Genomic DNA, 60,948 nt, shown 5'->3' on the forward strand with positions numbered 1-60,948 from the left:
AGGTACTGTCTCACAGGAGGTGGAAGGAGAGAATAGACACCATGAGGTCTCCACATGTGGACCTCCACATGTGCTGTGTTACATGTGCACACATGTATACACACACACACACAGATTGAGAGAGAGAGAGATTGAGATAGAGAGAGAGAGAGAAAGAGAAACAGTCAAGTTCTGTTACTGAATTGAAGAAATTACCTCAGAGAGTACCTGCTTCATTCAAAGTTACACATCTGCTTAGTTACAGGATGAAGATAGGAATCAGACTCACCCAGAGCAGTATAAACTGTATAAACAGGTTGAAGCTATAATTGAGAAAAATTTGGCTACTGATGAATATTGGCAACTTAAGTGGCCATAGTCACTTTCTTAAATATGAGGTAATAATAGTTGGATGTGGTAGCATATGCCTTTAATTCCTTCATTTGGGAGGCAGAGGTAGGAGGATCACTATGAGTTCAAAGCCAGCCTGAGGCTACAACATAATGAATTCCATGTCAGCCTGGGCTAGAGCAAGACTCTACCTTGAAAAACCAAAAAATAAAAACAAACAAACAAACAATAGCAACAACAAAAGAGAGGTAGAGGTAATAACTGGAATATGAGAATTTCTTAGGCTAGATAATAAAAGTATGTATATGCATTATACATTATTTGTTATGGATTTAACTAAGAAGAATGGAAGTTAAAATTACAATGGAATTGGTGGCTAGGGACGCAGAACAGTGAGAAAAGTTTTTGCCACAGTATGAGGACTTAAGTTTAGATCCTCAGCACCTATGCACCCATGTAGATGCTGGGATGGTCTGACGGCCCACCTATCAGTAATACCAGTACTTGAGAGGACCTGTGAGGCAAGATCACTGGGTAGACTAGCCAAATCAGTGAGTTCTGGGTTTGAGTGAGAGATCCTGCCTTGATAAATAAAGGGGAGAGTGATTGAAGAAGACACCATACATCAACGTCTAGCTGCCAAATTCCCACACAACCTCATACATGTGTACTCACAAACGTGTGTACACATGTACACACAAATGTGCCCCCACAAGAACACACATACACACAAGCACACATACCACAAACATACCTACACAAAATAAAAAAATTACAATGAAATCAATAAACATTTGAATCATAACAGTAAGCTTTACTTTTCACTTTTCAAGTGAACTAGCAAAATATGATTTCAAATAAAATTTCAATGGCTCTGGGTAAGATTAGAATAATAGAATAGATAATAATACAATAAAGACAAATGCAGTCTGCTTCAAAGACAGAAAGAGAGGAAGAGCTTTATAAATTCACAAAAGTAGTGATAGAATACAAAAACCTGAAAAATGTAGAAAAAAAGACAGGCAGTGTGTGGACAAGTGGCCCATGTGAGCATAGCCATAGCCATGGGGCACCCTGGTGCAGGAAGGTAAGGCAGAAAACTCCTTTAAACAGCCACCACGTTGGTGAGAAGAGATTGGGAGGCCAACTTTCAGGACACGCCCAAAGCCCTTACAAGCCTCACAACAATTGTGAGCATGTTTGACTATTTCTTGGGGAAAATAAAAGCTTTAATAAAACTGTTCCACATAGAAACAAGCTCATACTAATATCCACAGGTTATTACTCTCTAAAATTACAGGTACATAGTGGTCACTTGTTTTGAGAGGAGCTGTTGCCTGTGATTTTGAAATTGACATTTCTGTTAAAACACTAAAAAGTAGAACAAGATTTTTCCTCCAAATATTAGAGTGGAATAAAACAACTTTTCCTTCATCATATAGAAGCAAATGTATTTTTATAGACTCAGTTGAAAAGAGATTATATAAAAAAGTGTTTATAATTGCAGGGAGAAAATATTATCATCCTGTTTAACAGCATACCCAGAGACTTGATGCAGTGGATTGAATTAGGTGTCCCCCATAACTCATTTGTTATGAATGCTTGATCCTCAGCTGATGGAAATTTGGGAACTGAGTTCTCCTCAAGGCAGTGTATTATTGGGGGTGACTTATGGGTGATATAGCCAGCTTCCCTTTACCAGTGTTTGGAACACTCTCCTGCTGATGTTGTTCATCTGATGTTGGCTAGGAGGTTATGCCCAGTCTCTGCTCATGCTGTATTTTCCCCTATCTTCATGGAATCGCCCCTTGAATCTGTAAGCCAAAATAAATCCTTTCTTCCCACAAGCTGCCTTTGTTCAGGCACTTTGTGCCAGCAGTGTGAAGGTAACTGCAACACATGACTTTAAGTGCAAGTAGTTGTGTTAATGCTGATTCCAGGAAACAGTGGTAAGAGAGAGTCTTCAGAGAAGGAAGGCAATAAGGTACCACTTAATTCCTTTGACTTCCATAACAAAATGATTCAACCTGAGTAGCCTATAAACAATAGAATTTTGTTTCTTAGTGTTCTGGGAAGTTCAAGATCAATATGCTCACAAATTTGGTGTATGGTGATATCTAACTTACAGTTTTAAGGATAGGAGTCTTTGTACTTTCCATGGCTGATAGGACCGTTTAGCTCTGTAGGGCTGGTTTTGTCAGGGTACTAACCTTAACTATGCGTGCTCCATCTTCGTATATAATCATCCTCATACTATGAACTTGTGCCTTAGGATTTCAGAGTATGAATGCATAATAACATAATGAATATGTTATTAAGGAAGTTACTGCTCTGTTGAGAAATTCTAAAAGAGATAGCACAATACTTTAAAATTAGTTATTCCAATTAAGGTAAGAGTTGACTGGGATGCAGAAGTACCAATTCCCCTCTGTAATTGGTTGGAAATTACTGCCATAGGCCATTAAATTCTAAATATTTCTGATCTGATTTCTGTATAGTAAAAAATATGTTCTGATCAGATGAAGTCCATAGGCTAAGGAAGCTGTTTATCCCCTTGCAGCAGATCCATCAATGTCAAAATGAAAGATGAGATATTATAATATCTTCTCTAGCTTCAATTTAGCTCCCAGATACTTATTTGAGAGAGAGAAACAGGCAGGGAGAGAGAGAGAAAGAGAGAGAGAGAGAGAGAGAGAGAGAGAGAGAGAGAGAGAGAGAGAGAGAGCGCATTCCAGGGCCTCCAGCCACTGCAAATGAACTCCAGAGGTGTGCATCCCCCTTGTGCATCTAGGTTATGTGGAACCTGGCAACTGAACCTGGTCCTTTGGCTTTGCAGTCAAGCACCTTAACCATGAAGCCATCTCTCCAGCCCCACCACCAGATATATTTTTAAATTTTTTTTTTTAATTTAATTTATTAGTTTTCTTTTCAGTAAATACAGGCAGTTTGGTACCATTATTTAGGCTCATCTGTGATCTACCCCCTCCCATTAGACCCTCCTTGTTATTGAAAATGGGTCGTGCATTGTGGAGTTAGCCCCCAGTTATTAGTATGATAAATGTCTCTGAAAATCATGACCCAACATGTAACTCTGACATTCTTTCCGCCCCCTCTTCCGCAAGATTTCCCTGAGCCATGTTGGGTTCATTTTTGGTCTGCTTCAGTGCTGAGGTGTTGGGAGCCTCTGAGGCTCTGGCTCTCTGATTTGGTAGGAGTTGATTTTTCTCTGCATTGATCTCCTTCCCCTTTGTGCTGGTATCCAGTTCACAGGAAAACATCACCCTTGCTTATTTCGCCAGTTGTCCTTAGTTTCAGTTGGGCCCCTCTGAGGTATGTTGGGGCAGATCTCTTCTTAGGATCTGCATCTATCTGGAAAAGAGAAGCAGATTCTCCAACGGAGAGTAAGTTAGCACCCAGAAAATTGAGATAACACTTACTTTTTTGATAGACAGTTTGATAGGTGTAGGCCCTCTTATACCCTGTGATTGATGGTAGCTTGATATTGTAGAGTGGGCTTGTGTTTGGGTATGGTTCTGACTTGTTTCCCAGCTCCAGCTAAGGGTCTAGTACCACTGAGTGGATCAGTTAGCCAAATCAAGAGCAATTGATTCCTCACCATGGCTGTGTACCACTATTGCACTTGTGTGGGTATCACATCCGGTTAATTGTTGCTACTTAGGTTAAACAATGTGTTGCTTGGACAGCTCTTGGTCACTTCCCCCAGTCGCCTATGTAGCGCCTTCTGGCACTAGACACGCTGACTGTCTGGGGACTGACTCTCTCCTGGCTTCCAGCCATGTCATTCCATTTTACGTGTCAGCTGCGTATGGAGTCTTCAGCAATAGGGTCTTACCACTGGCCTTTGGTGGGTCATCAATTACTCTGACAGAAGTCTGTCATTGTTTTGGGAAACCTTGTAGGTTTCTCTGATCAAAAGCTCACTGTGGATTGTAGGCCCAAGCTGGAAGTGGGGGTTACAGGTCAGTGTCCACTAAGAAATTGAGGAAAAAGATAACTAATATACAAGAGTTAGAGAGGAGAGAGATAGAGGGGAGAGGGGGAGAGGGAGGGAAGGAAGATGTAGGAGATTTAGGTCAGTCTTGATCCTACCCTCTCCAGTGTCTTGTGGTTCAGGTGTTTCCTGTAAGGGACTAGTGAATTTTTTGCTTTATTTTTATTTACTTATTTGAGAGCAACAGACAGAGAGAAAGAGGAAGAGAGAGAGAAAGAGAGGGAGAGAGAGAGAGAGAGAGAGAGAGAGAGAGAGAGGGAGAGAGAGAGAGAGAATGGGCGCGCTAGGGCCTCCAGCCATTGCGAATGAACTCAAAATGCATGTGCCACCTTGTGCACCTGGCTAACGTGGGTCCTGGGGGAATTGAGCCTCGAACAAGGGTCCTTAGGCTTCACAGGCAAGCACTTAACTGCTAAGCCATTTCTCCAGCCCTCCCCCGCAGATAGTTTTTACTCTCAAGTAAATGTTAATCATTGACTCTTTCCACAAGTGAAATTTTTCACTCCAAAGTAAACTAACAACTAATGAAGGCAATTTAAAACTATGGTTTTTCTGTATTATGATATACATGGGTTTTATTTGACCAAATTTGATGTATTGTAATTTGTTATATAGCCCACAGGCAGTGGAGTTTCTTGGGTTGCGATAGACTTCTCCTTTTCTGTCTAGAGAAATGCAAAACATCCACTTCACAGGTCTCAGAGATAATGGTTGTAATTATTTCTTTCTTGTGTATTATGACCATGTAATAAAAAATGGCACAAGGATTAACTAGAAGTGAATCTTTTATTTTTACAATATTTACAAATCCTAGATTCACAACAAAAGTATGCCAATAATATTAAATTAATGTGTTTTCAGTGTAATCCAAAAATTTCAACAGCCTAGTATAGAAAGGTGCATGACTTTTTCTGAAGAGAGTTAAGCAAATTTCTATTCATTCCAGATGAGACAGTAATAGACCAAAAAATTATTTTACCCAAGTGCATCTTGGTGAACTAATGAGCTTATTCTTTTTTTTTAAATAGAAGCATGGATAATGGGTTATTTACAGGAGTATGAGTGACTCAAAGGCAACTACATCAATGAAAAAGTCACCATAGATGAGCAATAACTCACACATGCTGAATTCCTGGCACTCTCTGTATAATTTGCAGCCAGCCCTACTAAAGAGTCTCCCACTAATCAATTTGCAGCCATTGTTTACTGCTTATGGAATTGTGTTGGAGGGTCCTTGTAAATCTTGTCACTTTTCTGACCCTCTTGTTTCATTAACTTCTTGAGTCTCAGCAATCTCACTCCTCTGGTCGGGGAGAGAGGGTATCCATTCAGAGGAAGTACATACATAAGAATATAATGGATAGTCAATATTATGAAATTGATATAATTCAGAATGACCTAGAAAGTAAATTTCTGGGCATGATTGTGAAGAAATTTTCTAGATTAGGTTAATTTAAATGGGATGTCCATGCTAACTGTGTGCAGCACCATTCCATGGGCTGGGCTTCCAAACTGAATGAGCAGCAGAAATTAAGCTGAGCCTCAGCATTGATGGCTAGATGCTTGATGTCCTGCCATCATGCCTTCTCCTCCATCGTAGACAGTATACCCTGACATTGAGAGCTGAAGTAGACCTTCCTTACATAGCTTTGGTCAGGTATTATAACAATAAGAAAAGTAATTAATACAATAAAATGGTCTTTTTTCCTTTTTTAGCTATGTATATACCCAGTGTATGAACAGCACATAATAGTGCCATCCTTACCCTCATCCCTGCCCCCCATGAAAGGACCCTCCTCACTGGGTATGCCAGTTATCCCCATGTGGATTGTGGGTTGTGCATTGTGTGGGTAGCCATCAGCTATGGGGAAGAGGCAATGTCTCTGTGCATAACGTCCCAACTTGTGGCTCTAACAATATTTCCACCCCCTCTTCCATGAATTTCTCTGAGCCATGTTGGGTTCATTTTAGGTCTACTTCAGTAATGAGGTCTTGGGAGCCTCTGTGTCTCTGGATATCTGGTTTGTTAGGAGTTGTGTGTTCTCTGTGTCTATGTCCTTCACTTTTGTGCTGGTACCAGGTTCACCAAGAAAGCAACACTCTTGCTTATTCCCTAATTACTCTATGATTTTAGCTGGGGCCCTTGGGGAGGTGTGGTGGGCTGAATCTCTCAGGTTCTGCATCCATCTGAAAAAGAGAAGCAGATTCTCCAGTATTGAGTGAAGTCAGCACCGGGTAAATGGAATCACCATTATTATTTCAGAGAGAATTTAATAGGTGTAGGCCCTCTCATAGCCCAAGATTGGTGGGAACTTGATATTGGAGAGTGAACTCATTATTTGGATATGATACTGACTTGTTTCCCAGTTCTAGCTATGGGCTCCATTCCACTTGATGGATCTGTTAGCCAATTCAGGAGCAGCTGGTTACCCACCATGGCTGTGTGCCACTATTGTACTTTAGTGAGCATCACGTCAGGTTGTTTTCTGCTAAGTAGCTTAGACCTCAAGTTGCTTGGACAGATGTTGGCCATTTTTCTCCAGTAGCTCATGTAGCACCAAAAGTATCCTTTTAAACCAAGAAGCTGAACTTTTTCAGACAAAGGAGCATAATTATTTAAATGCTGAAAAAATTGAGCAGTACAGAATTAGATAAAAAGTTGATACAGATTAAAATAATTCAGACCACTGTAAAAAATGACCTTGCCTGTATAGCATGTTATAATTACCCAAATGAGTTTCTTTGACAGTGTTGGTAGCAAGCACTGTGTGATATGTGAGAAGTACTTCTGAAGTAAGAAAGAATACTACTGTGAAAGAATATTCCCATGATTAAATTCATGTGAAAATTTAACCAGATATAATAAAGGGACAAATTATTCCAGGAATGAAATTATTGATTTCAAGTATGAGGGACTAGAAATGAGAAAATGCAAGTGAATTTCTCAACTTTATGGATTTTCATTTGTTCCTTAACACTTGTACATAGAAAATGATGAGCAGTTTCATATACAATATGTGGAAAAATGAGGTAAATGGTTTTTCTCTTCCCTGTCAGTGTGTTGTTAAGATTACAGAGGGCACACTGATCCAGAAACAGCTCTGAAGCATGAGTCTTTCAATTTTCTTTCCAGTGAATGTTAAGATAATTACCAATACTCTGGATTTAATTTTTTTTTTAATTGAGAAGACTATACCCAAAGTGCACAAACTAATCATGTTTACTAGGATATAAATAAGTCATGATGGCTATCTTTACATGACATATTTACTATTTATTTATTTAAAAACATTTTTGTTTATTTTTATTTATTTATTTGAAAGTAACACAGAGAGAGAGAGAGAGAGAGAGAGAGAGCAAGGGAAGGGGGGGAGAATTGGGCCTTTTGTGCTTCCATATGAATTTTGAGACTGTTTTCTCTGGCTCTGGAAAGAATGTTTCTGGGATTTTGATTAGACTTGCATTGAATTTCCATATTGCTTTTGGTAGGATAGCCATTTTAACAATATTAATTCTTCCAATCGAGAACCATAGGTCATTCCATTTCTGTGTCTTCCTCCGGTCCTTTCCTCAATGTTTTTATGTTTTCATTTTATAGGTCTTTAACTTTCCTGGGTTAGGAAATTTTATAGTACTTGATATTTTTTTTTTTTGTGTGGCTATTGTAAATGGGACAACTCTCCTGATATATGTAAAGGCTAGTGATTTTATGTGTTGATTTTATATCCTGCCACTTTGCTGAAAGCATTTATCATTTCTAGGAGTTATTCATGGAGTTTTTGGATCTATTATGTATAGAATCATGTCATCTGTGAGTAGAGCTAGTTTGAATTCTTATTCTTCTTTTCCAATTTGTATCTCTTTTCTTTCTTTGTCTTGTCTTGTTGCTTGAGCTAATACTTCTAATATTATGTCGAAAAGCACCTGCGAGAGGGGCCACTGCTACCTACTTCCAGATGTTAATGAGAATGTTTAAGTGTTTCCCTATTTAGTATGATGTAGTATTTAGATCTGTTGAATATTGCATTTATTATGTTGAGATATGGTCCATCCATCCCTATCTTCTCCAGTGTTTCAATCATGAAGGAAAGTTGAATTTTATTGAAGGCCTTTGCTGCATCTATTGAGATGATCATATGGTTCCTGACTTTTGAGTTTATTTTTTGTGATCTGTTACATTTATTGATTTCCACATGTTGAATGAACCCTGTATCCCTAGAATACTTGATCCAGGTGGATGATGCTTTTGATATGTTCTTGAATTTGATTTGTAAGAATTTTATTGAGAATTTTTACATCTAAGATTATCAGGAATATTGGTCTGTAATTCTCTTTTCTTGTGTCTCTGTCTGGTTTTGCTATTAGTGTAATACTGGATTTATAGGAGGAATCAGGGAGTGTTACCTCCTTTTCAATTGTGTGGAATAATATGAGCAAACTTAACTTTAGTACTTCAGTGAAGATTTGGTAGAATTCAAGAGTAAAACCACCTGGTCCTGGACATTTTTTTTTGGTTGGAAGGCTTTTAATTATAGTTCCAATCTCATTTGATATTCTGTTTCTATTCAGGTGATTTGTTCTGTCTGGGTTTAGTTTTGGTAGATGGTTTAAGTTAAGAAATTCATGTATGTATTCCACATCTTCCAATTTTGTTGATTATAGATCTTTGAATTCTTCCAACTTTATTAGGATCTCCTGTAACATCTCCCTTTTCATTTCTGATCTTGTTGATTTAAGCCTTCTCTGTATTTCTTTTGATAAAAATGTTAGACTGACAGTGGGTCCTCAAACTCACCCTGTGGTCATTGCCCCAGTCCCAGAATGCATAATTGGGATAGATATACTCGGGAGTTGGCATAACCTCCACATTGGTTACCTAATTTGTGAAGTGAGGGCTATTATAGTTGGAAAGGCCAAATGGAAGCCAATGTGTGTGGGGGGGTCCCACTACTGGGGAAAATAGAGAATAAAAAACAGTATCACATCCCTGGAGGAAATGAATACCACTATAAAAGACTTGAAGGGTGCAGTGGTGGTGGTTCCCACCACATCTCCCTTTAACTCTCCTATTTGGCCTGTTTAGAAGACAAAAGCTTCTTGGAGAATTACAGTTGAATATCAGAAACTTAATCAGGTGGTGAGTCCAATTGCAGCTGCTGCACCAGATTTGGTTTATTTACTCAAGCAGATTAGCTCATCTCCTGGTACCTGGTATGCAACTATTGATCTTGTGAATGCTTTCTTCTCTGTACATGTCCATAAGGACCACCAGAAGCAATTTTCCTTCAGCTGGCAAGGTCAGCAGTACACATTTACTGTTTGACCTCAAGGTTATATTAACTCTCCAGCTCTGTTAATAGCTTAGTTCACAGGGATCTTGATCACCTGTTACTTCCATAGGGTGTCACATTGGTCCGTTATATCAATGACATTATGCTGACTTGATCAAATGAGCAGGAGGTGGCAACTATTCTGGAGTTGTTGGTACAGCATATGTGCAGCAGGAGATGGGAAATAAATCTATCCAAAATTTAAGGACCTTTGATCTCAGTGACATTTATAGGAGTTCAGTGCTCAACCTCTTTCCTCAGCCATCCTTGTCATTGCCCAGTGGTCCCTTGAACAAAGTGGCCATGGTGGCAGGAATGCAAGTTATGCATGTGCCCAACAACATGGACTTCTGTTACCTAAGGCTGACCTTGCTATGTTTGCTGCTGAGTGCCAAATTTGCCAGCAGTGGAGACCAACTCTGAGTTCCCCATATGGTAGCATTCCTTGGGGTGACCAGCCAGCAACTCGGTAGCAGGGGTAGCAGGTTGACTATACTGGACCACTTCCATCATGGAAAGAACAGTGTTTCATCCTTACTGGAACAGACACTTATTCTGCCTATGTATTTGTTTTTCCTGCATGTATTGCTTCTGCCAAAACTACTATCCATGGGATTACAGAATGCCTTATCCACTATCACACAGCATTACTTCTGATCAAAGAACTCAGCTCACAAACAAGGAAGTATAGCAGCGGGCTTATCATACTGGAATTCACTGGTCTTACCATGTGTCCCACCACCTTGAAGATGCTGGCTTGATAGAACAGTGGAAAGGCCTTTTAAAGAAATAGTACAGTGCCAACTAGGTGGCAATATCTTGGAGGGCTGGGGGAGTGTTCTCTAACAGGCTGTATATGCTCTGAATCAGCATCCCATATGTGGTGCTGTATAGCCTGGATTCATGGGTCCAGGTGTCAAGGGGTGGGAATAGGAATGGGCCCACTTACTATCACCCCAAGTGACCCATTAGACAAATTTTTGCTTCCTGTTTCACAACCTTATGCTCTGCTGGCCTAGAGGTCTTGGTGCCAGAGGGAGAAGTGCTTTTGTCAGGAGGCACAAAGAACATTATATTTAACTGGAAGCTAACACTTCCCATGACCACTTTTGGCTCCTGATGCCCTCCAGTCAACAGGCTAAGAAAGGAGTTACAGTGTTATCAGGGGTGATTGAATCCAACTACCAGGAGGAAATCAGACTGCTCCTTTACAATGGAGGTAAAGAGTATGTCTGGAGTGTATTGAGATGCTGTTACTGTGCCCTGTTATCAAAGTCAATGGACAACTGTAACAACCCAAATGAGGTAGTGTGGTAAATGGTCCAGATCCTTCAGGAATGAAGGTATGAGTCACCCCTACAGGTAAAGAACTGAGACCTACTGAAGTGCTTGCTGGAGGTGGAGGGTAGTAGAAGAAGGTAGTTACAAGTACCAGCTAAGGCCACATGACCAGTTACAAAAATGAGGACTGTAAATGCCATGTTTCTGTCCTACCTTGACTTGGAGTGTTTGTACATATCTACACCAATGTTAAGATTATATCACTAGCTAACTGTTGTTGAATTTATTTTTGACCTATTATATAAAAGACTAAGCATTCCTTAAGGAACCTTGCTTTGTCTTGTGGGAAGGATTGTGTCTTTCTAGTTTTACATGGGATAGTTATACCATATTAAGTGGAATTATGAGTTTGTTACTGTCTTCACTTGGAAATTAAATATGTAAGGAGGTATGGTTTGTTGTCATGTTGACAAGGGGTGGACTTGTGATGGTTAAGGTGTTGTCAACTTGATCTGTTTAGTAATACACATAAAAGATATGCCTTGCAGTACTGTAAGTAAAACTTGGTGGTCAGAGTTGAAAGGCCAGAATGCAGTAAGAACTATGGGTTGTGAAGTTTGGCTTGTGAGGGTAAGAAAGAACTTTGTCTGGACTGGGCTAAAAGCAATTTGTGTGAGAGGCTTACTGTTATGCCTGTGTCCTGAGAACTTGTGCAGGGTTGTTTTGCACAGAAATGGAGTGGTGTGAGCAGAGGGATATGGCACAGAAAAAATGAAATCTTTGGGGTGAAACTTCTGCCCATTCAGCTGCAATTATATGAGAGATTACAACCTTTGGGATTGGGACAACAGGATGAATGCAGACTCTTTTGAAGGGGCTTAAATGTAGAAAGAGTGTCCTGTACTTCAAAGTCTGTTTTATTCCCACCCCCCTGATTAACAAGTTGGCACACCACCTGGTATTATGGACTATAAGAAATGTAGGAAAGAGCAGGTCATTAAATTTGCCACACAGTCTTATATTTTAGAAATGCCCATGGGCAGTGTGAAGCAGGATTGCCTGTATGAAGAACCAGTGGAGCCATGAGGATGAACTGTGTGTTGCAGTGGAGACGCAGAGGAGATGCTGGGACCATGTGATGGCTGCTAAGAACTGCAAGCCCTAATGAAGTTTTCTAGGACCATGAGTAGCCTAGCTGGAGGGGCAGAATTGGAACACCAGAGACTTGTCAGTGGCTACAATGATCAGACTTGGAGATTTGTCATTGACTAGAGTTGTTGCACTTGGAGCTACAGAGTTTGATGTTTTCCCTAGATATTTTGAATTTTGTATTGGTTGAGTATTTCTTTGTTATGCCCAAATGCTGTCTTTTGCAGTGTGAATGTTTATTCTGTGCCATTATGCTTTTCTTTTCTTTCTTTTTTTTTGGTATTATGGCTCAGTTAAAAGATCTTGGACTATGTGAATGTTTGAACAGTATTAGGATTGATAAAAACTATGGGGACTTTTAAAGTTGGACTAAATGCATTGCATTTTACCTCCTGGATGGTTATCAGTTTATGGGAGCCAGGGGCAGAATGTGGTGGTTTGATTCAGGTGTCCCCCAAAAACTTAGGTGTTCTGAATGCTAGGTTCCCAGCTGATGGAGACCTGGGAATTAACATCTCTTGGAGGCAGTGAAATGTTGGGGGCAGGCTTATAGGTATTATAGCCAGTTCCTCCTTGAGTGTTTGACACACTCTCCTGCTGTCCATCTGATGTTGGCCAGGAGGTGATATCCACTCTTTGCTCACGCTGTCGTTTCCCCCTGCCATCATGGAGCTTCCCCTTGAGTCTGTAAGCCAAAGTAAACCTTTTTATTCTCACAAGCTGCTCTCAGTCAGGTGTTTGCTGCCAGCAATGTGAACCTGAATGCAACAACAATTCTTGCAACTTTATTAGGGTCTGTTGTAAAATCTCCCTTTTCATTTCTGTTCTTGTTGATTTAAGCTTTTTCTTTTTTCCTTTTGATCAATTTGGCTAGGAGTTCGTCAATCTTGTTTAGTTTATTTATTTATTTGACAGAGAGAAAGAGAGAGAGGGGAGGGGAGAGAGAGAGAGAGAGCACCCAGAGCCTCCAGCCACTGCAGATGAACTCCAGATGCATGTGCTGTCTTGGGCATCTGGCTACTGTGGGTCCTGGAGACTTGAACCTGGGTCCTTTGGCTTTGCAGGCAAACACCTAAATCACTAAACCATCTCTCCAGCCCTTGTTTAGTTTTTCTTTTAAGAAACAGCTCTTTGTTTCCTCAGTTTTTAATTTTTTTCATTTCCAATTTATTGATTTCTGCTCTGATATTATTTCTTTAATTCTGGTACTATTGAGTTAGAATTGTTCTTGTTTGTCCAGTACCTTCAGCTGAATGGTTAAATTATTGACTTGATATCTCTCGGTATTTATAATGAAAGCATTTAGTGCTTGATGTTTCTTCTTTTAAAAAAATATTTTATTTATTTATTTATTGGAGAGGTGAGAGGCAGACAGAGATAATGGGTAGGCCAGGGCTCCAGCCACTGCAAATGAACTCCTGATGCATGTGCCACCTTGTGCATCTGGCTTATACGAGTCCTGGGGAACCAAACCTGGGTCCTTAAGCTTTGCGGGCAAGCACCTTAAATTCTAAGCCATCTCTACAGTCCTAAACGTCCTTCTTAAGACTGCCTTCATTATGTCCCATGAGTTTTGGTGTGTTTTGTTTTCATTAGCATTCAAGCTCCAGCAATTTTAATTTGTTGTTTGATATTTTTAGTTATGTACTTAAGACAGAGAAAGAAGTAGATCGATAGGTAGATAGATAGGTAGATACATAGATACATAGATAGATGATGGATAGATAGATTATATAGATAGCATGGGCCCACTGGGGCCTCCAGCCATTGCAAAGAAATCCTAGATGCATGCTCCACTTTGTGGAACTGGCTTATGTATGTCCTGGGAAACTGAACCTGGGTTATTTGGCTTTGCAAGCAAGTCCCTTAAATGCTTAGCCATCTCTCCAGCCCTCCAGAAACATTTTGATTTTCTTTTTGATTTTTTCTACTACCCATGAATTATTTAATAATGATTTGATTTCCAGGTGTTGGTGGATTTCCTGTTGTTTTTGTTTCTGTTAATCTCTACTTTGTTGAGAATTTTTGCATCTCTGTTCATGAGGGAGATTTTTCTGTAAGTATGTTTTTTTGTTCTGTCTTTGTTTGGTTTGAGTATCAGGGTAAGGCTGGCTTCATAGGAGTTTGGTAGTATTCCTTCCTTTCCTATTTTATCATACAGTTTGAGAAGCATTGGTATTAGTACTTTCATGAAAATCTGGTAAAATTCATCCATGAATTCATATGGGCCTGCACTTTTTAAGTTGGGAGAATTTTTATAACTGTTTTGATCTCTATGCTTGTTATAGGTCTGTGTAAAGGGTTTATGTCATCTTGATTCCATTTTGGTAGGTCATGGAAGTCATCTATTTTTTTTAGATTTTCAAACTTAATGCACTATAAGTTCTTAAAGTATGTCCTCATGATTTTCCAAATTTCATTGGCATTTGTTGCAATGGTGCCTTTTTCATCTCTAATTTTATGATTTGTGCCTCTTCTATTTTTCTTTTGGTCAGATTTGCTAAGGGTTTGTGGTGGTTTAATTCAGATGTCCCCCATAAGCTTAGGTGTTCTAAATGCTAGGTTCCTAGCTGGTGGAGATATGGGAATTAACACTTCCAGGAAGCAGTGTATTGTTGGGGGCAGGATTATGGGTGTTATAGCCAGTTTCCTCTTGCTAGTGTTTGTCACACTCTCCTGTTGCTATTGTCCACCTTATGTTGGCCAGGGGGTGATGTCCACCCTCTGCTCATGCCATCATTATCCCCTGCCACTGCGGAGCTTCCCCTTGAGCCTGCAGGTCAACATAAACCTGTTTTTCCCAGAAGCTTCTCTTGGTTGGGTGATTTCTACCAGCAATGTGAACTTGACTGTAACAGGGTTTATCAATCTTGTTATCCTTTCAAAGAACCAACTCTTTGTTTATTGATTCTTTGTCTTTTTTTGGTTTATATTTCATTAATTTCTGGCCTAATCTTTATTACTTCTCATCCACTGATTTTTGGTTTGCCTTTTTTTTTCTTTTTCCCAGGCTTTCAGATGAAGGGACCTTTCTAATTTCTTAGTATAGGCTTTAAAAACTATAAGTTTCCACCTTAGGCCTGCCTTCATTGTGTTTCAAAGGTTTTGGTATATTATGTTTTCATTACCATTTGATTCTATGAAATTTTTATTTCTTTCTTGATGTCTTCATTGACCCATTCATCATTCAGTAGTGTTCTTTTTAGTTTCCATGATTTTTTGTATGCTTTATAGCTTTTCTTGATATTGATTTTTAGTTTAATCCCATTGTGATTAGACAGGTTGCAAGGAATTATTTCAATTTTCCTGTATTTATTAAGATTTGCTTTGTGTCCTAATATATGATCTATTTTTTAGGACATTTTATGTGCTGCTGAACAAAATGTGTATTCTGAAGCATTTGGGTGGAATATTCTGTAGATATCTGTTAGGTCCATTTGTTGTATGAGCTCATTTAATCCAGATGCTTCTCTGTTTATTTTTTGTTGGGATGACCTGTCAGTTGGTGAGAGTGGGGTATTGAAGTCACCTACTATAATTTTATTTGTTGTTATCTATGACCTTAAGTGTAATAGTGTTTGATGAAATTGGGAGCTTCCATGTTAGGTACATATATGTTTATAATTGTAATGTCCTTCTGTTGGATTGTTCCATTAATCAATATAAAATAACCTTCCTTATCTTTCCTGACTATGTTGGTTTGAAGGCTATCCCGTCAGATATTAGGATAGCAACACTTGCTTGTTTTCTAGGCCCATTTGCTTGCAATACCACTTATATTCTTTCACCCTAGGCAGGTGTCTGTCTCTTATAGAAAAGTGAATTTATTGGAGGCAACAAATAGAAGGATCCTGCCTTTTAACCCAGTCTGCAAGCACACAGGTACTTTGGTTGTGGCACTGTAGCCATTGATATTAGGAGTTTTGCAGTTCTTCCTGTTCTTCCTTTACTCTCTTATATGAAGTATTATTTGAGTATACTTTATTTTTTTCTTTTCTATTTCCTTAAGTGTGTGCTTTTATTCTCTTAAGCATGAAGAATCCCTTCAAGTATTTTCTATAGAGCTGGTTATTGGTCATATATTCTTTTAACCTGTTTTTGTTGAGGAATGTCCTTATTTCTCCATCAATTTGGATGGATAGTTTTGCTGGATAAAGTAAACTTGGTTGACAGCTGTTATCTTTCAGAACTTGGAATACATTGTTCCAAGCCTTTTTGGCTTTTAAAGTTTGTATTGAGTAATCTGCTGCTTTCATGATGGGCTTGCCCTTATATGTGACTTTTACATGTGATTTTTGTCTCTAACTATATATGTTTGTTTTTTTAGTAGCTTAATTATGATATGAGGGTGAGAGGTTCTGTATTGCTTTTGTCTGGCATTCTAAAGGCTTCCTGTATCTGTATTGGTATCTCTTTCCCTATCTGAGGGAAATTTTTTTTCTATGGTTTTGTTGAAAATACCTGTTATGCCTTTGAAGTGAAATTCTTCTCCATTTACTGTACCCTGAATTCTTATGTTTGATCTCTTCGTGGCTTTACAAATGTCTTGAAATTCCATTCATGCCTTCATATTAGTTTATCTTTCTCTTTGTGGGACTGTATTAGACCTGCCACTGTGTCTTCTAGTTTAGATATTCTGTCCTCTCCATGATCCATTCTACTGGTGAGATTCTTTAGAGAATTTCTATTTGACTTACTGTGTTTGGCATATATCATATTTCTGATTTTTAAAAATTATTTCTATTTCCTTACTCACGTCTTGTATTGTCCTCTTATTTCATTAAGTTGATTTGCTGTGCTCTCTTGGGCTTCCTTCAGGAATTTGTTTTCTTCTTTGATTCTTTTGACTTCTTTGAACATAGATATAATTGTTAGGTCAGGACAAAATGGAGTTGCAGCAGGAGGGCAACAGAGACATAAAGAAGTGGGTCATTTGCATTCCTCAAGAAACCACCTAGCCATTGTCCCTTCCTTGCCTAACAATGCCTGAGGTCTAGGTTTCCTGCCCCCTTATCTCTCAGGACACCTGGTCACTGTTCTGGTCTCACAGCCTAGCTATTTGAAATGTAAAGAAGGAAGGAGTTCTTTTGCCTTTCTCACCTTCCCCCAACTGAAGAACTCTATATAGCCCACTATCTGTAATCTCCAAGTTGACTGACCCACTCTTGAGAGTCAGTCTTGGAAGCTGTGCTTTTCCCAAATAAAAGCTTCCATCTTTGCCTGAGAGTGGTCTCTGTGGACTTGGTCACTACTGAACCTTACAATAATCTTATTTATTTATTTATTGAGGTAGGATCTCACTCTACCTCAGGCTGACCTGGAATTCACTATGTAGTGTTAGGGTGGTCTCAAACTCATGGTGATCTTCCTACCTCTGCCTCCCAAGTGCTGGGGTTAAAGGCATGCACCACCATGCCTGGCTATTTTTTTTTTTTTTCTCAATTCTTTTCAGGCATTTTATTTAAATCAGTCTTACTGGAAGTCATTTCTGATGGATTTATATTTTTTGGTGGAATTGAATTGTCTTGAGTTTTTGTGTTTCTCATATTATAATATAAATATATTGTAATCTGAGTTAATTTGATGCTTGGGTTTTCCAATTATCTGCAGTATTCTTAGACATGTAAACCTGATGTTATGTATCTTCAGGGTAGGAGTTTAAGGTGCCCTGTGTGGCTTTTATATTACTCTCAGATTAACATCAGAAGTGACCCTAGGTGTTGAGTTTGCCTGCTATGTAAATATTCTAGTAGACTGGGTGGAACAAATTACTGGAAAATTCTAAAATTAAACTGAGCCATATACACATTCAATCAAGACCAGCACAGAATATTTATGCAAGAGTGAGGATTAAAAAAAAAAAAGAGGGGCTGGAGAGATGGCTTAGTAGTTAAGCGCTTGCCTGTGAAGCCTAAGGACCCCGGTTTGAGGTCCGATTCCCCAGGACCCACGTTAGCCAGATGCACAAGGGGGCGCATATGTCTGGAGTTCGTTTGCAGTGGCTGGAGGCCCTGGCGCACTCATTCTCTCTCTCTCTCTATCTGCCTCTTTCTCTCTCTCTGTCACTCTTAAATAAATAAATAAAAATGAACAAAAAATTAAAATAAAAGAGATAATCTAGTAAAGTCAAAGTCCCTATGGGTGTATGTTGCCCCACCTGGGCAGTTGTCCCAACTGGGAGAGTGAAATTTATGGTCTGAAAGGAGTTCCAAATCAGTCTGGGGCTGAGTGAGACCCTGTACCCAATAATGACAGAAGAAAAAGAGAAACACCCTATAAATCAGGAAACATCAAAGACAATGATAGTCAATACCAAAATACAGCTTATCTGAGAATGGTAAAGGTGACCAGGAATATATCAATCAAATTTTACACATAACCTGCCCTGACATGGAAGGCAAAAATAGCACTTCTACTGCAGGCCTCTTTACCTGGATTTGTATAAGTAGGCCCTGTTACCTTTTGGGGTGGGTTCCATCTCTCCTATGCTGAGCCCCCACTTTAGTTGCTCTCTGTTGCACTATGGATTTGGGAAGTCTGCTTGGGTCCCTGGGTCTGGAGTTCTGATCAGCTGTGCTGGATGCTGTGTGGGCAGGCGTTGGATGAGCTCTCCAGTGGTCACTGCATGGGTGGTTGGGGGAGGGGAGGCTGTGCTGGGTGCCTGGAGTTGCTCTGGAGCTGCTAAGCTGGTCCTGGTTGTGTCCTGCTTCACCAGCTGCTCAACTGGTCCCTGTTGTCATCCTCTTCAGGTTTCCTGATGTTGTGAGGAGGCTGGTGTGAGTAGAAAATCCCTCCACCTGGCTTCTGCTTCTGTGACTCTGCACTGGTCAGGTGGTTGTGTGTGTGGACCAGGACTGCCGGTGCTGTGGAGGGATTCTGGCAGCTGGCAGTTTGTGTGGTTGCTAGAAGCTCTTAGTCTCTCCTGCTTCTCTCCTGTGGTTGGTAATTCCTTATACACCCTTACTTTCTGGTAACAGTGTGCTTTTTTTTTAATTTTTTTTTATTTCCCACCCTAGGCTGCTTTGGTATGGTTACTATGTCACCATCTTGCCCAGAAGTCTGAGAGGTTTTTATTTTTAATGATAATTGGTTACTGGAAAATAGAAAAATATAAGTCTTTGTTGGATTTTTCAAATGTCTATAATTTTAAATACACTTGATACATAAAAACAGTAATTTATAAATTTGTACATAATGTATATAATGTGTAAATATTATCCTTTTAATTTAAAATATTTATATTTATTTATTTAGTTAGTTTTGAAAGACAGAGAGACAGAGAGAGCAAGAGAGCAAATGAGCATAGGTATGTCAGGGTCTCTTGCTGCTGCAAGTGAACTCCAGATGCATATGCCACTTTGGATACCTGGCTTTATGTAGGAACTAGGGAATTGAATCTAGGCCAGCAGGCTTTGCGAGTACCTTTAAGTACTAAACAACCTTCCCAGACCTTAATTTAACTTTATAACACAAACAATATAGTTAGATCTATTTACTGTGTACATTTTGAAATATATATTATAAAATGATCAAAGAAAGCTATTTAACATAAATATTATCTCACATAGCTATCATATGTATGATCGTGTTAAGAATACTTTACACCTATTCTCCAATTTCAAGTATACAATTAAGTCTTATTGACAGTAATTATCATGTTATATAGTTAATTTCTTGAACTTCTTTTTTTTTGCTTGTTTTTTTTTTTTGTTTTTGTGAGGTAGGATCTCACTGTAGCCCAGGCTGACCTGAAATTCACTAAGGAGTCTCATGGTGGCCTCGAACTCATGGCGATCCTCCTACCTCTGCCTCCCAAGTGCTGGGATTAAAGATGTGCACCACCATGCCCGGCTTTATTCTTTTGTTTAATAAAAAAAAAATGTATTCTTTGACCCACATGTTACTTCTGCCCTCTAATACTGGTCCAAGATGTAAGCATTTTCCTTTCTACTTGTATGAGGTCAATTCCTTTTGGATTCCATATAGACATGAGATCCTGATTTACATGCCTTGCTTGTATCACTTAACATAATGTTGTCATATTGCAAAGGACAACATTTCTCCCCCTCCTTCTCTCCCTCCCTCTCTCCCTCCCTCTCTCCCTCCCTCCCTCCCTCCCTCCCTCCCTTCCTTCCTTCCTTCCTCTTTCCCCCTTCCCTTCCCTCCCTTCCCTCCCTCCATCTCTCTCTCTTTCTTTCTTTCTTGTTAGTATTTTATTAAGTGGTGTGTGTGTGTGTGTGTGTGTGTGTGTTTGTGTATGTGTGTATTCAGTAGATAAAAATCTTAAAATCTATATTTGGCTCAACAGATCTCTGGCCTCTATTAAATCTTAAGACTGGAAATGATTTGGTATCTGAAGGCTGTTGAAATATTTCTAACTGAATGAAAACAACATCTGAATCTTATAGATTTCTCCAACATTTTGCCCTTCACTTACTTGATGACCTCATTTACTTTCTTTTAGTGTTATGAAAGGTTTATATAACCTCTCACAGATTGGAGCCATTCCTTGTGCAACATGTCTATATGTTAAATTGTGCTGTGTTTTTAGGATAACATCTTTATTTAAAAGTAAACTACTCTTCAATTTAAGAATTGTATTTTTCTTTCCTTATTTTTTTTTACATGTACACCAACAGTGAGGATGCTGGGGAAAGATGCCTATAATATCTGGTTTCAATTGAGCCATACCCAGAGCATGAGATGGAATAACATTAGATATTCTGTATTTTTGAAGATTTTGGGGTCTAGTTGGAGTCCTAGTTAGGTAAAACAGTGCATTTCTCTTCAATTAAAAAATGAGCTAGTCTTGTTACTTTTAAAGTATAAGTAATTGTGTAAATATTACATCATTATAATGTTTTTGTATTCATAACTACAGTATGGTTTTCTTACTTTTTTGAATAATTCTTTTGTATATATTAGCAAAGTTGTGTTATTTTTGATCCATTAGATTATTATCTCTTGACTATTACTGGGTGCTGTAATATATTTTAATTATTTCACTTTGAAAATTTTGTTCTGCATACATTTAAAAATAATCACCAATTAAATTTGGGAACACCTTTAAAACGTACTTCAAAGATAAAATATGAGATATATAATCTCACCTCTCTGATGTGCAGAGCAGAAAGACAAAGAGTAGACTTGCCTGCAAGAACTGTTTATATGCATGAACTTGTCATAACGTGCTGGAATCAGTATCTAGGAAGTAAGAGGGAAGAAACTCCGGATGTTTTTATAAGTTTATGGCACGTTAGAGCCTTGTTCACTTCACAGACAGCAGGGGGAGCGCTTTCTTTTCTGATGCGACTCTGAAGATGTTCTTGACTTTTGTTGAAATCCCTAGTGTTGTAGCTCTGTCTCTTGTCCACATGTCATACCCAGTTTTGGAAATTATTGAACAGTGAAGGCTCATAGATGGTGCAATATAACTCTAAGTTTGTATTTATGGAATTTCCAAGAAATTCTTAGGTAGTGTTTTATTTAAAATTTAAATAGATAAAACTCAAGTTAGTGTATTTCCTGTTTCATTGTTTAAAGTGCTAACATAACTGAAGTAAAGTGACAAGTCAGTCATTTTCGTATTTTCATTTAGGTGAGTAGTATATGGCATTTTGAAATACAAGGTCATTTAGAATGAGTTTTGCAGCTGATTCTATATGTATATTAATGTAATTTAACATGCTTTGTTGGTGTATATTCATTGCACAATCCTCATAGAGATCTCTGTACCTTAAGCTAATAAATGAAGGAACTAAAATCTGCTCTGTGTTCTCTGTGGCCTATGACATCTAGGGATGAAATTGACACTTCTCAAATTGGGGCATATTGTCTCAAGAACATAAACCATCCTTTTTTCAGGGTAAAAGTTCTTATTTCATTTTTCTGTGTTTGTGTGCATGCATGTGTGTGTGCACGTCTGCATGCTTGTGGGTGTGTTAGTGTGTTGGGGTGCGTGTGCACATGTGTACATGTGGTGTGTATGCTAGAGGCCGATGTCAGGTATCCTCTTTAGTCACTCTCACCCTAGTTATTGCGATGTTCACCCATGTGCTGGGCATCCAAAGTCAGGCCCTCTTATTTACATGGCGAGCACTTGACTGAACCACTGCTTCAACCCAAATACTCTTATCCTTAATTTCATTTTGCTCCCATTTTATAAAATAAGAATCAGCAATCATTTTGTCTTACACAGAAAATCATAACTCTAAGTTTATTTCATTATTTTTATCCACTACAAAAATAGATACTTTTAACATTTCAAATTTTAGAGAAACTAACTCTGAGTTGTATTTATAAGCTCAGAAAGAAGTAAAGGAAAAGCAATTTTAAAGTGCTATTTATTCTCTTACAATATAGTTTTTGAAGACTGCGGCTCAAGCTAAAGGAGTGTCATAAGCTCTTTCACAAATTGTTGCCTGGCAGCGTGTCTGTACTCCGAGTGCGCTCTCTGTGCCAGTGTCTCACCGCTCAAAGATCGTCCTTTCGCTGGCTGCAGTGTACTATGAACACCTCCTGTTTTTCTCTCCAAGTGCCTCCCATGGAAATTCTTGGAAAATAAAGCAACGTTTCAACCCACACTTTAATGACTGGACTGGAATCCCTGTCCATTTAGTTATCTCAGAAGTGAGTCATAGAATTGTCTGGGCTGTGCTTTCCTAACATTTTCCATCCACTGTCAGTTATTTCTTCATATTCTTTTACTGCTCAAGAGTGCTTTTCATGATTGCCAGCTGAAACACTGGAAATAAATAAGACCTATAGTTTCACATTTGAATGTGCCATTTGAGCTTTTTAGGGCAGCTTTAGTGATCCAGTGCTTGGCAGAAGAACCCTCGGAAAATGGACAGTTGGGATGCTGCTATAAGCTGCTCAGCTGTAACTTACTGAATGCAATGGCACACTGTGCAATAGGAGCTGCCCATGCCATTTCATGCTTTTTTCTTCTTTTTGCCTTTAGTCATTTGTTTGTTTTACCATTTGTTTCTCTGGAGGCACCCTTAGGCCAACTAAAGAATCCAGGCATTTAATTAATTTCAAAGTAGAGTTAAATGGCTAACCCACCAGATCAAGTAGTGTCGGAAACATAAGCAACATGGGATAGTGTGATATGGTTATAATAAAATATGTTTACTGGGTGTTGCAGTCCAGTCCGCATTGCTGGTAGAAATCACCCAACCAAGAGCAGCTTCTGGGAAAAAGAGATTTATTTTGGCTTACAGGCTCGAGGGGAAGCTCCACGATGGCAGGGGAAAACTATGGCATAAGCAGAGGGTGGACATCACCCCCTGGCTAACATAAGGTGGACCACAGCAACAGGAGGGTGTGCCAAACACTGGCACAGGGAAACTGGCTATAACACCCATAAGCCCACCTCCAACAATACACTCCCTCCAGGAGGAATTAATTCCCAAATATCCATCAGCTGGGGAGCTAGCATTCACAACACCTAAGTTTATGGGGGACACCTGAATCAAACCACCACACTGGGATAACCTATGAAGCTAGTCAATTGGCTAAGTAGGTGATTTGTGAAACTCTATCCATTCTTCGTTCATTTGCCTCATGGAGAGATTCTCTGGTTACAACTCACAAGAGAAAAATGTAAAAATATTATGGAAAATAGGGAAATGAAGCTCCAAAAACATTCTAATTTATCAACAACTTTTTTTCAGAGACATATTAAAAAAAAAAAAAAACCAAAAAACCAGCCAGCTTGGTGGCTCATGCCTTTAATCCCAGCACTTGGGAGACAGAGGTAGGAGGATTGTTGTGAGTTCAAGGCCACGCTGAGATTACATAGTAAATTCCAGGTCAGCCTGGGCTAGAATGAGACCCTACCTTGAAAAACAAAACAAACAAACAGACAAACAAATTAACAGCTGGGTGTGGTGGCACATGCAAAGATAGGTGGATCTCTGTGAGTTCAAGGCCACCCTGCTATTATATAGTGAGTTCCAGGTCAGCCTGGACTAGAGTGAAACCCTATCTTGAAAAACAAACAAACAAAAACAATCTGCTCCTTTTACTTTAACATTCCACTTTACCAGGAACTCAAAAGCTGTGTCTGTCTGTGAGTCCACCCTAGACGGGGAGCAAGCTGCTCGTGGGAAGATGTGGAGTAGATGACTCAGGACCTACTAGTTTTGCTGTGAGAGCAAAGACATGTAACTTTCTGGTAATCAGTTACTTCATCTCAACTTCACGTTTTCTCTTGAAAATTTACGTGTGGTATGTGTTGCCTTCCCTATCTCACTGGAAATTTCTTGAACATCAACTAAAATGAAATAGATGAAAAGTTGTCCAATGGATGGGGATTAGTGTTAGAACCCAGGGTGCTGGGTGGGGCAGACAGTTTAAGTGATAAAGTGCTTGTTGTACAAACATGGATTCTTGAGTTTGGATGTCAAGCATCCACATCAATGCCAAGCATGGTGGCATGTACTCGTAAGCCCAGTGCTTGAGAAGTAGAGATAGAGGATTCCTCGGGGTTGATGTTTAGCTAGTCTAGCCAAATGGGTAAGCCCTGGGTTCAATAAAAGACTATGTCTCAAAAAGTAAGGCAGAGAGCAATTGAGGAAGAAGAAGATACCTAATATCGACTTCTGGTCTTCACACCCACATGCACACATCCACACACATCCACACACATTCACACCTGCATGTACGGATCCCATACACACATGCACGTGCAATAAAAATGGACTCAAGGGGTCTTTTCACATTGTCATAGCTTTCTTTGAAGCTGTAAGGTTTGCATTACAAATTATGCATAGGATCTTATGGGCCAAGGACTTTATTAGGTAAAATGTCATTGTCATTTTTCAGATCTTGGGAATGTGGTCTGACATTAAGGAAGAAGGCCAATATTTGTCATGGTGGCATGTCTGAGAAGGCAGATCCTAATATTCAGGGATAGCAACTGTCAGAGGGATTCACCTTTCTTTAAATGAAACACTTTAAAAATTTCTTGCTACCTAAACTTAACTTACATCTGGTCAATCCTTTGGTTTGTAAAATCTGGCTATACTTGTTTACCATATTAATATAAAGAACAATCATTGGATATGGTTGCTCAAATATTAACCACATCAAATATTTTCATATTTCTAATAATTGGTTATGATAAACATTAAATTATGCCCAGTAAGATATCTTAGGTGGAGAAAAGTATGCAGTTGCATGGAAAATCTAACTAGATAAGAATTTCTTTTATAGTGTTTGAAGAATACTGATATTTTAAGTTTTTTTAGCTAGGTGTGGTGGAATTTGGGAGGCAGCGGCAGGAGAATCTCCATGAGTTCAAGGCCACAGTGAGACTATAATAGTGAATTGCAGGTCAGCCTGCATTAGAATGAAAGCAAAACACAACATAAATTTTATATAATGCTGGTAATCTCTCACAACCTTGTCCTTGTACTGGTCATTCTTAACATTATTTGGCTATTCTCTTTACAGAGGCAGTATTTCAGTATGGCATATTAATTTGCATGCTATGGTATAAGAGGTCTAAGAGCTTTGATAATAATATTGAAGATCAGATATGTCAAGGTTTTGCTTATTGAATTTCTCTTTTATATATAAAACAATTTATTTTAATTCCACAAACAAAAATCAGCAATTTAAGTGATTGATTGGTAAAGCCATTTCCAGTTCTCTTACTGAATTGCACCCATGCTCAGTTACATACATATTGCTGATGGCTACTTTTATAGAATCAAAGAGCTGTGAAAGAGGTTATATAGCCTGAAAAGTCTAAAATATTAACTGGCGCCTTGCAGAAAAAGTTTGCTTACCTCTGATTTTAGTAATCATGATTTGATTTAAGAATATTGTGACATCTGGGGCTGGAGAGATGGCTTAGCAGTAGGATGTTTGCCTGCAAAGCCTAAGGACCTGGGTTCGATTCCCCAGCAGCCATGTAAGTCAGATGCACATGGTAGCACATGTGTCTGGAGTTTATTTGTAGTGGCTAGAGGTCCTGGCACACCCATTCTCTCTTTCTCTCAAATAAATAAACAAAATATTTAAAAAGAATATTTTGACATCCAGCTAAAGTATCACTAAGGATGGAGAGTTATCTATGAAATAGGAAGTTAAAAAGTGTACATTTAACAAACATTTTGATATAAATTATAATTATTCAAACTGCATGCTGAAACAATTTAGCAAGAACACTTTATTTCTAATTGTTATTTTATTATTTGAACAAGAAAACAGTGCTTGTTAATATTTAGCCCAAGGGAGGTCATGCCTGAAATGAAGATGGGCATAACCACTTTCCATCTGCTGGTACTTGGATCAAGATGGGAGTTGCTGTCTGTCTTTCACATATCCTCCTTCCAGCCATGGAAGTCTTGCTGCAGCCATGTGAGACAAGCTGGGGAGAAATGGACTACTAATCTCTCTTCTCCAAGATTCCAGGATTGTTCTATCTTGTTTCAGGGAAGGGTTGGTGGAATAGCTCTTTTTTTTTTTTTCCCTGAAAAATCATAATTGCTTCAGTCATGAATGGTACTGAGTTTGTATGCTGCTAACATACCAAGCGCTTCCTGTTAGAAACATTTTATGTAAAAACTTCACATTCTTGTGTCACATGGAAGACAGAGCTCCCGAGTGAGTTCCAACTATTCTACATACTCAGAATCTCAAACCCTTCCTCCAGGTCACCATCCAGCAGCTGCTCAGAAGAAGCAATGGGCCGCCCCTGGGGTTGCACCTTGTCAATAAGAATGAAGGAAGGCCATTGTGGTGTTTTGGAACTAATTCAAACATCCTTAAATTCTCCTTAAGAATTTCCTTCTAAACAAGGCTACACCAACTATGAAAGTCTTTCTCCTCTTTGCAGAAAAATCCCAAGGCTATAGAAGGGACAGAGTTTAAGACATTCACTGGCTGTGAAGTCTGCAAAGCCTAGTCATTTACTATTCCATCCTCTTCAGCTCCAGTAAAAGTCTGGAGAGCCTGAGCCAGAGTGAAACCCTACCTCAAAAAACCAAAAAAAAAAAAAAAAAAAAAAGTCCAAGAAGATGAGATCATCAGTTAAGAAGCCTCTGACACAACAGAAACAAAATGAAGTTTCATCCTAATTCCCCTATAACTGTGTCATCTTAAAACACTCTTTGCGTGCATCCGTATACACAGGATTTATTTGGGATATTCCCAGGTAAAGGAACATAATGAGCACAGGAATTTCCAGGCTGGGCAAAAGTCAGCGGTGTCTCTACACTGGCTGGAACTAGTCAGAGAATCAGGGGGCTCTCACAAGCTGTGTTGCTACCTAAGGGAAGGATGCAGTGCATATTTTGTTATGTTCAGTAACCAATGTGATAGCCAATAGACATAAATAGCCAAGGAATTCAATTCATCAAGTAAAGCAAACTCTCAAAATATCCATGCAATTGTATTTAGTCTAAGTCCTTCACTAATTCATTTGTCTTCTTTTTCACCCATTTGTACCATTTAATGAATATAGAATAGAATAGCAAGTCTCTTCTATCTCAGAAGTACTTTAGGATTCATTTTTATTCTTTGGGTTGTTCTATTTCTTTCTCCCAGATCAAGCTCCTTCCCCAGTGAGTATAGATATAGGCTTGAGCCACCATCATCTTTATAGCACAGCATACCAGCATTGGATTATCAGTAAGTGGAAACTTCCATCTGTATGTATATAAACCATAGGTGAGCACTTCTATGAGACAGCAGCTTAGATTTTTCAGTTTTAAGATTCGTCCAGGATCCAGACCAGATCATCTGTATCTGGAAGTTCTTCAATTTGGTTTTATACTTATATAAAACTGGCTCCATTCTCCAGCTGTCATCCTGGGCCAATTCCTAAGGTTCACTTCTTGCTACATGTTCATTGAAGGTCAACATTGGAGTAGATCACTGATATTAAGAACTGAAGCAGAAAAAAAAGAAAGAACTGAAGTGGGGCTGGAGAACTGGCTTAGCAAAAAGTGCTTGCCTGCAATGCCAAAGGATCCAGGTTTGAACCCTTAGGACCCATGTAAGCCAGATGTATAAGGTGATGCATTATTCATTTGCAGTGGCTGGAGACCCTGGTGTACCCATTCTCTCTCTCTGCCTCTTTCTCTCTCTCAAATAAACAAACAAATAAAAATAAAATATTTTAAAAAATAAAAAAGAGGAAAAAGAATTGAAGCTGATCGAGTCTCTCCCCATCTCCTTAAACGTGCCTTGTTGTTTGCTAAAGGGAAGGACTTTCCTGCTGGTTTGGAAAAAACGTACATCATTTTTACTCACAATCTTATGGACAGCCTGGGTCACACTCCCTCTCTAGCCTAATTAGCATTAGAAAGTGACATTCACTGTATATCTGGAATGGAAGGGAGTAGAGCCATGAATATTTGGAAAAATAGATTTAATGACTGCAAAGGAAGGCATATTTCACAGAAATTAACTGGAGAGCATTATGTCAAGTGAATAAACCAGTCCACAAAAAATAAGTATCACATATTTTCTCTCATATGTGAAGCTAGAATAGAAAAGGGCATGAAACTCAAAGGGAAATTACCAGAGAGGTAGAAGGGGAAATGGAAAAAAGGGAATATAAAGAAAGAATTATAGAGGCATAAATAAAATAAAGTTTTATATATATGTGTGTGTGTGTGTGTGTGTGTGTGTTATAATGAAACCCTGTTATATAATACATTAAAAATGCAAATGAAAAACATCTGGATAAAATTTTTTGTTGGTTATCATTATGTGTCAAGTCCTGTATTAAAAGATTCCCATGCTATCTTATGTAAATCACACATAAAATCATGAGGTGAGTTGAGTTACTATGCATATTTTAAAGCTGGAAAAACAGAGGAGAGTTTAATTTTCCAAGGGATAGATGCAGTGTGTGATAGATTAAGATCTGTCTGATGCTAGAGGCAGAACCATAGTAATGCTTCAACTTTACAAATCTACATCAGTAGTGTTTATATATAATTGATGGAGATGGAGCTAGAACCTCTACAGTTCCTGTGTTAAGCATGGCACCTGTTTACTCTTCCATTTAAAATAGAAGTTTGATTTAAAAAAAATGACTAACCTACTAGCTGAGGAAATATATCTCAAGGGAACTGGAAGGGTGACTATATTTAAGAGGATCTTGATTCTTGTTCTAAGTAGTTAAATTAAGCAGTTTTCTTTGTGGTATGCAATGTTAGTACTTTTTTTTTTTTAGATTGATGGTGAAACATGGTTCAGATTAGAGACAAACTCTAGATTCATGTGGTACTTTTTTTGAAGCTTCTGTTGTGACTTTTAGATCTGTATCTTAGAAAATAAACTAGAATGACTTTTCTTTATTGACAGAAAGCCTCTGAAAACAATCTGGAGGGTTTCAATAGACTCCAAATCGAATTTCCTAGTTAATATCTTATGTTAGAATGACACACTCATGATGAATGACCAATACAGGTTTGTGTTATGAAGAGATACCCAGGCTTATTCAGTTACAATTAGCTTTTCCCTAATATATTTCTCCCCTCAAGGCTTTTATTTGGAATATCATGTTACATATCCTCAGCATGTCTCCAGAGCTTCCTCTTTACTATGAGAGATTCTCAGATTTTTCTTGCTTTTTTTAGGTCTTGGAGATTTTGAAGAATACTAATCAAATGTCTTGTAAAATACTCCAATAGTACTGTTGTGAAGCTTTCACATGTTCAGACCAGGGTTATTGGTTCTAGGAAAAGGCCACAGAGATCAAGTTACATTTTGCCGTTTAAAAAGATTGCATAGTCCAATTTCTGCTTTTCCTGAAAATTTCTCTTCTTTTTATATCTGCTTTGCTTTCCTTTGTCGTCTATTAGTTTTCTGGTTTCCTTTCTCTCCTCTCCCCATGTTTGCTCCTTGTCTTTGTTATCTTCCTTTCTTCCTTCTTCCCTTGCTACCTTTCTTACTCCCTCCCTCTCCATCCCTTTCTCCCTTTTTTTCCCATCCTTCCTTTATTTTCAAATAACTTGGAAGCATTGATTAGAAGTTCAATTGTACAGAGCCTTACATGAACATACAATAGCTCTTTATTTTCTTACATTTAACTAAACACTTTTGACTACCTGCTTGACACTGGATACAAATTTATATATTTGTTAGGTTGAACAGGTAGCTCCTGAATCTTGCTTATATTCCAGAATGTAAGAAAATAAAAGCTTATATTCCACATTGTAAGGTGCCATATCACTCTAGTGATGAAACAACCTTCAAAGACTTTGTAGTCATTATTCAACACAGGGACCTTTTATTGGTGATGGCCACGGTGGCAGGGGATGACAGTACTTTGTAGTGTTTTTGGGTTTTCCTAGTAGGGTCTGAAATGACAATATTAAAGGGATAATAAAGGAGATAAGAATTCTTACTGTGACCTGTTCCGTCACCCTGCTTTCTAGAATGTGTTACATGTTCAGACTTTAGCAATTTATGACACTTTATTTCATAGATTTCTCCAAGATGCCCCAGTCACTTCTCTCCTATGTACTTTTTATCCTCATGAAAGATTTTCTTTTTGTTTGTTTATTTTTTAGTGTATGTATGCATGGGAATGGGTGTGTGTATGACGTCTCTCTCTCTCTCTCTCTCTCTCTGTGGAAGAGGACATTTGTGTGAGTGTGGATGGGTATGTACCACAGTGTGTGTGTGGAGGGAAGAGGACAACTTTAGGTGTTATTTTTCACCTTGTACCTTGTTTGAGGCAGGGTCTCTTGTTCAGTGCTGCATTCACCGTGATAACTTGTCCACAAGCTTCCAGGTGGTGCTCCTGGCTGTATCTTCCTTCTAGCTGTAGGCATGCTGAAGTTCCAGATACTTGTGCTGTCTTGTCAGCTTTACATGTTTTCTGAGGTTCAGAACTTGGGTACTGATGCTAAGGAGGCAAGCAAGCACTTTATTAACTGAGCCATCTCCCAGCTCACAGTTATTTTTACATGTTAAGCACACTCCCGCCTCAAGGCCTTTGCAGGCAAGACAGTTTTAAATACTCACCTTACAAGTTCTTTTTACTAATATTCTTTCTTTATTTTCTTCAGGTCTCTAATCTAATCACTTCACCAGAGAGGGTCTCTAACCACCCCTTTGTTTTCTTCATTTTTTAAAAAAAATATCACTCATATCATTATTAATGTTCTTCTTTTTGTTACCAAAAGATCAGGGATATTGCTGTGTACATTGCTATAATTCCTTAAAATAGAACTGTAGCTCTGGAGAGATTGCCCAGTAGTTAAGTTTCTTGCCTTCAAAGCCTAACAACTTGGGTTCCACTCCCTAGTACCCACATAAAGCCAGATGCACAAAGTGGCACTTGCATCTGGTGTTCATCTGTAGTAGTTGGAGGCTCTGGAATGCCCATTCTCTCCCTGTCTATCTGTCTATCTCTCTTCTATCAATCTCTGTCTGCTTGCAAAGAAATAAATAAAGTTTAAAAATGGATTGTGTGTAGTATACCCTTCATGAGTATTTGCTGAATGAATTTTCTATAGACAGTAGAACTTATGGTTTCTAGAGATAATATTGCTGGTATCCACTGTGATTATCATTCATTGGTTGTAAATGTTAATTAAAATATTAACATAGGACTGAGATTCTTGTCTCATGAAGCAGGCATGAAGACAAGTTGATTACAAATGCCTTTTAAAATGCTTCTTTAGTCATTATTTGGAGTCTGACTTTTGAGACACTATTAAACATTCAGGAAAATCAAGATTTTTCTCAAATAAGAAGGTCCATTCATTGAAATTTTACACTAGACAGGCCACACAGCTGTCATTCTTTCCTACTTATTCATAATCATGTGGTATTTTAGGGTCAGTGGTTTGATGCAGAAAGTCTACATTCTTTTAATGTTTGCTGCTTAAAATGAATTGGTTTTGAGGCAGACAAGCCTGAGTAATAACTGAGCAAGCTGGGACACCACTCGGCTTGGAGCACCAAACACACCAAGACCTGGGACTTCCATCTATGTTGTTTCCCATATACTCTGCTCTAAACAGTGGAATAAGTTTCTCTTCACTAGAACCCCAAGAAGCATGCCTTTTATGGTCTTTTTCTATTCAAGTACTTTCCACGATATATGTGGGATTCACAGATCCAGTCCATTTACCATCTATTCCTATGTATAATTGGGTATACGTATGGTTAAGATTAAGGGTACCATGGGAAAGGATGTGTATAATAGACAGTTACAAAACCCATCTGTCAAATGTCCATCAGAGAACCATCCAAGCTATGCCTTTAGCAACCTGCTCCTCCTTCCCCTTGAATGAAATCCCAGACTACTTCCTGGGACACGAGGTATTTTCTCATTCAGGTGGCCCACTGCCCTTCTTGGTGATGTATTCAACCTCATATTATGGCTTTTGTCTTAATAAAGTTTCCTGTTGTTTTACTTTTTGTATATCTTTCCCAATTCTTTGAATAAGGCACAAAGAACCTGGTTATAGCCAGACAGAGACCACCAGTACTAGTTTAACTTTCAATCCAACTTTTTGTTTAGAAATCTTAGTCAGGTCTGCCACTTGTTTATTATATTAGTGACAATATCACTTGATGTAGCTGCCCTTTAGGTTTCTATTTATAAAATATATTAATAATGATAATTAGTAATATCTATCCTGACAATCTCATATGTTTTCTGTAAATACTACAAGACAACAATTCAAATATATTCCAAGTCATGCAGATTTATTATAAAGTAAACATGCTGTTTTAAATTCACTTTTAGGTGTTTCATAACAAAAACAGAATACATCAGTAATGCTAGAATTAGTGGCTGTATTAGTTACTTCAAACCAAGAGAGGACAAATCTATTTTGGCTTATGAGTTTGGAGAGTTTCAATCCATTCTACTGGGAAAGGCATTGCAGAAATCTCTGTCCATGGCAGCGGGAGCACAAGGCAAAGGCTGTTCAAATCACTGTGAGTCTAGAATCTTCAAAGGCTCTCCTCTAGAGATCTACTTCTGCTCGTTACACCAAGCCTCCTAGAGGTTTCATAAGCTCACAAAATAGTGTCACCAGCTGGGGAGCAAGCATTTAAAACATGAGCCTTTGGGGATATTTCATATTCAAACCATAGCAGTGGTTAGTGATAAATTGTAAGCTATGCTTTCTTAGGTGGGGGCAGATGCATCATTTGCTTCTTCCTGACTGAGGGTTCTCTTTTTCCTAGGAAGTTGCTTGTTATGTTGAAGCCCCTAAGGCTATGAGCCTTAGGCTTCCTAACTCAATATGAGACTTTCAGAATTTTACTCAAATGTAGAACACATATGCTCAGTTTTGCATTCTACATTTAGTAGTAAAAATAGAAAAAATGGTTGAAATAGCATTGTATGGAAATGTTTACTTTGGAGCTATAGTGAATTTGAAAAATCCTCTGAAGAGAACGTTCTGTATGACAAGTTGCTTGCTCTGTTCTTTTTGTTTGTTTGGTTTTACAGTGCTAGAGATGTAAGCCAGAGCCCTTTGAGTACTAGGCAATTATTCCACTACTGAGCAGCATACTGTAGACTAAAAAATATAGTCAGTTATAGTATATAAACTATGAAAATAAATTCTCAATTTGTAAATTTAATTTGTATTAGTTTTTTAAAATTAGGTTTTCCTGCCTGGTGTAAAATTGTTGGTGGCTGAGTTGGCAGTTTTGCAAAAATGTATCATTATTGTACAGTAAATACACATACTTCAATTTATTTAGCAGCCAACATTATATATATATTCACTCCTATATATAGAACCCAAATCCAAAGTGATCCTGTTTTTCTATCCTTATGACGTATATTTACTTTATGAAAAAGAGTTGGCATTTAATTTTTAAAGATTGATTTTGTTCTCTTCTAGGAATCTATGTTTTTTTCTGCTGCCTTATAAGTTGAAATTTGTGACTTTTTAAAAAAAATCTTGAGCTTTAATCTTCTCTTACAGGTGTCCCTGTTCTTTTACTAAGTTCTTGCTCTTGTGTAGTATGTCTGTCTTTCTTGATCTTTCTTTCTTTTCTCCTGACCCTTTCCTATTTTTATTGTCAAACTTGGAGACTTAAAACATGCATATATGTTGACAATTTCATATATCTATATGATGTATTTTGATCAAATTAACTCCGTTTGTTATTCTCCTTTTACTCCTGATGAACACTTTGTTTTTTCTCACTAGTTCTGTGCCTATGTTTCTGTCTTCTTTTGTGATTCACTGAGTTTAATTTGGGGTGCTTTCATGGGTGGGGCAGTATTTACTAGACCAAGAGCACTTTACTGATTGTTACTTCACTGAAGAAAATGTCTCCACTGCCCCAAGCAACCATTGACTCCCATTAGCTCTTCAGAGAGAGGTAGGGAACCTCATGAGCTCCTCCCTCAACCATGATTGGAAAGCTGATTGACCCAGTCTTTTTCAGGTCTTGTGCAAGTAACCTGTAGAGGTTGCATTTGTTAATGTAAGATTAAAAGAGAGTTGAGTCATAAAGTAGGAATCTGAACTTAAAGATATTTCCCACTCCCTCATATTATGTTTATCTGGAATAGCACATTCCATAGCATGAAAAAAAAAAAAAAACACTAAGCAGGCAGAAGAAGTGTCAAGTAATTAAAACAAGTAGTTTCAGAATAGCAAGAGAGACTAATAAAAACGTGATGGGAACAAACTCATAGAAAAACTGATTGAGAAAGTGGTTATTAACAATGTAATTAATAAAATATGAACTCAAAAAGGAAACTAAGCATATAATATAGCAATCCCTCTTCTTAGTGTTTAGCCAAAGGAAATGAAATCAGTTAGTAGAAGAGACACAAGAGTCTATGTTTCTTGTACCACTATACACAGTAGCAGAGGTACAAAGCCACCCTAAGTGTCTACCAACTAGTGAGTGGATAAAGAATATGTAGTGTACATATAAGCCCACTGGAATACTATAGTTCAGCCACAACAAGGAACAAAATTGTGTTTTTGTGATGAGTGGATGAACCTGGAGAACATAATGTTAAATGAAATAATACAGATCCAGAAAGAGAATAACCCCTCACTCATAGCATCTGAGAAAACATGACCTCAGATGGAAAGAGTGGGATACTGGTTACAAGAGTTCTGGTGGTTAGTGGTGTGAGGAGGCTAACAGGATATTGGTCAAAGCTTCCATAATTATAGATGTATGGGAGGAAAACAGAATATCCAGAACAGAAAATATACAGAGGTGAAGAATAGATCAATGAATACCTTAGGCTGGTAGGGAGGGTGGAGAGGATAGTTGATATGGAAGAGGAAAGATATGGGGTGAGTACAAATGATCATGAATAGATAAATGGCACCTTAGGCTGGTGAGGAGGGAGGGAGGATAGGTGATGTGGAGAGGAGAGATGGGATGATCACTGGTGATCATAATGTCTTTTGTAATGAGTGATGAAAACATTTAAAAATTTATTGTAGTAAAGGTTGTCTAAATCTGTGAACAAGGTAGAAATCTTTGGATTCTATATTGAGGAAGAAGCCAGTGCCATATGCTGTCCTCTATCTAGCTTTCCTGAGTACTAAACCAAAGAAATGGAAAATTCTACCAGCTTTGAGAAATGACTTCATTAACTAATATTCCAGAAATTTAATATAAGTTTTGAGTCACCTTGGGAAATTTAGTATTTTTCCCTTAAGCCTTGCTATTATTATCGTAGTATCTGGTAAGATGTAGACTCTTTCACCTTTTAAATAGGAGAACTAAAAATACTATCATATTGTTATTTGAAATGTGGTATAAAATACTTCCTAAAATATTTTTGTATTAACTCAGCATAATCTACTGTGTAATCATCCCTTACTCCTGAGTGCCTCCGTTCCTAAGAATTATTTCAAACTAAGACTAATTAGCTGGCTACCAATGTTCTTGATGCTTCCATGTTATGAATTTTGATTCAGGTATAATTTTAGGCATGTGTATGCTATACTTAATGCTTCAGCAGTGACAACGGGCTCTGTAAGGATCCATTTCTTTGTGCTTTCAGAGTTTGATCTCAATCTTGAACATTTTCTTTGTTAGAATCAGCAAGAATATTATCTAATGTCTTTTTTAAAAATTCACATCTTTTATTTATACATATAGTAAATTTTTGGGAAAAGCAGTTTTCAAAGAAAGTACAAATGGCTTAACATTTTTTTTTTTTCAGTCAAGTCTGGTAGTAATAAATGAAACAGAAAACTGATAGAGCACCTTTTGGCTACTGCACTGGGCAGTATTAAAAACACCAGCATTTTCAAGGAAAATTTACCTTAGCCAGTGACTATAGTCAATTACCTTATCTTTTGCATAGGTTATTTTCATAGTACTATACTGGTGTAGCAGACAGCTTCAGGTTCACTAAGATGAACTTCCAGAGCAGGCATGGTTATGGAGGAAGGGATATTTATTGAAGCTTACATATACAGAGGAAGATCCATAAATGGCAGAAGAAGCTGGCCTGCCTTCACAGGACCAAGGAAAGAGAGAAAGAGAGAGAGAGAGAGAAAGAGAGAGAGAGAGAGAGAGAGGCACAAGCCAAAAAGCCAAAAGCAAAAACCCACAGCACACTTCAGAAACTCCAGCTAGGCACACTCTTTTTTTTTTTTAAATTTTTTATTTATTTATTTGAGAGCGACAGACAGAGAGAGAAAGAGGCAGAGAGAGAGAGAGAGAAAGGGAGAGAATGGGCGCCTCAGGGCCTCCAGCTACTGCAAATGAACTACAGACACGTGCGCCCCCTTGTGCATCTGGCTAATGTGGGTCCTGGGGAATTGAGCCTCGAACCAGGGTCCTTAGGCTTCACAGGCAAGCACTTAACTGCTAAGCCATCTCTCCAGCCTGGCACACTCTTCATATCTTTAGATTGAAATCTGAAACCCACCACCACACCTTAAGATCCACCCAGTGACACTGCCTCCAGCTAGGTGGCTGCATATGCAAACTACAAACAATAAAAAGCTGAATATGTTGGGGGCCATATATTCAAACTACTACAACTGGGTACCCTGGTTAATTTCCAGAGTGCTTCTAATCAGTGTAGCCTCACCATCTAACCATTCAAAGCCTGTTTACTATGAAACTATGGAGTAAGTAAAACTAAATAAACCTAGCTCCATTTATTAGCTGATTTAAATATCCACAATTTCAAAGGTCATAAAGCTGGATAATGCAGTGCTATTTTTGTTTTCACAAGCTTTATTATAAAGAACTGTCTGACATGTGGATTATGGTAACTATAGCCTAAGCTACTTTTTAGGCTCTTGAAGGCAATTTTGCTGAAAACATTGACTCTCCTCTTGAGTGACAGGAATGGGAATTAAAGTCTTGGAATCTCTGTCTTCATCTTGTCTGACTCCTTTGCCAGCCATAACCTCTGGTAAGATTCTTCTCAGTTCTATGTGTAGATATGCTGACAGCTCAGGAAAACATGGAGTATTTCCCTCCCACTTTGTCCTTGTGCTTTTCAATAGCTTCAGCAGCTGGACCACTGAAGTCCTTTAGCCTGGCAATAGCTTGGGCAGGATGATGGCACCTGTTACAAGAGAAACTCAGCCTTTCCTGGGAACTGCTAGCTGCCAATTTGCCCTCTGACTACAAAGCCAGGATGTTTGAATAACAGAAGTAAAACCCTTTTCAAAGCTCATGTCCATGGCCACTAGAAAATTACCGACCTTAGCCCACCTCTAGAGATCAATGGGTTGCCTCTCCCTTTCGGGAGTAGCCTGGTTTTTCTACCTCCCTAGCACTCTGGATGAAATCCTATGAGAACCTTGACACCATGTTCAGACTTCCCTTAGTCTCATTTCTGTGGGTTCTATGTCCAAACATCCCATCACCGGTAACCCCAGAGCATGTTGCCTATCTACAGTCTTGCATGAACTTTTCTCATATGGCTGCTGACATTCTGGGAGTGGTGCTATTTGTTTTCCTGAACCAAGTGCCTTATTTTTAGTAGCAAAGGCAATGTTTTTGGAGATGTGTTCACATTGGAAACCTAAACAGATTCTGATTTTCCTGAAGGGAAAAGAGCTCCTGACTGCCAAACCCATATTTAAATACTGCCAATGAGGACTGACAGATTGCCTCTGTTTCACTCCATGTGCATGACTGAGGTTTATGGGAGACACTGACAACAAGCTATTCTTTTAGAAGATTTTGAGAGTATCTGTGATGAAGATCTATGGTCTGGTTCTGTGGGCCCATATTTATGTATAACAATGTGGAGCAATGTGCCTTTTGTTTTATTCTAAAATATGTTGTTTCTACAGTCTGTGTCTACTTTGTGGCTCGTAGGACTCTTCTTAATCCTGAAACCTAATGTCTTCCCAAGCTATGGATTGGAAAATTTCCTTAGATTTGGCATTCTTAAGGCTAGGAAGGAAGGCTTAAAAGGCTTTTGTAACATCTGTGATGTTTTGCTCTTAAGGAGAGAGGGTTAAGTATTTATGGTGACTGATCTGAATCCACAGGTAATAATTAGCTCATCCTCTGTGTTTCTAACCTGCTATTTAGCTGTATAAGCCACACTTGTTCTTGCTTGCTTGGGTCACGTTAATTCATAGATGTGCTTTAGTGAACCTCAGGGTCATGTGAAGAGCAATTTGATTTACTTATTCATATGTACAGTCTTATGATTGGTGGGTTTCTTGTTTTAATTTCTTAGTATGAATACTACTGATATATATTTTATATAATATTTTCATTAGGTTTATTTATTTATTGCATTAGTTAATATATATCAGTCATTAAATTGTATATTTTATATTTGTTAGTTGGTTTTACTTCAACATCTAATTTTTTTAAAATTTATTTATTTATTTATTTGAGAGCGACAGACACAGAGAGAAAGACAGATAGAGGGAGAGAGAGAGAATGGGCGTGCCAGGGCTTCCAGCCTCTGCAAACGAACTCCAGACACGTGTGCCCCCTTGTGCATCTGGCTAACGTGGGTCCTGGGGAGTCGAGCCTTGAACCAGGGTCCTTAGGCTTCACAGGCAAGCGCTTTAACCACTAAGCCATCTCTCCAGCCCTCAACATCTAATTTTTATTATCATCTTACAAATGAAAAACACAGGGCTCAGTGAGATGGCTTAGTGGTTATTGACACTTTCTTATAAAACCTGATGGAGTGAGTTTGATTTCCCAGTAATGCCAGATGCACAAAGTGGCACATGTGTCTGGAGGTTACTTGTAGGGGCAAGATGCCCTGGAACAGTCATTCATCCTCTCTCTCTCTCTCTTTCTGCTTTTCTGTAGCTAACTTTAGGGAGTTTCAGAGCTCATAGTTTCATAGTATACAGCAAATGTGAACTTTAAATCTATTTTAGTTCAAAAAATGAGTTAAGCTAGAATCATGAACATTCATGGAAAATGAGTTTTCTGCACTAGAAAAAGACAATTTAAGTACTACTAAGTTAAGAATATGACATATTAATACAAAACAGGACGTTTGATATGGATGCCATAGAAATGTGAAAAGAACTCAAAAATTTCAAAAGTCACCAGAAAGTACAAAAAAAGATAATATATCACCACACAGGAATGGGCATCTAATATTTTTAAAATGTATTCAATCTAAGTTTTGATTCTGTTTTCCAGAAACAGTATGGAAATATAACAATTTTTTTCTTAAATATCTCTTTTGGAGTAGGTTTTGAAAATGGTAGAGCCTTAAGTCAGTCAAATTTCTGTAATATGAGTCATAAATGAAAAGTTTCTTTTAAAAAATATTTTATTTTTATTTATTTGAAGGAGAGAGAGAGAAAGGCAGATAGAGAATGGACATACCAGGACCTTCAGCCACTGCAAACAAAGTCCAGATGCATGCACCCCCTTATGCATCTGGCTTACGTGGGTCCTGGGGAACTGAACCTGGGTCTTTTGGTTTTGCAAGCATGTACCTTAACTGCTGAGCCATCTCTCCAGCCCAAATGAACAATTTCTAAGGAAAGTTTAAATGTGGCAATCAGGAGATAATTTTATTCAATGTGGTAAGCACATACTTTAAAACTCCAGTACACATGTAGCAGTCCTTTAGAAATCTGATGTCATTCATAAACCAGAAAAAACCCAGCTTTTTCTATGCCCTAAACCACATAGAGGCAATTTTCCATAAATAAGTGGCAGGGGGCCCAATGTGTAATCCAGTAAATAGCATGCAGTGGTCATTACACACACTGAATCAGAATCACATTGTACAGCCAGCTCTGGCCTCAGAATGCAGACTGCCTAATTTGGAGGAAAAGCATTTAAAAATTGATTTGAGTTAAGATAAATGTTTGAAGATAATTGCAGTCTGAATAGTGTTTAAGAGATGATTATAATCCCTTAGCAGGTTTATGAGCAACTGATAGGAAGGAATTTCTGTCTATTCTCCTTTGGGACAGAGAGATAGTTCCTAGTGTGAATTACATTAGGTGGTTGGGGTTTAGGCAGTTGCATAATAGTTTGCAATTTTCTAAGAACTATAAGCTCTGAAATTCCCTAAAACTAGTTACTTTACTCAGTGCTTTTTCTTTTGTAAGATGATAATAAAGATTATATGTTGAAAGTAAATCAAGTAAAATCTAAAATACATAATTACTCATCTATTTTAGCTGATACGTAAGAGTACTATCTTCAGTCTACTTCAGACAGAAATCAATTGGTGTATACATTGGCTAGTTATAAGTAATCAATAAAAAGAGTATTAATTTTTAGAAACAAAATTTTTCAATATTCTGAAGTATTTTCAGCCAAAGGATTTGTTGGTAGTATTTTGAGAGAAAAAGCTTAAACTATAAAACTCATTTTGGTAATCTGCAAAATTTGCCTTCAAATTGTGGGGAGTAGGGTTAATTTAAAAGAAGTAGAATTTTAGAAGTAAAAGTTCTCTGTTATTTTAAAAATAAAATGAAGGGGATGTTGCAGTCCGGTTCGCATTGCTGGTAGAAATCACCCAACCAAGAGCAGCTTTTGGGAAACAGAGATTTATTTTGGCTTACAGGCTCGAGGGGAAGCTCTACGATGGCAGGGAAAAACGATGGCATGAGTAGAGGGTGGACATCACCCCCTGGCCAACGTAAGGTGGAACACAGCAACAGGAGGGTGTGCCAAACACTGGCATGGGGAAACTGGCTATAAAGCCCTTAAGCCCGCCCCCAACAATACACTCCTTCCAGGAGGCATTAATTCCCAAATATCCATCAGCTGGGAACCTAGCATTCAAAACACCTAAGTTTATGGGGGACACCTGAATCAAACCACCACAGGGGATATGGCATGTTTTAATTTTCATATGTTCAATTTACTATGTACATAATATTTTGAAAAAATACATTGAAATACAAGTGAGAAAGACATACTACAGATACTTGGAAAGTAAAGTTTTTCTTTTATGAGAATAATTTAATGTTTATTTTACTAACATAAAATTATGTAGTATAGAAAAACTAGCATACAACTTAAATGATTTTGTGAAAAAATAGGCAAGCATGTGACAGAAACATGTAAAAATCAAAAGATCTTGTTAATTATTTCAGAGTTTCTGTAGTGCTCACTATTGTATGGACAATACTTGGTTTACTACCATCAAAAGAACTAAAATGTAAAAAAAAAATGTCAGAAGAACTTCCTTAGCCCAGGGATATTTTCCTTAGAACAATTAAAGCAATCAACAAAGCAAAAACTAGAATACTATGTATACAAAAAGACATCCATACTATTAATTTTTTTCTTGTCACTGACATCATGATGTGGAAAGAAACAATTGTAGAAAGTATTCTTTTGTCTTATGGTTTCAAGCAGTCTGTTATGATGGAGAAGGCAGACTGGAGTAGCTTAGTTCATGACGGTAGGTATATGACAGAAGCTATTCACAACCACTGTGAACAGGAAGCAAACAGTGAGCTGGGATCAGGAGCTGGGCTATACACTTAAAAGCCTGTCCTAAATGACTACTTCCACTACCTGGGTCTTATTTCTTCAAGGCTCAACAGCTCCTTAAAAGAGTGCTATCAACAGTAAAAACATATTCAAAGCAAGAACCTAGGGGGTCTCCAAAGGCTTATGGGTATAATCCAAAATGTACTAGTTCAAGTGTCCCCAGAGTCCGAATAGTTCCAACACTGTTCAAAAGTCTAGTCTCTACTGACAAAGCAATTAGCTGTGAATCACTATAAAATAAAAATTTTCCCATATACAGTGGCATGGAGTTAACATCCCCATTTGAAAAGGAAGATAGAACAGGATAGCATGGAAAGATTGACCAAAGAAAGACTGAAGCCAAATAAGGCAAACACTAAATCCTAGAATTCCAAGTTTAACGTTTGGGGCAAGTGATGTCATAATGTGGACTCCAACAGACTTGGGTAGTCCCATCCCTGTGGCTTTGGTATTTTCAACATACTTTGACCATTGATGCCTGCAGTTTTTTTTTTCTCCCTCAGCAGACATCCTATGTTCTTGATACATGCAATATCTTGGTGTCTCTATTGCAACTTCACTTTCAAACTTCCGGGTGTCTCCTCATGGGCTCCCCGCATGGACTCTGACCCTGCTGTGTGCTGCATACTCCATGCCACCCACACTTTCTCCAAAATTCTCATGGAAACCATCATGACTTTGTACTCTTGCATTCCATCTTCCTCCAACATTGGCACCATGTGAATCATGAATGCTAAGTTCTGCCCGCTGGAGTAGTAGCTACGAGATCTGGTACCATACCTGCAGCAGCCCTGGGAGGTTAGGAGGCTGAACCTGGGCAAACGCTTCCATAGGTTGGAGGCATTCTATAAAGGAAGATTTTCACATGGATTTGAAAATTTATACTCTTGAGTCATTGCGTTAGTTCTCACTGATTCCTGAAATGTCCTCAAGATACCCTTCTTATTACCCTGTTATAAACTGTTTTCTTCCTTAGTTTTCTTTCTGTTGTTTGAACCTCTCACTCTAGCCCAACCTATCACTATGCACCTCCAGCTTCCTTCAAACCTCCTGTAACCCCCTACCTCAGCCTTCTTCATGCTGGGATTAAAGGCACGAGCCACCATGCCTGGTTTAAACTTCCTTTTAATGGTCTGAGTCCATTTCAATCCTGTTTATTCACCACTTTAAGTCTACTTCATTTCTGGCCATATTATCTTTATATATTTCTGTTCTCTTTTCTCCTGATTCTCAGTGTAAACCTGGTTTAAAGATGACAGACAGCAATGGTAGTCTGAATTCGTGGAATTATAAATGAAATGTAATGTGCTATCTGACACAATCCTTTCAGATCTTGAAACTCAACAAACTCAACAACAACAAAAAACAAACAATTTGAATCAGGATAGTGGCCTTTAATCTCAGTACTCTCAGCACTGAAGAGACAGAGGTAGGAGGATCACAGTGAGTTTGAGGCCACTCTGTGACTACATAGTGAATTCCAGGTCAGCCTGGGCTACAGCAAGACCCTACCTCAAAACAAAAACAACCAAACAAACAAAAACCCCACACAATTTGACATAAATGAATGATCTGTGGATGTCTGTGATAGAGTTTAATTTTATGGTAGTGTTATTCTGGAAATGGTCAGAATAGGTAAGGGAATAACACCTCTGTGTTCCATCCTCAAGTGAGTAATATTGTTTGCATTCTAAACTTTCTATACTGCCCATCATGCCAGTTTGATTTTCTATAGTGTTTCATGTATATACAGCTAAAATGTATCACATTGCAATGTAAGAGATCAGAAAATGACCAGTGTTTGATCCATCTAATTTGAAATCTATCTTTCCTTAGTATAGTATAAAGAAGAGCTATTTATGCCTCCTGCTGGTTTGTGGGTGGAAGAAGAGAACCGCCCAGTCATTTACAATGACATTCTGGGTTAAGAGAGAGTTATAATCATTTCACAAAATTAGTGGTCATAATATATAAAGAATAAAGATCTTGTCAGCTCCTGAAATATCTATGGTATTTGTTCATATGCTCAATCTGGTAAGGAACATCTGGTCCTCCAGGATAGTCTCCATAGATTTTGTAGTCTGGTTTTGAGCTGAGGGTTAAAATCTGGAAATCTTGGAATAGGAGTGCTAAAAACTATTTCATGCTTAGATTGTGGAAAATAGAATTTTATGTCTGTGTATGTATGTGTGTATGTGTATGTGTGTGTGTGTGTGTGTGTGTGTGTGTGAGAGAGAGAGAGAGAGAGAGAGAGAGAGAGAGAGAGAGAGAGAGAGAGAAAGAGAAAGAGAAAGAGGGAGAGGGAGAGGGAGAGGGAGAGTGAAAAGTGGTTCACCAAGGCCTCCAGCCACTGCCATTGAACTCCAGATGTGTGTACCATCTTCTATACATGTGCAGCCTTTCACACTTGTATCACCTTGTGCGTCTGGCTTATGTGGGATCTGGAGAGTTGGACTTGGGTCCTTAGGCTTCACAGGCAAGTGCCTTAACTGCTAAGCCATCTCTCAAGCCCATATTTTTTTTTTTAAAGAAAAGTCCATGACTATCCAGTTTGGAGAACAAAATGTGAGGTGTGATTTATTAGCACTCTTGAAGTATGGAATTAATTTTTCCAAGGGAAAGTACCGTCTGCTTCCAACCACAATATAGAAAGAACTATCTGGAAGGGTTTCAGATTTAGGAGAGCCAGAAAGAATTTTCTTACTATGGAAATGGTTAGGGATCTGAGCAGGTAGTCAACCAAATCATTGGCATCTCTTCTCACATTCTATTAAGATAAACTTAGATTTTGTTTCCAGTGTATTGTAAGGTTTTTGGGAACAAGGGACCTTCTTATTTAATACCCTTATTTTCAAAGACTTTAAGGGCTTAATCAGCTGGTAAGCAGCAAAGCCAAAACTGCCGCTCAGATCCGATTTACAGGAAAATCTCTTCTGACCAAATACTACAGTAAGTCTCCATCAATTCCAATGTGCTGACATGTTTCAATGGAGAAGTAAGTTTATTCAAAGGAGCCACAAATAGTAGTATTTCTCCCAAATACTGCTTATTAAAGATGTGAATCATGTTGTGGCCAAAGAAGACAGTGCTTCTTGTGTATTTCCACAGCTTACTCCTTGAACAGCACCTTGTGTCCTGCATGTTCCTTGCATTTAAGAAGCTTCCATTATTTTAAACAATTCAAATGCACACTGTCCAACACACGAATTTCCTCTAAACTTTATACACGCCAATTCTTATTGCTTCTTACTTCTTAGAGGTAAGATAATTTGCTTGAAAAAATATTTCTAAGTCAAGAGTATGCTGTATAAAATTTGGTCAGATGACTAATATAAAAATAGCATGAGGTCTGGAAACAATTTAAACTTCTGCCACATAATCAGTAGGCCAGAGAAATGGTGCTGGAACTACTGACAAGTTTAAGCAACAAAATGAAGTTTTATCCAAAGTGAAGAGAAAGTTTTGTTTTAGAAATGAAATGCAGCCTTTGTTTTTGTGAAAATAACAATAATTTTCTTAGAAGTGTTAGTTTGCTGATTGCGAATCTGACCAGAGAAAGAGACCACAGTAGGAAAGAGTTTCATTTAAAAATTTATTTAGAAAATGTCATGACCCAAAGGGTACAAGAAAAAACAAAACTGGAATTGGATTAATATTTACTGATGGATAAATACGAGATAATACATTTTAAAATATTTTTATTTATTTGGAAGTAAAGAGATACAAAAAGAGACAGAGACAGAGAGAGTATATAGATGTGCCAGGGCCTTCTGCTACTACAAATGAACTCCAGATGCATGTGCCACTTTGTACGTCTGGCTTACATGAGTACTGGGCAATTGAACCCTGTTCATTATGCTTTGAAGGCAAGTGCCTTAACCACTGAGCAATCTCTGTAGCCCAATAAATAGATGATAATACATTTTAATACCAATTTGTTTTGAATAGGGGACAGAAATCCCAAGCATGTGGAAATACATCTTTGTTGTAAATCATGGATAAAACATAGTAGCCTCATTTTTTCTTTTATTATTTTGGTGCTGAGAATGGAACACAGGACACAGGACAGTCCACTTTCTGGACAAGCGTTCTTATATTCACTGAGCTAAGTCCTGAACACAGAGGGAAACATAGTATAAAACTATTTTAAAGGGCTGGAGAGGTAGCTTAGCAGTTAAAGCACTTGCCTGCAAAGTCTAAGGACCCAGATCCAATTGCCCAGTACCAACATAAGCCAGATGCATAAAGTGGCACATACATCTGGAGTTCATTTGCAGGGCTAACGGTTCTGGACACCCATTCTCTTTCTCTTTCTCTCTTGCTATCTTCCTCTCTTCTCTCCCTCTCAAATAAATAAAAATTAAAAATATAAAAGATATTTACAAAATAAGTATAATTGATTAAAAGCACTGGGCTATGAAACCAACAAAACTATATATTACATGATGGCAACAATGTTGTGGTGCTGGTTCAACCAGCCAGCTTGATGTGAAACAGCCATTCTCACGGTTAGCCAAATGACTTTCAGTAAGCCACTTATTTTTGACTCAGAAGCATTCCAAGAGATATTAAATAAGCGCATATTTCTGGTCTCTATCTCTGGTCCATTACATGGTTGTGAATCATGTTTCTAGGAGAGTATGAAAGTTCAGGTCTAGTCATAAGCTCATGTTCTGATTTGATTAGCTTTTAACATCCTAGTCCCTAGTTCTCTGGCATTCTAAAATTACCACTCCTTTAAAAAAGGTGGGTAAATGACACACAAATTAATTGATTCTCTTTTGGTTGGAACTACCTTGTTCCCATTTTCTTCTCTGTCTCTTAGGCAATTACTTAAGAGTACTTAATTTATAAATATTCTTTGCATATGTTTTTGGAACATGAATATTTTTGTGATTGAATGTTTTAAGTTTTTTTTTTTTTCTTAGCAGTTTTAAGTTTGTAAAAGCATTTATTTACTTGCAAGAGGGAAAGAGAAGTTCACCAGAATGAACTCCAGATACATGCATCATTTTGTGCATCTGGCTTTATGTGGGTACTGGGGAATCAAACGCAGGTCATCATGCTTTGTGAGCAATTGCCTTTATAGGCATATAGGACTTTGATTAGGTTTATAGTACCAGGCATGAATTTCCTCCTGTGGAGTAGAGTTGAAATCTAATCAGAGAGCAGTTGTTTGCTCCCATAATAATAATGCCACTATTGAACTGGTGGTCACATCTTGCCCAGCTGACCAGTTATATACTTTGCAGGGTACACAGCTGGTTAAGACTGTTAATGACTCTTCCAGCAGCTGGCATAGCACTTTCTAGCACTATGATAGCTAGCCAGCCGGGATGCATTATTATTACTTTTGCATGCGTATGTGTTCTTGTGGGGGGTACACATGCATTTGTGGTGTGTGTGTGTGTGTTGGTCATAGACCAATACTGAGTACCTTCCTCAATTGCTTTCCTCATGTTTTGCTCTTCACTCTCATTGAATCTGGAGCTTGTGATTTTGGCTAAACTAGCAATACTTGCAAGCCCCAGGAATACTTCTATCTCTACTGTTTCAGCACTGGGTTTGCAAGCACACACCATATACAGCTTTTATTTGGGTGCTGGTGAACCAAATTCAGGACCTGATGCCTGCATAGCAAACACTTTACCAAACGAGTCACATCCCCAGCTCTTGTGCATGTGTTTTTAGTAAATATGTTGTACATACAAAGTGTCTCCAACTTTGCAGTACTATATAATAAAATTTTTCAGAGATGGAATTTTGTAATTATTCAATACTCTTCAATTCATATACAAGTAGATTACATGTTCACAGATTATGTATGTTCTTAATTTAACTATCCAGTGATAGAAAGCACTTTTGATGTAAGGTAGAATAGCAGTTACACTGAAGAATAACTTAAAGACTATAAATCTATCTTTTAAAGTGTTTCTAAGTATAATCACAGAGTTCAATGTAATCACTATGCAATTTTAGAATTTTCGTCATTTCCCAAAGACATTATGCGCCCATTGTAAATCACTTATTTTCTCTCAGACCTCACCCTGATACCCTACCAAGCTATATGTAGGTATTTCATTTAATACAAACTTTCTAATATTCATTCACACAGTGACATGTCCCCATTATTTTATGCCTGAATAATATTCCATTGTATCGCTATAGCACATGAATATTTATCTAGTTTTCCATCAATATATTTTCTGCATATTTATCCTTTCAGCTATTTTTATTAGTTGTGGTATGAACATGAGAATTCACATTTTTGTGAGGACAACATACTCCATATTATAGCAGATACACTACATAAAAGTATATTTTTATACAAAGGTGGATTATCTAGGTCAGGTCAGATAATTTACTTTGTGTTTAGTCATTTGAAGAACTGTGGGTCTTGACGTCATAAGTAGCTCACTATTTTCTACCACACTGACAGTGTGTGGTGCTTCTGATTTCTCCATGTCCTCACCATCACTTGCTATTGTTTGTCTCTAGCTAAATTAGTACATGCCAAGTGGGTTTTACATTGTGATTTTCTTTAGTGAATTTCAACAATATTTAAGAATATACTTTTTGGAGTTCTTGTACAAATTTTGTTATATTTTCCTTGATTCTTTTTGTATTTTTCTAGTATAAATTTTATATTATGAACATACTTTCTAGCTGTCTATATGCCACATATAGGAAGAAAATTGATTTTGGCACATTTAATTTAAAACATCTTTCCATTATTGACATTTAGCTTATTTCGTTGCCATCAGAGAACATAGTTTCCATAATTGTGATGCTTTGAACTTGAAAGTATGTGCAATGACACACACAAAGTTTGTGCTTTAATTTTGCTTGGGGCAGTATTCTATGTTTCCTCATATATCTGACATTGGTTCAGAGATATTTAGGTACCTGAACCCTTTCTTAAGGCTAGGCATGAAGCATAGGGCACTATTTCCATGGGAATATGGAATACCTGTAAAAGCCATTTTTAATACTGGTTAGAACTGACATTTAGTGGCTGGACATGAGGAAGCTTTCCTCTTGGAATGCAAACGACTGTACCATGTCTGACATGACCTGAAGGCCTTGTCAGCAGTTCATGGAGCTGATAACTCCATTTGTGGTTATTTAAAGCTAGAAACAACTTTTTTTCTATATGCAAAAAAATACCTACATTCAAAATGATCTCTGGATATAATAAATTTCTCTGGAATGCAAGTCCCTAAGATTAATAAGCTAACTATATTTAATCTGTATGCCTAGATGTTGAACATAAAGTATTTGCAATAGTCAGAAATATGTTTTCTTACTTGTGTTAAATTCTAGCTAGTTAATTATGAGTAAGTATAGGATACTAGTATTCCCTTGTATATTCATGGTTGAATATTTACATATTTAAATATTTTTATCTTTTAAAAATATCTTATTTTTACTTGTTTATTTGTGGAAGTGAGAGATAGAGGGAGGAGAGAGAGAGAGAGAGAGAGAGAGAGAGAGAGAGAGAGAAGGGGTTCATCAGGGCCTCTAACCACTGCAAATGAATTCCAGACATGTGCCACCATGTGTATCTGGCTTAAGTGGATTCTGGGGAGTTGAACATAGGCCTTAGGCTTCTCAGGCAAGTACCTTAACCACTAAGCCATCTCTTCATCTCTAAATGTTATTTATTTTAAATTGCCTTTACATTTTTGTTTGTATCGAGATTAGGATATTATATTGATTTGTTAAAAACATTTCTATACATTATGTTTTCAAAGGATTTTATTGTGTGGTAGTAAAAGTGCTAAAATATTATTTTATAAAAGAATCCACTGAGAAAATCTTGAGACTGCTTATCAGTCTGTGAACTCTAGGTGGCCCCTCTCTTGATACACAGTTTTAGTTTTACCAAACTCCACAAATACTTATTCTTTTGTGCATAATGATTGAAAAGGAGACCTTCATAAAGGTAAGAACATTGTTAAGATGTGTGCTTGTGTGTGTGTGTGTGTGTGTGTGTGTGTGTGCATGAAAGAGATAGAGAGAGAGAGATAGAGAGAGAGAGAGAAAGTAATGGAAGGATGAGATAAAGTTTTCAGAAGAAAACTGAGAGTAGTGTTTGGACCAGTATTACCTCCTTTCTATTGTAATTTAGATTTGGCACTGCTACTATTTTTCTTTTTAAGTCAAAGCCTAGGTTGGAATACTGTTAAAGAAATGGAGTATCTTCACATTGTGTTATTTAAAAAATTAGCATTTGCCAGATCCCTGATAGCCTGTTTAGTGCTGGAAAGTGTTAAATGAGCTAATGGGGGAAAATGGCCAACAACTGTCCTAGCAATCCAGGGGTCTAAGCTACTCAGCAGCAAACACCCTGACGTGATGTATACACAAGTGCAATAGTGACACACAATCTTGTTTGGTAACCAACAGCTTTCTGATTGGCTGAGATCTGCTCAGTGGAAAGGAACCTATATCTGGTACTGGGAAACAGGTCAGAATCCTATACAGAAACAATGATTTTGTTCTGCAATGTCAAACTCCCACTAATCCTGGGCTAAAAGAGGGTGTACATCTATCAAATTCTCTCAACATTAATAACACCTATTCCATTTAACCTGTGCTGACTGCATTCTCTGTTGGAAAATCTGCTTTTCTTTTTTGGACAGGAGGGAGACCTGAGGAGATTAACTATGCAATGCACATCAGCCTAGCCCCAGCTGAAACCCCAGGGGGATTGGGGAGATGATCTTGAATGCTGCTTCCATGGTAAACCTGATAATCAGCACCAGGGTGAAGGAGACAGGTGCTGAGGACACTCAACACCTACCAAAGTGGAGACCCAGAGGCTTCTAAGAGCTCATCACTAAAGTAGATTTAAAACACACCCAACATGGCTCAGGGAATTTTGTGTAAGAGGGTGGAAAGATTGTTAGAACCGCAAGCTGAAAAATCACACCCATAGGCACTGCCTCTCCCCAGTAACTGACTGCTGCCCCTCCCAATGCATTACTCACAATCCTCATGGGGATAACCTGTGACCCCAGTGAGGAGGGCTCCTTCAGAAAAGGGGCAGGAATGAGAGAAAGATTGGTCCTAACATGTGATGTACCTCTACTATGTTCATAATTAATAGAAGAATTTCAACAAATATGAAACAGTTTCAGATATTGAACAAAACTGAAAATATATCTTCTAGAACTTAATTTTTCACTTCAAAATTATTGCAATCCCAAAAATTATGCTATGTGTATTTTGCCACATTTTTGTTTGTTTAGAGTCTCACTCTAGCCCACACTAACCTGGAATTCACCATGGAGTCTCAGGGTGGCCTTAAACTCACAAGGATCCTCCTACCTCTGCCTCCTGAGGGCTGGGATTAAAGGCGTGTGCCACCATGCCCAGCTTGCCGCATTTGAAAACTCTGGACAGGAATTCTTATTTTAAGTACTTTTTTTGAATATGTAGCTTATATAAATAAAAGTTTAACTGTTTGACAAATTTTTAAAGATCAATAGTGGCAAAACACTAATAGAAAATAATTATTTTACTTTTCTTAAGATTACCATTAAGTAGGATACATATATATATATATATATATATATATATATATATATATATATGGTCTATGTTTTTATTCCTTGTGGATACATTTTGAAAATTTCTTCTTTTCATACCTCCTGACCTTGGGAATTACTTCCCTCTTCTAACTCTACCTTGGATTATGTTTAGTCTGTTGCTATAGCAATTACCACTATGCTTCCTAATATTTGGCTGGAAGGTCTAACTACCATAAGGGGTGATAGACAAGGCATATGACTTTGCTCCAGCATCTGGCCAAAATAAAGGACGATGTCAATGGATGGGACGATCATGCTAGTCTTCCCCAGATTCTGTGTGAGTGTTGTGAGCTGCACATTTTCCAAACTGAAAGAAAAGGAAGTCTAACAGGATCATGAGGCTCAATATTTAAAGTAGCTACTGTCTCTCAGAACTGAGGCAAAGAACTGGCTAGCAGACATCTGATTCATATGCATTGTATGATGGAGGAGAGAGACTTTTATGATTCATATTTTCTCCTGACTGACTGCCAAGTCTCTGCTGACTGACTGGCCACATGTTGAAAATCCTTTGGAAGCTTTGTTGGTGTTTTCAGTCAATCTGCAAATCTCATTAACTTTTTTTTAAAAAACAGTCTTTCCAGACTTCTTTTGTGTTTGCTCTACTCTCATTTCTTCATAGTTTTCTAAAATGTATTTTGCCTAAGGCACTTTCAATACACTTTTATATATTAGATGTTAGAGACATTTTGCTGAAAACATAATTTCATTTAGGCATACAGAACTTGATGGTGACATCTTAATGTTTTTACCACTAATTTTGCAAATATGAGCTGATTAGAAATTAATAGGAGTGTTAAGATGCTAAAGAGATTTTTATTTGTGTACTATATTGCACATATGCAAACTTTGAGTGAAGTAACTCAATAGGTTTTCAAAATAATTATAAAATTTCTTATGAGGAAATGCATATCAAACATGTATACATCACTTTTGAAGGTACTTGAATGTCTTATCTATGTCTGACCTGAATTCTTATTTCTTCAAACTTATTATAGTCTTCCCATTGAAGGCACAAAAAAATATCTGTTGTTATTTTCCAATTCTTATGGAAGGAGAATAAGAGTATCCAGAAGGAACTAGGTCTAGTGCTTTATAAAGTTCATTGGGAGGAAACTTTTCTTCTTATATAACCTGAATTCCTACTTCTGCAATGTAATTTCCCTTTTATAGATACTCATGGAGAACATCTGCTCACCATATTTCTTTCTTTTACCTTTTGCCAAATGCCATTAACAGAACCCTCTCCTCTGATCTTTACTATGCAAGACTGTCCCTTTAAAATCTCACATTATTTTTGTCAGTGTTGTAGGCCATGGAGCACAAGCTGCGTTTTCTTTATTTATTCCAGCCTCAAAGGATAAACCTGACATTTGGACTTCACTAGATTAGTTCCCACAAAGTTGGCTCACTCATTTCAATACAACAATTCTATACCTTGAACCACTGTAAAGATTCAGAAAGTGGTAAGAAACTGTCTCAACTCACCATGGAGGCTAATTCAATTAATTATTATATCAGTCCTTTAAAAATATTTACTTATGGGGCCGGAGAGATGGCTTTGTGGTTAAGTGCTTGCCTGTGCAGCCTAAGAACCAGGTTGGAGGCTCGATTCCACAGGACCCACGTTAGCCATATGCACAAAGGGGGAACACATGTCTGGAGCTCACTTGCAGTGTCTGGAAGCCCTGGCGTGCCCATTCTCTCTCTCTCTCCTTCTCTCTGTCTGTCACTCTCAAATAAATAAAAATAAACAAAAAATTAAAAAATATATTTATTTATTGCTTGGCATGTGCACACATTTAATCATAGCACTCAGGAGGCAGAAGTATGAGGATCTTGTTGCAGTCCGGTTTGCATTGCTGGTAGAAATCACCCAACCAAGAGCAGCTTCTGGGAAAAAGAGATTTATTTTGGCTTACAGGCTTGAGGGGAAGCTCCACGATGGCAGGGGAAAACGATGGCATGAGCAGAGGGTGGACATCACCCCCTGGCCAACGTAAGGTGGAACACAGCAACAGGAGGGTGTGCCAAACACTGGCATGGAGAAACTGGCTATAAAGCCCATAAGCCTGCCCCCAACAATACACTCCCTGCAGGAGGCATTAATTCCCAAATATCCATCAGCTGGGAACCTAGCATTCAGAACACCTAAGTTTATGGGGGACACCTGAATCAAACCACCACATTCTGCCCCTGGCTCCCATAAACTGATATCCATACATGATGTAAAATATAATGCATTCAGTCTGACTTTAAAAGTCCCCATAGTTTTTATCAATTCCAATGATGTTCATACATCCCCATAGTTCAAGATCTTTTAACTGAGCCATAATACCAAAAAATAACCTCAAAAAACCCATAATGGCACAGAATAAATATTCACACTGCAATAGATGGCATTGGGCATAGCAAAGAAACATTTAACCAATACAAGATTTAAAACAACCAGGGAAAACATCAAACTCTGTAGCTGCAAGTCCAGCAACTCAAACCAGTGACAAATCTTCAAGTCCGATAATTTTTTTTTTTTTTAAAGAGAAAGCCAGGCTTGGTGGCACACACTTTTTATTAATTAATTAATTAATTTATTTATTTATTTGAGAGCGACAGACACAGAGAGAAAGACAGACAGAGGGAGAGAGAAAGAATGGGCGCGCCAGGGCTTCCAGCCTCTGCAAACGAACTCCAGACGCGTGCGCCCCCTTGTGCATCTGGCTAACGTGGGACCTGGGGAACCGAGCCTTGAACTGGGGTCCTTAGGCTTCACAGGCAAGCGCCTAACCACTAAGCCATCTCTCCAGCCCCCAATAATTCTAACCAGCAACAAGTCTCTGGCATTCCAATTCTGCCCCTCCAGCTAGGCTACTCACAGTCCTGGGAAACTTCATCAGGGCCGGCAGCTCCTCGGCAGCTATCTCATGGTCCTGGCATCTCCACTGGGTCTCCACTGCAATCCACGGTTTGTCCTCATGGCCCCATGGGGTCTCTATGCAGGCAGCCAGCAAACCCGCTTCATACTGCCCATGGCCATTTCCAAAACACAAGACCGTGTTGCAAACTCAATGACCGTCTTTCCAGCATTTCTTATACTCCACGATACCAGGTAGGGGGCCAATTTGTTAATCCAGGGGGGAATAAAGCAGACTTTTTTTTTTAAAACAGGACACTCCTTGAGCACTCAGGCCCCTTCAAAAGAGTCGACATTCTTCTTGTTGCCCCAGCGCAGGTCAGCTGGTCCAGTCTCAAAGGTTGTCATCTCTCAGTTGCAGCTGAATGGGCAACAGTTCACCCAAAGATTTTTCTTTCTGTGCCATATTCCTCTGCACACACCACTTCATTTCTACGCAAAGCAACCCTGCACAACTTCTCAGGACATGGGCATAAGAGCAAGCTTCTCACACAAACTGCTAGCCCAGTCCAGGCAAAGTTCTTTCTCACCCTCATAAGCCAAACCTCACAGTCCATAGTTCTTACTGCCTTCAGGTCTCTCAGCTCTGACCAGATTAGTCCATCAGGCTGTACTTACAGTACTGCAAGGCATCTCTTAGGCTAAGGTTTCAACTCCTTCCACATTCCTCTTGAAAATCAGCTCCAAAAAGGCTGAAGCCACACAGTCAGGTGTTTAGCAGCAATCCCACTCCTCGGTACCATTTTACTGTTGCAGTCCGGTTCGCATTGCTGGTAGAAATCACCCAACCAAGAGCAACTTCTGGGAAAAAGAGATTTATTTTGGCTTACAGGCTCAAGGGGAAGCTCCACGATGGCAGGGGAAAACGATGGCATGAGCAGAGGGTGGACATCAGCCCCTGGCCAACGTAAGGTGAACACAGCAACAGGAGGGTGTGCCAAACACTGGCATGGAGAAACTGGCTATAAAGCCCATAAGCCCGCCCCCAACAATACACTCCCTGCAGGAGGCATTAATTCCCAAATATCCATTAGCTGGGGAGCTAGCATTCAGAACTCCTAAGTTTATGGGGGACACCTGAATCAAACCACCACAGGATCCCTGTGAGTTTGAGGTTACCCTGAGACTCCATAGTAAATTTCAGGTCAGCCTGGGCTAGAGTGAGACCCTCCCTGCAAGGGGAGGGAGGGGAGAGATGAAAGAAGGAATGAATGGGTATGCTATGGCCTCTTGCCACTGGAAACAAATTCCAGATGCCTGAGGCACTTTGTGTATCTGCCTTTACATGATGATATAGTTAGCTCCATGCTGTTGGGATGAATGTTAAAACCAGACACAGGTGATGGGAAGAAGGGATTTATTTGAAGCTTACAGATCAGGGGATATTCCAATGATGGCAGGAGAAGCTGACCCCCTTTCAAAGAACCAAACAGAGAGAAAACCACCACCAGCCAGCCAGCACCACACTCAAGAGGAAAACCAGCAGCCAAACAGCAGAGAACCCGGATAGTGTTCAAGTACTCTGCACATCTTTAGGCTGGAGATCATATCCACCTCCACCATACCTTTGGATTGGACATCAGGATCTGCCCCCAGTGACATCCCTTCCAGTCTAGTGGCTGGAGATCCAAGTTACAAGTTTTAATACAATTCTTGAGTCTATTGGGGGACATTAAAATTACCATACCTGGGTACTGGTAGGAACTGAACCGGGGCCATCAGACTTTGCAAACAACTACCTTTATAACCACTAAAACATCTCTCTAGCCCCCTCTCAGTTCTTGAAACTGGGTCCTTCCTTAAGTCACTGAGCCATCCAAAGGCTCAGTGGCCAACAAAACCTAGAAATTGCTGGCCACTCCCCTTCTCTGATATCTTGAAGGCATTATCCCTACTTGCTAAAGGTTTTGAATCAATGTCTATGTGCTACTAGCTGAGAAGATGTGTTTCCCATGAAAACAACAATTAAGTATTGTGTGTAGGAATATGTTTCTTTTTTCTAGAAGACTCTATAGTTTTAAAAAATTTCTGAAAGAAGGTGCTGGAGGGATGGCTTAGAGGTTGAGGTGCTTGCCTGCAAAGCCAAAAGACCCAGGTTCCATTACCCAGGACCCATGTAAGCCATATGCACAAGGGGGCATGCATCTGGGTTTGGTTTGCAGTGGCTGGAGGCCCTGATGCTCCCATTATTTCTCTCTTTCTTTCTCCCTGCCTGTTTCTGTATCTCTCTCTCAAATGAGTAAATAAAAATAAAGTAAGATAAATAAATTTCTAAAAGAAGAATGTAATGAAACAAATTTAAAAATAAATTCACATTTTAGAGTTTTGCACTAAAAGTCTTTGGATACTTATGGGCAAAAATAGTTCAAAAATAAACACTTTTTTTGCTTCTATATGTTCTCATGTCCTGTGCTGGATACCTTTGATAACCTGCTATATCCTATTCTGTAGCTTCCCAGATTGGACTTTAGCCCACTTGCCAAACTCCTGTGCCCCCTTTGTATTCTGCCCAGAAAATAATCATTGGCTTCTTTTCCATGATAAGGACTCTAATATCTTCTTTGTAAATGCAGCAGCAGTAGAGTGATCCTGGCTTTGTTTGCCGGGTGCCTTTAATTCTGTGTGGGCAGTTACTGGAGCCAAGTATCTCCTAGTATTTGCATCAGATTTCAACTTCTGTTACCAAGACAACTTATAAGACCATGTGCCAAACATAAAGATGTGAAATATAAAAATCTGGGTCTCCTATTAATCCTTTCTTTTCATGTCCAGTGTGTTATTATAATCATGGAAGAAAGACAGACAAGGAATAATCATGTATATGGGGGATTCTATTTTCTAAGACTAGAAAAATGGTAAAGTCTAAAACTTAGTGCAAATTTGGGACAAATCAGGGAGAATGAAGCCCACATTAGAAAATTCATGGCATGACTATCATAATGAAGAAGAATAATCATATGGTCAGTGTATGAGATTCAAAGCAGCAAAGGACAATGGGATTTTTTTTTGACAATGGGATCTTGCATGAACATTACTACACTACTCTATAATTGGAAACTCTAAGAATTGCATGTAGCACTCAGCTGTGTATGGAGAAAAAAAACTAACAAATGCATGTTTTTGTTGTTTATGTCTTAATGCATTTTATTTCTTTTAATAGTAACTAATTTGCATTCAAAGGCACTTCTGGGTTACAGTAGACCAAGGGCTCATTGTATAGGGTGCATAAAGGGCAGTAGAAAGTCACAATTTACTCCTTTTCCATTCAGATTAAATTCACTTCTCTGGTTTACCTATCCACTCTGTTATGATGCTGGAAAGAAAAGGTGCAAGATAAAATTTAAATTGTCAGTATTCATTCAAAGATAACTGGATGTGTAAGGAGTTGTAGAGACCATATGGTCAAGATTTCAGCTGAGGAACCAGATCAAGGTTTGGGAGGTAGATAGTCCTAGTCATTTGGCGGTGAGCCTTGTGGTTGGCACCCAGCTCTGCTCATTCCTGGGTGTGTGTTCTTGTTCTGCCATATTGTTCTTGGCACTTTGCTATTGTCTGGGTTGTTCCTCCTCTTCCAGACAAAAGAGGAATGAATTCCCAAGCACGAACAACAGAAAAGAATCTAACATAAGCCTTCTTTCTTATATACAGTCACAACACATATCACCTTCCTTATAATCTTCCATTTTAAGGGCAGGGTTTAGTTACAAATTACACATTACATTTTTTCCAGTGGTCATAGGACCAGAATTGTGACAGTAGGCAAATATATGTAGTTTAACTGAATTCGTTATCATCTTCTGTTTCCAATAAAATAGTCTGATGTCTTTAGCTAAAATATCCATTTGGAAGAGAATGGAGAACAGCAGAAATGTAAATAAAATATTTTGAATACAAAATGAAACATAGTAAGGTAATACTATCCCAAATAATTTAGATTTTATCGACCAAGGTAAGAAAATATGAGGTAGACTCTGCCAAAAGTTGTAGCCCTAGTATAATCATGAGAAGGTTTTTTTTTTTTTTTGTATTGGCAGAAATTAATTTAATGCTCCTTTCAGTGAATCATTTCTCTGTCTCATAGCCAAAAGAGAAGCAATGGGTTCTGCTAGGGGCTCTCATTGTACCAGGAAGAAAACAGCATGGGGAATAAAACCTCTCCAATAAACAATCACTTTCTTAGTTCCAGAGTTTAGTGCCTATGATTTTGAAACATGTTATCCAAGAACAGTGTGCTAAAATCATAGGCTCATTTATTTTATTTCTTTCCACAATAATCCTCAAGAGCTTCAGGTTGTGGGTTATCAGATGTGAGAGCATAGTCAGTCATTGTAAGGGCTGCAGGCAATGCCTCTGTATATTCCCTTCCATTTTGTGGCTCTTACAATCTTTCCGCCCCCTTTTCCACAAAATTTCCTGAACTGTGTTGGGTGTGTGTTAAGTCTACTTTAGTGTTGTGCTCTGAGCAGCTTCTGGACTTCTTCTTGATAGTCTTGAGTACCTTCAATGTCTGTCTTCATCACCCTGGCCCTGGTTGTCAGGCTTGCCATCGAAGCAGCTCTCATGCTTGCTCGCCTTGCTGTTTCCTCTGTGGTTTCAACAGGGCCCTGGCTGTTTTGAGAGGTGTGTTTTATCTTGGTTTTTGCTGCTTTCTGAAAAAGAAAAACAGCATTTGTTTTCATTTGATTTTTTTTTTTTTTTTAATGTTTGCTATCCTTACTGGGGTAAGGTGGAATCTCATAGTTGTTTTAATTTGCATTTCCTTGATGATTAGGGATGCTAACATTTTGTTAAGTGTGTATTTGCCATTTGTATTTATTCCTCTGAGAATTCCCTGTTCAGTTCTCAGTCTGTTGCAGTCAGGTTTGCATTGCTGGTCAAAATCAATCAACCCAGTGCAGCTTGTGGAGAAAAAAAAGAGGTTTATTTTGGCTTACAGGCTTGAAGGGGAAGCTCCATGATGGCAGGGAAAAAAGATTGCATGGGACATCAACCCCTGGCCAACATCAGGTGGACAATGGGAACAGCTAGGCCACTCACAGTTCCGGAAAACCTCATCCTGGGGCCGGCAGCTTTCCTCAGCAGCAATATTGTGGTTCTGGCATCTCCACTGGGTCTCTACTGCAATCCACAGTTCATCCTCATGGGCCCATGGGGTATCCATGCACGCATCCAGCAAACCTGCTTCACACTTCTCACAGCCATTTCCAAAACACAAAACTGTGTTGCAAACTCAATGACCCTCTCTTTCCTGCATTTCTTATACTCCACAATACCAGGTAGTGTGCCAATTTGTTAATCCAGGGGGGGAATAAAACAGACTTTGAAGAACAGGACACTGTGAGCACTCAGGCTCAACTTCTCAAGACACGGGCACAACAGCAAGTTTTTCACACTAACTGCCTCTAGTCCAGTCCAAGCAAAGCTCTTTCTCACCCTCATAAGCCAAACCTCACAGTCCAAAGTTCTTACTGCATTCAGGTGCTTCAACTCTAATCAGAATAGTCCATTAAGCTGTACTTACAGCACTACAAGGCATCTCCCAGGCCAAGGTTCCAAATCCCTCCACATTCCTATTGAAAATCAGCTCCAAAAGGCCAAAGCCCCACAGTTAGATGTCTAGCAGCAATCCCACTCCTTGGTACAACTTTATTGTTGCAGTCAGGTTCACATTGTTGGAAGAAATCACCAAATCCAGTGCAGCTTGTGGGAAAAAAGAGGTTTATTTTGGCTCACAGGCCCGAGGGGGAAACTCCATGATGGCAGGGATAATGATGGCATGAGCAGAGGGTGGACATCACTCCCTGGCCAACATCAAGTGGACAACAGGGACAGGAGAGTATGCCAAACACTGGCATGGGAATATAATACACTGCCTCCAGCAGGCATTAATTCCCAGATCTTCATCAGCTGGGAACCTAGCATTTAGAACACCAAATTTTATGGACATCTGAATCAAACCATCACACTGCCCCATTTTGTGAGTGGATTGTTTGACTTTTTATTGTTTAGGTTTTTGAGTTCTTTGTATATTCTAGAAATTAAGCCTCTGTCAGTTGGGTAGCTAGCAAAAATTTTCTCCCATTCTGTGGGTAATCTATTGGCTCTGCTTATTATGTTCATCTGTGAAAAAACTTTCTACCTCATGAGATCCCATTGGTTGAATGATTGTTTAATTTCCAGAGCTACTGGGAATTTGTTCAGGAAGTTTTTTTTCCTACTCCTATATCATGGAAAGTTCCTCCTATTTTTTCTTCTAGTTATAACAGAGTACCCAGTCTTATATTGAGGTCTTTAATCCATTTGGACTTGGTTTTTGGGCATGGTGAGATGTGTGTATCTAGTTTCGTTTTCCTATATATGGTTATCCAGTTTGTCTAGCGCTATCTATTCAAGATACTGCCTTTTTTCCAGTCTACATTGTTAGAGCCT

The 60,948-nt window shown here is 38.5% G+C and overlaps 1 pseudogene; it reads right to left on the reverse strand.

Annotated features, from left to right (window-relative positions):
- Positions 1-26,745: 26,745 nt before the first annotated feature.
- Positions 26,746-47,594, reverse strand: LOC123460230 (annotated as a pseudogene).
- Between the last annotated feature and the right edge of the window lie 13,354 nt (positions 47,595-60,948).

This window comes from Jaculus jaculus, chromosome 4 (genome assembly GCF_020740685.1).
Source record: "Jaculus jaculus isolate mJacJac1 chromosome 4, mJacJac1.mat.Y.cur, whole genome shotgun sequence".
Taxonomy (NCBI): Eukaryota; Metazoa; Chordata; class Mammalia; order Rodentia; family Dipodidae; genus Jaculus; species Jaculus jaculus.